The sequence below is a fragment of the Mus pahari genome, chromosome 13 (genome assembly GCF_900095145.1).
Source record: "Mus pahari chromosome 13, PAHARI_EIJ_v1.1, whole genome shotgun sequence".
Lineage (NCBI taxonomy): Eukaryota > Metazoa > Chordata > Mammalia > Rodentia > Muridae > Mus > Mus pahari.
In genome coordinates this window covers 14,926,869-14,998,957 of record NC_034602.1, presented here as the reverse complement: position 1 = coordinate 14,998,957, position 72,089 = coordinate 14,926,869, and the positions used below count along the sequence as shown (strand labels likewise).

General features: G+C 36.3%; 1 pseudogene; it reads right to left on the bottom strand.

Moving 5' to 3' along the window:
- Positions 1-47,746: 47,746 nt before the first annotated feature.
- LOC110330868 lies at positions 47,747-51,364 on the bottom strand (annotated as a pseudogene).
- Between the last annotated feature and the right edge of the window lie 20,725 nt (positions 51,365-72,089).

Here is a 72,089-nt window from a genome sequence, read left to right as displayed (position 1 = left end):
AGGAGATAAAAATGGATAGATTTGCATTCTTCTACATGCTGACCTCGAGTTGAACCACTACCATTTATTCAAAACACTGTCTTTTTTCCACTGGATGGTTTTACCTCCTTTGTCAAAGGTCAAGTGACCAGAGGTTTTTGTTTTTTGGTTTTGTTTTGTTTTGTTTTGTTTTTTCATTTCTGGTTCTTCAATTCTATTCCATTGATCTACCTGCCTGTCTCTGTACCAATATCATAAAGTTTTTATCACGATTGCTCTGTAATTCTGCTTGAGGACAGGGCTGTTCATTTCTCCAGAAGGTCTTTTATTGCTGAGAATAGTTTTTTTATATCCTGAGTTTTTGTTATTCCAAATGAATTTGCAATTGCTCTTTCTAATTCTATGAAGAATTGAGTTGTAATTTTGATGGGGATAGTGTTGAGTTTGTATATCACTTTGACTTCCTTTTGTTTTCTAATTGCTCTGGCTATGTCTTTGAGTACTATATTGAATACGTAGGAAGAGATTAGTCAGCCTTTTCTAGTCCTTGATATTAGTGGGGTTGATTCAAGTTTCTCTCCATTAATTTGATGTTGGCTTCGGATTTGCAGTATATTGCTTTTACTATGTTTAGGTATGGGCCATGTATTCCTGATCTTTCCAAGACTTTTATTATGAAGGTGTGTTGGATTTTGTCAAATGCTTTCTCAGCATCTAATGAGGTGTTCATTTTTTAATTTGAGTTTGTTTATACAGTGGATTACATTGATGGATTTCCATATATTGAACCACCCCTGAATTCCTGGTATGAAGCCTATTTGATTATGATGGATGGATGATTGCTGTAACATGTTCGTGAATTTACTTACTGAGAATTTTATTGAGTATTTTTGCATCAATATTCATAAATGATATTGGTATGGAGTTCTCTTTTTTGTTGGGCCTATGTGTGGTTTGGTATAAATGTAGTTGTGGCTGCAACTATTAGATCAAATTGGTTAGTGTTCCTTCTGCTCTATTTTGTGGACTATTTTGAAGAGTATTGGTATTAGGTCTTCTTTGAAAGTCTGATAGAATTCTCCACTAAACACTAGTCCTGGGCTTTTTTGGTTAGGAGACTTTTAATGACTGCTCCTCTTTCTTTAGGATTTGGGACAGTTTAGAGGCTTTATATGATCCTGATTTAACTTTCCTACCTAGTATCTCTACTTTCTGTTGACCTGAACTACATACATGGTGCACAGATATACATGCAAGAAATATATCCATATTCATAAAATTTTCTACATTTAAAATAATAATAGATTGAATAGATTCCATAACATTGAACAAATGTATTTATGATATAGATATAATAATACATATTGTTTGATATAATTATTAGTATGGGTGAGCTTTCTGTAACTCCATAAGGAGATATAAAAACCCATCTCTAGAGATCAAAGTAAACAAATTTAATCAAAATATGAGCATAGTCATGCTGAATTTATCCAAGTTTAGAATAACATAAATATGCTTCTATAAATATCTAAGTCCACTTAAAGGAATTATATATTGATTTTATTGATTTTATGTTCTAAGAAATGTTATAAAATACTTTTTATTGTTTATCTTATAGAAATATATGCTTAAAAACCCATTGTAATTTTTCTTCTTTTACTAGTTGTTAAATATATTTCATGTGCTATATCAAATAATAAATGTTACAGGTTTCATGGGGAATATATAAATATTATATTATATAAATAGTATATATAAACACTACATACAATATTTTATATAGTAAACATAAGGCAAATGTTTCTATGTTCTCGGTAAGCATAAAAATCATATAAATAATATTTAGGGTTTTTTATTTAATTCATTATTGTAAAGGAAATTTAATCCAGCAACATGGCTATTCTGGCAAGTGATCATTTCTCAAGACCTTCTAGATCTATGTGATCCAGATGGAATGCCAATATGCCCTGGATTATAATATGATTTCTCTAGAATACAGGAAAACCCTTACTATATTCCTTTATTCCTAAGCAATGAAATCCAGTTGGGGGACAAAATGATGAATCAGAGAAAGATCTGACAGAATTAGGAAGAGACAGGATACACCCAACTCTCAGTCAGAAGAATCTAAGTGAAGAGAGACAGACAGAGAGAGAGAGAGAGAGAGAGAGACAGAGACAGAGACAGAGACAGAGACAGAGACAGAGAGACAGAGAGACAGAGAGAGAGAGAGAGAGAAAGAGAAACAGAGACAAAGACAGAGAGACAGAGAGAGACAGAGAGAGACATAGACAGAGACAGAGAGAGACAGAGACAGAGAGAGAGAGAGAGGTGGGTGTGGGTTTTGAGTCAGTTGGCAGCAAATGCAATGAGTCTACTGCAATGGAGCTGAGTTCTTTCCCATGCTTGTGCAGCTCAGTGCAGGAGAGAGGAAGCAGTTTTACAGAGACGATTTACCAGTGAACACTGCGTAAGTCAGAAAATGAGATGGAGCCTGGAGATCAGATGAGACTGCATAGTTAGTTTGAGGCCAGCCAGCGCAAATTAGTCAGAAGCTGAGAAAAGGTATATTGATTCATTGAGCTTGAGCCAGAACAGCTTAGTTAAACCTTCTAGCTAGAGATCAGAAAGAAGTAGAAAGAGTGAGCTTACTCAACAATAAGCCTCGGAAACAACAATTATATCAGGTGAATAAAAGTTACTTTTAAATATTATGTGCATGTGTAGGTGCTTGTATATGTGTAACTTTGGCTTTGACCATTAGGTAATATTCACATTTTTGTTTTATACAAGATTTCTATATTAGGATCTTGGGCTCATTCATTTGGACAGGAGAAACTATGCCAATAAGCTGTGGGATCTCGCTGACAGAACTTAATCTGATAGATATGTCTGCTCTTCTGTCCAAGACTGGACACAGCCAAACATTTTATAAAATCTTAATATCAGATGGGCATTATTTTTCAATTTATGTAAATATGTGTGCCTATGTGCATGTGTACCAGGAGAGGGCCTCAGATTTCTCCCGAGCTGTAATTATAGGCATTTATTTGACACTGAATGGGGGTTCTATAAACTAACCACAGGTCCTCTTCAATGGCAGTAAGTGCTTTTAACTCCTGAGTGATATCCCGAAGCCCTGTCAAGTGGATGTTATTAGTAATCAGCAATGTAGTAAAGAGCAAAAAAAACTGTGATCATTAAATCTAATATGAGTAATATTACAAGGAGAAATGTGTGATGGCTGTGTTCTGGTATGAAGTTCAGAATATAAGCACATGCATGGACTTTTTAATTCACAGCTTGACACATAGGATAGAAATGCCTCTCTAAAGGGCAGCATCTGCAAAATGAGAGTAAAGGATTTGCAGCTCTTCCTTCTGAATGTACTTAATAAACACTACCAACTTTGTTCTAATAATACACATTTTAATTGTAAGGAAAATAAATTTGCAGATTATAAAAATCGAAAATAACGAAAATAATACAGATAAAAATGTATTGTTTTTGTTTCTGTCTATAACATTTACAATTCATCATCAATATTTCAAGATGCTTGAGTCTTCTTGCTGATTTCCCCACAGAATTGAGTGTTCCTTGTTTTGATTGTGTTGGTTACAGATATGTCACATCAGTTAGATACTCCCATGACAACTATTTTACGCATCATGCTATAGAATAACACCGAATTATAAAATACATTTGCTATTAATCTTTCATTCTAGAAAACAAAATTTTCCCTTACACAAAAGGGAACATTGTGGTTTGGCCTGAGATAGCATTCACTAAACACTAGTAGATAAATGTACCTCCACTCATTTATTATAAGGTAGGCAACCCCACTGTCTAGAGGTGGCAGATCAAAGATTGCTTAGAATTATTATATACCAGACATAAAATTTAAAAATGTCTCACCTTACATAAAGCATGTTAGATGTACGATCTGCCCATGACTTTGTATGGGAGAAGTTGGGTTCTCAGAGGGGCTTTCTGTTAACATAGAGGAAGCTGGTCTTCATTTAGGAAACTGTTAGTGGTTCACCTTGCCTTCTTCACTGATAATTGTTTGCTGTGAATTCATACACAGAAATGCACCAAACAACTTCTCATGATATTCTGTTGGCAAAGAGCTGTTTCTAAACTCTCAGCTGATTCTCGAAGCCCCTTTGTTTCCTTCTGGATCAAACAGCCTTCACTAATTTGTGAATGGTGTTTGCAAATGGATAGAACAACTGCTGCTTATTCCTGTGAAACTAATTGCTGATATTCTGACAAGAAAGATTGGAATCACCCCAAGGAAATATTTCTAAACAGGTCCATGTCCCCCTTTGCCCTATTAACGTTTCCTTAGCACTATTTCAGGTGTGTGGTGGTCTAGAAGGGAAGATAAATTATTTAAAAACCCTTATTAAAGTAGATTTTGAAAAATCTAAGCTGTGATATACTTGTATTATTCCTGCCCAAATATGTCTACCATGTGGACCAAGTATTAAAATATGTGATCCTATGGAGGTCATCCTCGTTGAAAACACCATGACCTTTAGCAAACTGACAAATATTTGGAAGAGTAATTAAATAACTAACTAAAAACTTTATCTAATTTACTGCTAAGGAAGTAGGTTGGGATAAATAATAGGTGTAATCAGCAGATCATAGCAGAAAAGCTCTTGTGTTTTCTCATTTTAATTTAATTTGGGAAAATCCATGTTCGTTATTAACAATTAGAACTAATGTTTGATTGAAATATTTTGGGAAGATATTAAAAAGAAACTCCAATAAATCAGAAATTAACAAAGTGATATTATTTGGGGTAGGGTAATAATTTCTGTTTTTATTAGATATTTGCTTTATTTATGTTTAATATTATCCCCTTTCCTAGTTTCCCCTTGAAAACCCCCCTATCCCTTCCCCCAACCCCTTTCCATCAACCTGCCCACTCCCACTTCCTGGCCATGATAGTCCCCTATACTGGGGCATAGAAGCTTCAGAGGACCAAGGGCCTCTCCTCCCATTGATGACCGACTAGGCCATCCTGTGCTGCATATGCAACTAGAACCTTGAGTCCCACCATGTGTTTTCTTTGGTTGGTGATTTAGTCCGAGGGAGCTCTGGAGATACTGGTTAGTTCATACTGTTGTACCTCCTATGTGGTTGCAAACCCCTTCAGTCCCTTGGATACATTCTCTAGCTCCATCATTGGGGACCCTGTGCTTCTTCCAATTGATGACTGTGAGCATCAACTTCTGTATTTGTCAGGCACTGACAGAGCTTCTCAGGAAATAGCTATATCAGGCTCCTGTCAGCAAGCTCTTGTTGGCATCCACAGTACTGCCAGTTTTGGTGGTTGTTTATGGGATGGATCACCAGGTGGGGCAGTCATGTGGTTTTTATCATTTATATAGTGGATTACATTGATGGATTTCCATATATTAAACCATCCCTGCATCCCTGGGATGAATCCTACTTGATCATGATGGATGATCATTTTGAAATATACTTGGATTCACTTTGTAAGAATTTTATCATATATTTTTGCATCAATATTCATGAGGGAAATTGGTCTGATGTTCTCTTTCTCTGTGGGTTTAGGTATCAGATTAATTGTGGCTTCAGAGAACTAATTAGGTAGAGTACCTTCTGTTTCTATTTTGTGGAATAGATTGAGTAGTATTGATATTAGGTCTTCTTTGAAGGTCTGATAGAACTCTGCATTAAACCCGGGAGACTATTAATGACTATTTCTATTTATTCAAGGGATATGGAACCCTTTAGATTGTTAATCTGATTCTTATTTAACTCTGTTACCTAGTATCTGTCTAGAAAACTGTCCATTTCATCCAGGTTTCTAATTTTGTTGAGGATAGGCTTTTGTAGTAGGCTCTGATGATGTTTTGGATTTCCTCAGATTCTGTTATTATCTCTCCCTTTTATTTTTGATTTTGTTAATTATGTTACAGTCCCTGTGCCTTCTACTTAGTCTGGCTAAGGGTTAATCTATCTTGTTGATTTTCTCAAAGAATCAACTCCTGGTTTGGCTGATTCTTTGTATTGGTCATTTTGTTTCCACTTGGTTGATTTCAACGCTCAGTTTGATTATTTCCTGCTGTCTAATCCTCTTGGGTGAATTTGCTTCCTTTTGTTCTAGATCTTTTAGGTGTGGTATCAAGCTACAAGTGTATGCTCTCTCCAGTTTCTTTTTGGAGGCATTCAGAGTTATGAGTTTCCCTCTTAGACTACTTTCATTATGTCTCATAAGTTTGGGAATGTTGTGGCTTCATTTTCATTAAACTCTAAAAAGTCTTTAATTTCTTCCTTTATTTTTTCCTTGACCAAGATATCATTGCATAGAATGTTGTCCAGAAACCACGTGTATGTGGGATTTCTATTATTTATTTTGTTGTTGAAGATCAGCCTTAGTCCATGTGATCAGATAGGATGCATGGGGTTATTTCAATATTTTCTTATCTGTCGAGGCCTGTTTTGTGACCAATTATGTGGTCAATTTTGCAGACGTTCATGAGGTGCTGAGAAGAAGGTATATCCTTTTGTTTTAGGATATTATGTTCTATAGATATCTGTTAAATCCATTTGTTTCATAACTTCTTTTATTTTCACTGTCTCTGTTTAGTTAGTTTCTGTGATCTGTTCATTGATAAGAGTGAGATGATAAAGTTCCCACTATTATTGTGTGTGGCAAAATGTGTGCTTTGAGATTTATGAAAGTTTCTTTAATAAATCTGGATATCTTTGCATTTAGAGCATCAATGTTCAGAATTGAGAGTTCATCTTAGTAGATTTTAACTTTGATGAGTATGAAGTGTCCCTCCTTGTCTTCTTTGAAAACTTTAGGATGAAATTCAATTAAATTCGATATTAGAATGGCCATTCCAACTTGTTTCTTTGGACCATTTGCTTGGAAAATTGTTTTCCAGTCTTTTACTGTGAGGAAGTGTCTGTTTTGTCCCTGAAGTGCGTTTCCTGTATGCAGCAAAATGTTGGGTACTGTTTATGTAGCCAATCTGTTAGTCTATCTCTTTTTATTGGGGAATTGATTCCATTGATATTAACAGATATTAAGGAAAGTAATTGTTACTTCCTGTTATTTTTTATTTTTAGTGTTGGGATTCTTTTCATGTGGCTTTCTTCTATTGTTTTTTTTGAAAAATTACTTTCTTGCTTTTTCCAAGGCATTTTTTCCCTCCTTATGTTGGAGTTGTCCCTTTATTATCCTTTGAAAGGCTGGATTTTTGGTAAGTTAATGTGTATATTTGGTTTTGTCAAGGAATATCTTGTTTTCTCCATTTATGGTAATTGGAAGTTTAGCTAAATATGGTAGCCTAGGTTGGCATATGTGTTATCTAATGGTCTGCATGACATTTACCCAGAATCTTCTGGCTTTCATAGTCTCTGGTGAGAAGTCTGGTGTAATTCTGATAGGTCTGCCTTTGTTTATTACCTTACCTTTCTCCCTTACTGCTTTTAATATTCTATCTTTGTTTAGTCCATTTGGTGTTTTGGTTATTATGTGACAGGAGGAATTTCTTTTTTGGTCTAAACTATTTGTAGTTCTATAGTCATCTTGTATGTTCATAAACATCTCTTTCTTTAGGTTAGGGAAGTTTTCCTCTATAATTTCATTGAAAATATTTACTGATTCTTTAAGTTGAAAATATTCATTCTCCTCTATTCCTATTTTTCATAAGTTTGGTCTTCTCAATCTGTCCTTGATTTCCTGGATGTTTTGAGTTAAGATCTTTTAGATTTTTGCATTTTCTTTCACTGCTGTGTCAATGATTCTATGGAATCTTCTGCACCTGAGCCTCTCTCTTCTATCTCTTGTATTCTGTTGTGATACTTGCACCTATGGCTCCTGATTTCTTTCCTAGGTTTTCTATTTCCAGAACTGTCTCCCTGTGTGGTATCTTTAGTTTTTCTACTTACATTTTGAAATCCTAGATGGTTTTATTCAATTTCTTCACCTCATTGGTTGTGGTTTTCTGTAATTCTTTAAGGGATTTTTGTGTTTCCTCTTTAAGGACTTCTATCTGTATAGCTATGTTCTCCTGTATTTATTTAAGGGAGTTATTAATGTCTTTCTTAAAATCTACCAGCATCCTGAGATATATTTTGAAATCTGAATCTTGCTCTCTGTGTGTTTGGAGGTATCTAATACTCTCTGTGGTATGATTACTGGTTTCTGATGATGCCAAGTAGTCTTTGTTTCTGTTTGTCAGATTCTTTCTTTTCCTTTCACCATCTGGTAATCTCTGGTGTTAGATGTTCTTGCTGTCACTGACTGGAGCTTGTTCCACTTTTGAGTCTGTAAGCCTGTGTCAGCACTCATGGGAGACCAGCTGTCTCCTGGCAAGACCAGTGCACAGATGGTTTTGGAACAGCCTCACCTCCTGGTAGCAGATGTAGGACCATAAGAGCCTGTCACAGCTGCTCTGCTGCTTCTGAAGCCTGGGCTCACCTGAGTGTACCCACCTTAGATAGTCACTGGAGAGAAAATGATGATCTCACCTGAGTCCCAGTGTCAGATACTTCCTGGAGGCAAGCTCTCCTCTTTCTGGGAAGATGCACAGAGGACTGATGCTCAGCTCTACTGCCTGGATGAAGATGTAGGGCCTTAGGAGCCTCTCCCAGCTGCTCTGCCATGGAGTGATAATTTTTAAAAAAATGAAATTAAATAATTAAAACTATTATGAAAATACAAAATATTTAAAGCTTATATTGTTTGGTTATAACTAATATGAATCTACTGATGAGGTTCCTGAAAATAGAGGTACATAAATTATCATCTTGGTACAGAAAACTGTTATGCTGAAAAGTCTTTTAGGCTTTGTTTTTTTTGTTTGTTTGTTTGTTTTGTTTTGTTTTGTTTTGTTTTTTTATGATAGGTCTTACATTGTTGTTCTAAGCAGGGAAGCAATTGTTGTATCATTAATATGATGTCCTCCATAACCAAGATATTTTCACCAGTTTAAAAAAAAAAGAAACAATTCAGAAGAAAAAGAGAAATAAAAAAAGAATGAATGAATGAAAGAAAGGATCAGTTAGCTGTCAATAGAAAAATATACAAAAGATTATAAATTTAAATTGAAGATAATCAAGCATTTTGTTTAAATTAATTACTAAACAAAAAGTGTTTTTCATACCTGCATGCTTATGCAGAGAACGGAGAAGAATTCAAAAGCAATTGTACAATTTATGCATTTTTGGAGATAAGAATACTTTAAAAAATTGTGCATTACTGGAATTGCATTATCAAGAAAATAAACCAACTATAAGTGAAGAAATTTTAGACACTCAACATAATTGTACAGGTAACACCAAAAAATAGCATTGTTTTAAAAATTATTTTTCTCTATAAATAAAACTCTTAGTTTCATTTTATAGACACACACAATTAAAATCAGTAGGGAATTTTAATAGAATGGTTTCTCATGACTCAATGCTCCCCACTTCATGATTTACACAATTTAATGTTCTTTTTTAACAGTTTTATGGTCAACATCTCATCAATTATCCAAATATGATCTGGTATACAATATGTAGTCCAGGGGGAAGTCATAGAAATTCTACTTCTTTAGCATCACACATATTCAGGCTGTATGTGTGATTCTCAATATATTTATTGTCACTTTGTTTTTAAGATTTGATTTGTGATTATTAATTTAGAATTGTCTTCAAAAGTGTCTGCACTTGAATTTGAAATCATTGATGTTACTTTTTTAATGACTATTAAGTTTTTGTTTATTTAGTATATGGAATATGTATTAATAAAATATTTTAATGTAGAAAGTCACTGTTTCATGATTTTTTATTTTTAAAAATATTTTTATTTACTCAACACAATTTATGATTATATTTCTTATGATAGGTAATAAGAAAATTTGCTTATGAGAAGAAATTACTAGGAGAGTTACATGTTTGGATGTGTCTGTAGTATGTTCCCAGTTCTGGTTAGATAATGAGGTTTTCTATTTAGTGAGAAGATTAATTCCAAATTGCAATTTTAATATGATATTGTACTTGAGAAATGGTAAAAGAGAGGAGGTGGGACTGAATTTTCATCTTGCTCCCCCATTTCATTCCAAATACCTTCCCATTCCATGCCTACTTCCTTTTGTCCTTAGTTAAAAAGAAAACATATGAAGCATCATCAGTAATGTATGTATATTCTCGGGTGTATGGACATACAATAAAGCTTTTTAGGCCTACCACGAGCCATACCCTTAAGGAAAACTAACTCTTCCTCACATAATATGTATAAATTGCCAACAGCTCCTAAATTAGATGCAACCTCTTAGAAATCAAAAATGCCAACATAGACTACAATAAGCAGCAAAATTCTAAATGACCATAGATGGAAAAAACAACATATCTCAAGACCAATCCAAATTTAATCAATATCTTCAAATATCACCCTACAGAAAATACTAGAAGGAAAAGTCCAACCCAAGAAGGATAATTACATCCAAAAAAAAAAAAAACCCACAGGAAATAAATAATTCCATACAAGCAAAAACAAAATAAACACACACACACACACACACACACACACAAACACACAATAATGCCACCAAAATCAAAATAAAAGAAATTAAGAATCACTGGTAATTATTATCTTTCAACATCAATGGAATCAATACCCCAATGAAAAGTCATAGGCTAACAAAAAGAATTAGAAAATAAGATCATCATTCTGCTAAATGCAAGAAACCAGCCTCGGCAATAAATATAGACATTATCTCAATACGGGGTTAGCAAAAGATTTTCAAGCAAACAGACCCAAGAAGCAGGACAGAGAAGGAATTGTAATATATAATGAAATAGACTTTCAAAAAAATTTAAAAAAAGGAAATGGGAAGGTCTGACAGTGTCTGACAAATACAGAGGCAGTTTCTCACAGCCAACCACTGGACTAAGTAGCAGATCCCCAATGGAGGAGTTAGAGAAAGTACTAAAGTTGCTGAAGGGGTTTGCAACCCCATAGGAAGAACAATAATATCAACCAGCCAGACTCTGCAGAACTCCCAGGGACTAAACCACCAACCAATGGTACACATAGAGCGACCCATGGATCCAGCCATATATGTAGCAATAGATGGCCTTGTCAGACATCAGTGGGAGGAGAGGCCTTGTTCCTGGGACGACTCCATGCCTGAGTGTAGGAGAATGCCAGTGTGGGGAGGCAGGAGTGGGTAGTTGGTTGGGGGAGCACCCTCATAGAAGCAGGGGTAGAAGAGATAGGATAGGGGGTTCCTGGGGGTGGAAACTGGGGAATGGGATAACATTTGAAATGAAATTAAATAAAATATCCAATTAAAAAATAAAGAAAAACAGATACACTAAAACTGATAAAAGAGAAAGTAGGGAATAGTCTTGAAAGCATTGCACAGGAGACAACTCCTGAACAGAACACCAATAATGCAGACACTAAGAGAATTAACAAATAGAACATCATGAAACTGAAAAGCATCTGAATGACAAAGGACATGGTCATTCAAACAAAAGAGCTACCTACAGGGCAGAAAACAGATTTTCACCAATTCCATATCTGACAGAAGGCTAATATGCAAAATATGTAAAGAACTCAAGAAATTAAACATTAACAAATCTCTCAATTTTAAATCTCAACAAAGAAATCTCAAATGGCCAAGAAACACTTAAAGAAATGTTCAACATCCTTAACCGCCAGGAGAATGCAAACCCAAGCAATTCTTGAGATAACACTTGCAACTATCAAAATGGTTAAGATAAATAAAACAAGTGGCAGATCATATTGATTAGAATGTGGAGCATAGGGAACACTCCTTCATTGCTGGTGGGAGTGCACCTTTGCATAGTCACTTTAGAAACCAATTTGGCAGGTCATCAGGAAATTGAAATTCCTACCTCAATGCCAAGCTATACCACTCATGGGAATATACCCAAAGATTCTCCATCCTAATAGAGGGACACTTATATAACCATGTTCATAGCAGCATTTTTCATAATAACCAGAACTTGGAAAACAACATAGATGCCCCTGTACTGAAGAATGAATGAAGAAAATGTTGTACATTAAAATAAAAGTGGAGTAGAATGCACAAATTAATCACAATGAGAGCTGAAATCATATATTTAGAAAGAAAGAAAAAAAAAAAAAACACTATACAATGAATCAATGAAACCAAGAGCTGATTCTTTGAGAAACTTCTCAAGATAGACAAACCATTAGACAAACTAATCACAAAATGGAGAGATGATATCCACATAAACAAATAAATAAAACCAGAAAGTATAAAGGAAACAAAACAACAGACACAGAGGAAATTGAAAGAATCATAGGTCTTACTTCAAAAATGTGTACTTCACAAAATTGGAAAATCTTAAACAGAGTGATAAGACATACCAAATTTAAAGAAATATCTGGTAAACTAGTTATATAGTCCTATAACTACAAAAAAAAAAAAGCAAAAACCACCACCACCACCACCACAAATATATAAACAGTCATTAAACGTCTACCAACAATTAAAAAAAAAAAAAACACTAAGGCCAGCTGATTTTAAAGCAGAATTCTAGAGAATTTTCAAGAAGAGCTAATTCTAATACTCGCCAAACCATTCCACAAAATGCGTATAGTGTGTACTCACTTATAAGTAGATAGTAGCCATATACTCCAGTATACCCATGTTATACTCCACAAACCTAAAGAAACTGAACAAGAAGGAAGGCACAAGCAATGATGCTTAAAACTCAGAGGGGGAAAATGGTAATAAGAGGCAGATGGAGGGAGGGAACTGTGTGAGAGACAGGATGGGAGGGGGATTGGGGTTGTTCAGTGTCAGGTATGGGGAAGGACATGTGAGATGGCCAGATGGCCATGAGTAGGAATGGAAATATATATCTGGTGGGGTGAAGTGAATATGAAGCTATTTCATTATTTGATAGCATTATTGTATGAGGTGGGTGTCTGCAATTTTAAAAGTTTATAATATGAAGAAATAGAAGGAATAATGATTTCAACAAACCTCTGCTTTAAGTACAAGTTTGAGATGGCCATCTAAAAATACATAAATGATTCTAAGTATAGATATTATATTACCATTTGGCTTTGATGAAAATTTCATGAACGCTATCATAACTAAATTGTATCACACTATTACAAAGCTCTAGAAATATATAAAGATGGATGCATATAAACATTCATGTAAAACACCAGCAGAGTTAAGAGATCTTAACAATGTCTCCTGTGGTGTTTCATCACCCTTACGTAGTCAGTAATATTACTACAGCACATTCAAAATCAATCAGCAATATCTTATCTGAAGCCTGCTGGTTCTTTTATAAATTCTTCCAATAAAGTGACTCTTTGGATAAAAAGAAAAGAGAGAAAAGATAAGTTGTAAAGCTTTCAAAGATGTGGCAACTTTAGTTAATTTGTACAAAGTTATCACAGATGCTCATTTTAAAAAGAAATCATGTTTCTGAACTAGGTAAATTGGGATTTGTTTTAACTATTACATTTTTTTCAAACCTTGGTCTTGTGTCTAGACTTTGATGGGTAATTTATCTGAAAATGTCCATAAATCTCTCCATGTTGCCTTATGTCTTTTAGTGCTAACACATAGAATGGACTTAAGTAAACTATGCCCAAAGTACAAAAATCAATAGCCTTTTACTGCAAAGGTTTCCTTTGCTGAGGGACCCATCATTAAACCATGGTGAAGCATTATGAATCTTTACTAACATACAGAAACTGAAGTTTACAACAGAAATAAAACTTACTTTTAATGCTTACATTCTTGGTTAAGTTACAGAAGTTTGTAAGCCTTTCAGCCTCTATTTTTTAAACTTCTCTGTTTGTTAAAGATATCATTTGATAGGAAAGAATAGAACAAACATTGTTAGAAACATGTAGACATGGAGCAGACACTATAAAATGGATTGGGTGTAATAATGGAATGACTAAAAGTGTTTTAAATTAAAAGCAAATAATCAAATACTAGCTTATTATGAGAACTAAATGTTTGTAATGTGTTAATGAGGAAGTGGCTTTCTTAGAAATAGCATATATTGACATCAGAAATAAAAGTACTTTAATCATTAGATTTTAAAAAGGATGTTTCTCAATGAAATGAATAGTATTATACAGGTTAATAATTTCATATTCAATACACCCAAAATAGCATAAAAATATGCTCAAACAATTTCTCATAAGTATATTTACAAACTAAATAAAGGAAATAAGTTTATGGTATGGTCTCATAAATGGTAAAGAAATGTGGTACATCCACAAACTAGGATAATAGGATAATATTTATTAATTAACACTGGCTAAAAGAAAAATAATGGTCTGTAGCCAGGCATAGTGGCACATTCTTTTAGGACAAACTGCAGCAACAGTAGATCACATGAAGAAATTCATCCCAAGAGTTGGAGATGAGCTTAGGTAATATAGCAACAACATGTATTAAAACTCAAGCAAATGATATCAAGTTAGAAACCTAATTATCTTTAAAATCATATTACATAATGAAAAAGAAATTACTTTGAAGTTCCAAACAGAAGTGTGTTTTTTTTCTTTATCCCCTCCTTTCCTTGTGCCTTCTCATCAAATACCCTCCACTCATCTCACATATGACTTCTTGACTCATTCTTTTTCTTGGCATGTTTTTTCCACTCCCATGGATTGGATAGTTTTATCATAGCTTGATATAAGTGGAGTAATTTGGGACTAGGGAACTTTATATAAGAAAATGTCCCTATCAGTTTGGCCCATTACTAAGTCATTGCTATATTTTACTACTTGATTATTAATGTAAGAGTGCCAAGTACACTGTGAGTGACACTATCCTGCACAGATGGCTTTGAGTAATAAAAGGAAGCTTGTTTCACTAGAGACAAGACAAAAGGAAATAAATAAGTAGTGCCAGTTTATACCTTCTACATCAGCTGTGCCCGGGTACTTGTGCTATTTGAGTTTCTTCCCTTCTTTCCCACAGTGACAGATTATAATCTAGAACTATAAGCTGAAATAAACTCCTTCTTCCCCATATTACATTTGTTCATGGTACGTTTTCACAGAAAAATAAATCAAAATTACGACAGTATCTTCTTATCTTGATAAATATAACTTTCCATCTTAACAAATGTGAAAAAAAAAAGAACAAGCCAATTAAAAGCAAGCACAAGAGAGATAAATAAGAAGATAAAAGTGGAGAGTAGTGGCCTAGGCAATGGGAAAATGAGAGAAATAATTTAGTAGTTGTTTGACATTATTAAAATATCCAAAATAATTTGTAGCTTACATACAAAATAGTAGAATGCCCAGACAAAAAATTGGGCAAAGAGGGAAAATAGATCGCAAAACTGGTGGATAATGACAGAAAATTTACCTTCCAGTTTCTGATAAAACTGTTATCAGAAGAACAAGAAAAATAGACTCTCTATGCTGAAGGGATTGGGAGGATCTCAGAGCTGCCATTCATGAGTGGAAGTGACTATAGCCATGTTTAGGAGGGCAAGCCTAGTTTTATCAGTTTCATAGTCCCAAGTAACAGACATTTGAAAGGAAAAAAGGAGCAATGAAAAAGGAGAACATCTATTGTTTATTATATCAACGTATGGGTTCTGTAGAAAACCTTTTCATCATTTGGCTGGAGAACCAGGGAGGCACAATATTCACAATATAAGAAGGCCATCTCTAGATTATGAATGAAATTTATTCTTTGGAAGCTAAGAGCAAGTGCTGCAGAATTATATGCTGAAAGTTGTCCAATAGAGTACTTTGAGGCTTTGGGAAAACTTTCCTCAAAATCCACAGTGTTCAGTTAGGTATAAACTTGTCAAAGGACAGATCTGTGGAGGAATATAGAAATAGGAGCCAAAGGATAAACATGCTGAGAAAGAAATTAGGGGAAAAAACACCCTCCATAATAGTCACAAATAATATAAATTACCTTGGTGTAACTGTAACTATGGAAGCAAAAGATCTGAATAAGAACTTCATGCCTCTGAAGAAAGAAATCAAAGAAGATCTCAGAAGGTCGAAAGAACTCCCATGCTCATGGATTGGCAGGATTAATATAGTAAAAATGGCTATCTTGCTGAAAGCAATCTACANATTCAATGCAATCCCTATCAAAATTCCAACTCAATTGTTCACCTACTTATGAAGTGCAATTTACAAATTCATCTGGAATAACAAAAAAATATATGATAGCAAAAACTATTCTCAGTAATAAAAGAACCTCTGCTGGAATCACCATGACTGACCTCGAGCTGTACTATATAGCAATTGTGATAAAAACAGCATGGTACTGTTACAGTGATAGACAGGTATATCAATGGAAAAGACTTGAAGACCCAGAAATTAACCCACACACCTATGGTCACTTGGTGCTGGCTAAACTGGTGGTTATCATCTATAAGAATGGAAACTGATCCATTCTTGTCTCCTTATACATAGTTCAAGTATATGTGGAGCAGGGAACTGCACATAAAACCAGAGACACCAAAACTTATAGAGGAGAAAATGGTGAAAATCCTTGAAGATATGGGCAAAAGGGCAAAATTCTTGAATAGAACAGCAGTGGTTTGTGCTGTAAGATTGAGATTCAACAAATGGGACCTCATAAAATTGCAGAGCTTCTGTTAGGTAAAAGGCATTGTCAATAAAACAAAAAGGCCACCAAGAGATTGGGAAGGGATTTTTACCAATCCTAAATTAGATAAGGAACTAATATCCAATATATACAAAAAAAAACTCAAGAAGCTGGACTCCAGAAAATCAAATAATCCTATTTAAAAATGGGGTACAGAGGTAAACAAAAAATTCTCAAATGAGGAATACCGAAGGGCTGAGAAGCACCTTAAAAAAAAAAATCGTTCAACATCCTTAACTATCAGAGAAATACAAATCAAAACAACCCTGAGATTCCACCTCATACCAATCAGAATAACTAAGATAAAAAATTCAGGTGACAGAAGATGCTGGCGAGGATGTGGAGAAAGAGGAACACTCCTCCATTGCTGATGGGATTACAAGCTGGTACAACCACTCTGGAAATCAGTCTGGCAGTTCCTCAGAAAATTGGACATAGTACTACTGAAACTTCCAGCAATACCTCTCCTAGGCATATACCCAGAAGAAGTTCCAACTTGCAGTAAGAACGCATGCTCCACTATGTTCATAGCAGCCTTATTAATAATAACCAGAAGCTAGAAAGTACCCAGATGTCCCTCAACAGAGGAATGGATACAGAAAATGTGGTACATTTACACAGTGGTGTACTACTCATCTATTAAAAACAACAACATATTTATAAAATTCTTAGTCAAATCAATGGATCTGGAGGATATCGTGCTGAATGAGATAACCTGATCACAAAAGAACACACTTTATATGTACTCGCTGATAAGTGGATAGTAGTCCTGAAACTTAGAATACCCAAGGTACAATTTGCAAGACACATGAAAATCAAGAAGGAAGACCAAAGTGTGGATACTTCGTTCCTTCTTAGAAGGGGGAACAAAATACCCATGGAAAGATTTACAGAGACAAAAGTTTGGAGCTGAGATGACAGGAAGGATCATTCAGAGACTGATTCACTCAGGGATCTATCCCATAAACTACCACCAAACACAGAGATTATTGCATATGCCAGCAAGGTTTTGCTGACAGGACCCTAATGTAGCTATCTCTTGTGAGTCTATGCCAGTGTCTGACAAACACAGAAGTGGATGCTCACAGTAATCTATTGGATGGAACAAGAGCCCCCAATGAAGCCAGTGAAGGAGCTAGAGAAAGTTCCCAAGGAGCTAAAGGGGTCTTCAACTCTATAGGAAGAACAAGAATATGAACTAACCAGTATTCCCCAGAGCTTGTATCTCTAGTTGCATATGTAGCCGAGTATGGCCTAGTTGGCCATCAATGGGATCAGAAGCTCTTGGTCTTGAGAAGTTTATATGCCCCTATACAGGGGAATACCAGGGCCAGGAAGTGGAAGTTGGTGGGTTGGAGAGCAGGGAAGGGAGAGAGTATAGGGGATTTTCAGAGAGGAAACTAGGAAAGGGGATAGCATTTGAAATGCAAATGAAGAAAATATCCAATAAAAAATACACATACAAAAAAAAGAAAGAAAGGAAAAGAAAAGAAAATGGAGTCTAGAAGACTACCAGTATACATGATCATCTTCTATACTCTGATTCATAAAGCATGGTCTTGTGACTAGATCAGGATCTGTTACACAGCTTCAAATCACACTGAACTACTCAAATGCGAACAGAAATCAGATCCATATTTGTAACGAACATTAACAATTAGCAATTTCAAGAAAAGGAATTAAGAGAATATTATGAGCAATTGTATATCAAATGTCTGTGGGCTATATCATTTGGGCATATTTCTCTAAATATGCTAGATATTTACTTCCATTCAAGAAGAATAGAAAAATTGAATACTTCTTTAGTAAGTAAAGAATTGGAATTGCATGTTAATTTTTGTCCCCCTCCCCCACCAATATCAGTAATAAAACCCAGGCCTCGATGATTTTAAGGACTTTAATTCTAAATAATATCAATATTAAAGAAATCTAATGTCCATCTTTCATTTAGATGGAGAATAGAAAATGGGAAGGTGAGAATATTTTATGTCCCATTCTGTCAGGCTAGTAGTATATCAAATTCGCACAATACACAAAAATTTACCAAAAGAGAAATACATAATTGAATAAATTGAAGTGATAGTACTTTCTGGAAACAAAACATTACAGAACTGATTTCGATGAATGACTCAAGTCATATAAGTAATAAATGTTGTCAGTTTTCTACAGACTGTTCAAGAATGTAAAGGAAGAGACTTTCAAACTCAATTTTGATATCTTGACAATTTCAAGATACAAAAATAACTTAAGTGCTTTAGTTTATTAATAGATTAAAGAAGAAATATATGTAGTTAAAACTATAGAATTTTAATAGTCAGATTGTCACTCAAAATAATGCTAAAAATTCTCAGTTACTTAGCAATAGAATAGCACTTTCCTCAAATTGGAGACTAAATCATTAAAGGTCTGAACCTACAGCTGTAATCACAGAAAAGGATGAGATATTGGATGTATTTACTCAGAGTGTAACAAGCAAGAGTTCCCCCTGCCCCCGTCACACACATTAAAAACTACTGAGCCAGGCTGAGAATCACTTCTGCAGTTCTCATCATTTCTGAGCCTGAAGCTGAGGGATCATTATAAGTTTGAGATCAGCTTGAAGAACATAGAGAGTTCTGAATCAGCTTAGACTAGAAAGTGAGATTCTGTCTGAACAGAAATAGAGAGGTTGCTTCTCTGTTTAGGGACAAAATATTGATAAGGTGACAAATTTGCTTACATGATACAAAAAGTTGATTTATTTTCCCCAATCTCAACAAAGTAAAAAATATTGAAAATATAATTCTAAATTTATTGTAAATATAATTTTATCTGAATTTACTGAATTATCTGAAAATATAACTAGAATAGATAATTTAGATGATTAAATAGAAATTTAATATCTATTTATTATACAATGGATATATTTTATAGAATGGTGAGTTCAAATTTGTATATCTGAACACATAACAATGTTTTTGAGAGAAAATACATATGTATCTATGGATCAGAATGAAGAAATTAGAGATGGAATCAGAGCAAAAAAATCAATCTGGGACAAGATCAGTTATTCAATGGGGGAAAAACAGATTTTATAAAAAAATAAAAAGGGGGAATGGGCTAGGGGTATTTTCAGAGGGGAAACCAGGAAATGAGATAACATTTGAAATGTAAATAAAGAAAATATCTTAAATAAAAGGCCATTCTGCTTAAAGTCCATAGACACAAGAAGGTTTAATCACTGAAGTACTCTGGGTTTCTTGTGACTGAAAATATTTTGTATATTTTAAGGATATATTCATGAAATTATGAAATTTTCAAAACTTCCACACTTGCATAAAAAAGAGTTGATAATTTTAGAGGATGCCAGAATAGAATGTGAATTATAAGAAAAAAAATCTAACTTTACACAAAACCATCAGTGCAGAGATAGCAAAAGTTTTCTGGCAGAGCTAGCCTTCTAAATGCACCTAAACTATAATATCATATAGAATAGTCTCTGTATGATCATGAACATTCATAGATAAAGTTTCCCAATTTCATGAATGTAATAATTACTAAGTCTAACAGTGTGTGTGTGTGTGTGTGTGTGTGTGTGTGTGTGTGTGTGTCTGTGTGTGTGTGTATGGCTATGTTTGTTGACATAGAATAATTGAGCAGGTGGGGAACTGCTTGTGAAAATATTTCCTACCACTGGAAAGGGAAGGACACATAAACAGATATGAGCATTCCACAGGATAATAAAGTGCTCTGAAGATATCACAACAAATCCTTTATTCTACCTTCTACATATCTCTGCTTATCGAATCAAAGAAAAGTAAAGTCTAACAAACTCACATTCAAGAAATTTCTCAGTACACATGAAGATAAACTAAAATATTCTCTACAGTGTGTTGCTGGAACAACATCCACTACAAACAAAGAAAACAAAGCTAAGATCTAAGAAAATGTGAATAAAGTATGTCTTTATTTAAAATAGAAAATCAATAACATCTCAGATATTAATTTTTTATATCAGTATGTAAATTACACATTCCGCAATAATTAACTTTAACTAACAGGCAAGGGTAACATCTTGTAAGCAATTCCTCTTTGTTAAGCATTATGAGAACAATCATTCATTATTGCTATATTTCCAAATCTTGATTTCAGGCGTCCATTTCTCATCAACATCTCTTCCTCTTCAATTAAATTTCATACTCAAAATTTTGTTGTCTTCTAGTATTTTAAAATAAAAAGTTTGAGCTGAGGTTTAGAATAAATTGATCTTGAGCAGGTCCTGTTCATGTTGTCATTGTTGCATATATGAAACTGCCCTGTAGTTTCCAGAAAACAGTTTGCTTGAAGCCATTTCCCACCTCCTGTGCTTTCATTTTTATCCATTTAAGTCTTAAGGGAAGGAGTGTTGTATGGGCTGAGCACTCCATAGTGTCAGTTTTTGCAGATTCACTAGTTGAAAATATTACCTAGTGTAGGAAGAATATTTGATGTGTTTTGAGAGGCACACTAATCTGTGTCTATAGTGGTAAGTAATTAGTAGTTGGTTTAATATTATGTCCATGTAGCTCTCCCAGGGACTTTTCACCTGTCTAACTATATGTTCTTTGCCCCACATCAGTTACATCTGTGGGGTCTATTCTTTTGATCAGACCTTAAATCCAATCAAATAATAACTGATAACTCCCATAATATTCATATCATTATTGTATTATTATTTTCAGGTAGTAATTTTTTTGTAAGGCATACTGTTCAGTTGGATTAAGGATAACTTTTTGTATTACATAGCATGCAAAGTACCATCTAAACTATTAATGAGGAAGAAGCTTCCTAAAGAGTATCAAAGCTGAAGGGGTCTGAAAACCTATAGGAGGAACTACTATATGAACTAACTAGTACCCCCAGAGCTTGTGACTCTAGCTGCATATGTAGGAGAAGATGGCCTAGTCAGCCATCATGGGGAAGAGAGGCCCTAGGTCTTGCAAAGATTATATGCCCCAGTACAGGAGAATGTCAGGGCCAGGAAGTAGGGGGGGTGGGTTGGGGAGCAGGGCAGGGTGGGGAGGGTATAGGGGACTTTCGGGATAGCATTTGAAATGTAAATGAAGAAAATATCTAATAAAGAAAAAGAATACCAGATTGATTTCTTCATATTCTGTTACTCACATTTGTGCTATCTTCAATATTAGGGTCTTAATATCAATCAAGTTCTTGAGAGTAACTGAGAGCATAAAAATACTTGTAATGTTTGGGGACTTGGGGAGTTTTATTAGCCAACATAAGTGATCCATTCCTGGTATTGTAGCTTTTCTACAGGTAGCATGTGTTGTCTAGTTGGGGAATTTACTGTATTCTAGGGTAGTTCCAATAAATTCTGTTTTTATACATACATGGATGACTTTGAGGAGGTTTCTAGAGTAAATTTCAGGATGGCTTTTTTTTTTAAAAAATGGTTTACTGTTAATATTTCTCTCCCTATTCTCCCTTATACCTTTAAACTTAATTCTTCTGGTCCCATTGTTTTCTTTCTTCCCTTTGTATCACTGTATCTTTCCTAGAAAGAACAGCTTCTCATTATATACCACTAGGACTATCTCAAATGGAACACACATATATAAATATTCCAAAATAACATCTACATGTGAGAGAAAATTTTTTGATTATTATCTCTCTTGCTCTTGATTACCTGATTCAGTGTGATTATTTTTAGTTCCACCTATTTGGGAGCAACTTTACAATTTCATTTTTAATAACAATTGGATAACTTTCCATTGTATAAATAACTCAACATTTTATTATCTATTTATTAGTTGATGAATTTCTAAGTTATTGTTATTTTCTTGATCTTATGACTAGACCAGATCTAAATAACTAGTATCTTTACTGTAAGATATAGAATCTGCTGTGTATATATCCAATTGTTGTATATTTAGACCATATAGCAAATCTTGTCACTGCTCTTTGAGAAACTTTAACACATTTCCATTCACTTATTGCCTTACCACTTTTTACTCACAATAGAAATGACTAAGTGAGCAATGAATATTTAATACCAGCTAGAGGATGAAGAGTCAGTTTTTCTTAATGCTCAGTTTTTCTTAATGTTGTAGTAGCTGAAATGTGGATCACAGTATATAGCAAGCCTGTAGCACAGGAGTAATTAATACAAAGTGGATTTGATAGATTTACATGAAACAAAACAGTAGCAAGAGAAAAAGAAGAGGGATACATCACAACAAATTACAACAAAAGTCTCTAATTAATAAAAAAAATCACTGTCTGTGCAAGCAAGAAGACCAGAGTTCATATCCCAAGTATTCAGGTAAGAGCAATGTGAGTATGCTAGCTCACGTACAATTCCAACACAATAGAAATGGGAAGAAGTGACTCGTGAAAGAAGCTAGATATCCAGACTACATTAAATGTCAGGTAGTAGGTTCCAAATTGTTTTCTCAGTATATAAGGCAGAAAATCATGAAGAAATGTAGCTAATATCTATCTCAGTTCCTCACAGACACTGTTACACACATCCATAAGCACATGGGTTCATATATATTCCTGTGTACATACAAACATATATATATATACACACTTAAAACTCTTCCATACAAAAATAGATTGTCTAACATATAGCATCAAAATTTGCCAACCATTTATATTAACTAAACCAAGAATGTAAATGTCAGAGCCAAAAATAAATGTACTTAGTATATAATATATTATTTGTTTCCTCAACTTTAGCCCTAATTGTGGTACTATATATTTACTATATGCATATCAAACTGTGACAGAATCCCATAATATAAATGTTGATAGAAAAAATAAATGGAGTATTGATATCTCAACCCTCTCTTTTCATTTTGATACATTCATATATTCCAAATATAACATACAGTCAATACATAAAACTTGTTTATAGAATTTTTGCAACATCTCTTCAAGGCTGAGTATAGCCATGATTAAGTGAGTTACAAAAAAATGTGTTTATAACAAGTCACATCGAAACTGAACAACAGATTTGAGGCAAATGGAAACGAACATAGTCAATGAAGCCTCTGAGGGAATAATAAAGTGTTTTAATAGTGCAAATTAAAATAACAGTATTATAGGGGATGATAGTAGCATCATTGAGTTTCCTTAAAGAACAAATTTATCTAAGTACAGAAGATGTATTAAGAAAAGAGTATGCAGTGGTAATCTTTTAAGTCTGTATCACTAGGCCAGGTGTGGTGGCGCATGCCTTTAATCCCAGCTCTCCAGAGGCAGAGGCAGGTGGATTTCTGAGTTCGAGGCCAGCCTGGTCTACAAAGTGAGTTCCAGGACAGCCAGGGCTATACAGAGAAACCCTGTCTCAAAAAAAAAAAAAAAAAAAAAAAAAAAAAGACTGTGTCACTGCAGCACTGCGTTGTCCCTGTGTTTCTGGAACATCATACATGCATTGACTAAATTTTGAAGATTTAAATACAGCAATGCAAACATGAAAATACCAATTAATCATTGCATGCAGTACTTCCTTAGCTAGGTGCCACGGCAATAGCCAGGACTATACCGCATATATGGTTCTCTTTCTGTCTAGGAAACAAATACATTTCAAAATAAATACCATGTACAATAAAACATGCCCTGGTGTGATTTCAAGAAAAGTAAATCTATAGCTAGACATGATTCTTATCAAAGGACATTATTTTTGTTTGAGGACTGTACTTTATCAATGTTAGACTAATAGTCTTGAGCCATATATGCCACAAAAAATTTGATAGGCCATCTTATGAGTGTTACAACATCATTAAAATTAGTGAGATAAAGAAGACTATGAACAGATGAAAATAATGTTTAAGATTGAAACTTTCCAAAAATAGAAAAGAAAGAGAACTGGAGGAAGATTCTGAAAAAAAAAATGAGGGGAGTTGAAACTCTGAGAGTATGAATAGTGTTTCATTTAGTCATTTAATTGAATTTAGCAACATTTTTCTTTTGATATTTTCTAAACATGGAAGGACATATAAATCCAAATCACAGTAAGTAGCTCTTACAATGTTTTAGTAAAGTTTTCAAAATCTAGACAGAACATAGAACATACAAAAGTCTACTGAGATGAAAAAAGCTATATTGTTCTCAACCTTTTAATTGTCATAGTAATAAAACAAGTACAAGGGACATTTTATTATATTTTTTGAAAATTTCAAATGTGTTTATGTTTTGTTGTTAAGTGACACTATACCCTCTAACTTCTACTCAGCTGCACAAATTCCTATTCATCTCAAAATTATGCCATTTTGTTATTTTATTATACTATACATGTGAGTATAATCAATGGTAAGCATGTGCAAATTCATATTGGAGCATCACCAATGGGGAATAGATAACTTACTAGCAGCCACATCCCCACTGAAATGTAATAACCAGGAGCCATTAACTGCCATTTTCATCATGGCTTATAGATAGGAACTTGTGAGACCTTCCACTTTGCATGCTGGGTTTTGACAGGCTTGATCTTGTATGTGGTTTTATACAGACACCCACTGTCCTGTTTGTTTGTGTGTGTGCATCAGCCATGTTGTATGTAGAAGGCATCTTTTCACAGTTCAACTTCTCATGGTTTAGCTATTACATTCTTTCTCTTCACTTTCATGTTGAGAGGTCCAGGATTCTTGGTGGACAGAGATTGATATATATGACACATCTGTGCCTGATCTCCCTAGCCACTGCTCTCTCGCATCCTTCTATCACCACACCCTCTTAAAGTTAATCAAGAATATGCCATTTCTTTGTTTTGCTTACCTCCTGTGTTATATTATTTCAATAATTACAATTTTCACGATCATAAATTTCCACATAGCTTTTTAAAATGTGCTGCCCATTATGGTTATACTTTCCTAAAAAATATTTTGACATAGAATAACTTCATACAAGATTTGGAGACTGATGAATGGCTCCTATGGAGAAGAAATTCATAGTCTAGCATATGAAAGAGGGAAATGTGATAATGTAGTAGTGTGAAAAGGTAAAATCGTCTATTTATGGTAGTAATAATTTGGCATGATAATTTTCCAGGGTTTCAGTTGTTGGTCTGAGATGTGTTTGCTTTCTTCAATGAAGTTTAGCTAACCCCCAAAGCATTATGTGGATACTTTTACTAATGACTATTTTAGGGAATTGTCTAGGTTGTCAAGAGAACGAAAGTTTAAAGGATAAAAAGTGAGGCATATATGGCTATAATGATTATTTGAATTTTAAAAGTGACAACATTTTAATAAAATATCAATTGTTCTAATAGTAAAATTGGAATATTTCATTTTACCCAAATCATGGACTATCACAAAGTGTCCTAAAGTTTAATCAATGACAGATGGAAAGAGATCCAAATTTTACTTAATGTGGTTCATTCCAAGCTACCAACCAAGGCACACAATGTACACTTATCTTCTATTGTCTTTCTAAGTTTAGTACCACGAAGACATTTCACTCTATGTTCAAATATATTTGATGAGTTCCCCATAGTATTCTAAAATTATATATTTTGAGTGAAATCATAAAGCATTTGCCAAAAAGATAGTTCTAATGCCATTTTTAACCTTCCATTTCCAAATGGAAGGTTAAAATGTCTATTCTACATGGATGATTGATATTTGTCCTTCTATTCTAAATGTGACATTTATTCCAAATATCTAAGTTAGTATTATAAAAAAGTACCTGTTAATGAAATTTATTTCAGAGTCAATTTTTAAGAAATAATTCATTAAAAGGGAATATAAAGTTTGGATAACAGCCAAAGCTCAATTTAACTAAAGATTCAATAATTTTCCCCCTTATATTTCAAAAGCCATTACTTTAATTATGACCAAGGTTCATCAGCTAACTTCCCTCTATTCTCTTAAACTATGCATTGTACTATGTTTGGAAAATAAAAATGTAGCTTCATAGCAAGTCAATTCTATAACTTAAGTAGGGTTTGTCATTTTCCTATAATTATGTCTGTAGTTACCTAAGGATTTGTTGAACCACTTTAAATGATATAAATATTTGTTATATATATTTTTTCAACTGAATTGTATTTTTTATTTGTTATATTTAATGATGTTTACTGTTAGAAAATGAGTACGTAAAATTTACTACTTTAAATAAGCTACTGTAGTCAGCTTTTTATTTCGAAGGCAGTTTCCTAAGATGTTGTTTTATTTTGTAAGAAATCCCCAGGATACAACCCATAGAACCTAAGAAGTTAAATAAGAACAAAGGCCCAAGTGAGTATGCTTAAACCCACTTAGAAGGAGGAACAAAATAGTCATGGGAAGGAGGGAAGGAGGGAACTGGGTGGCAGAAAAGAGTGGGAGGGGACTAGAGGATCAAGACCAGGCATGGGAAAAGACAGAAGAGAAAGCCAAAGGGAAAGGTAAAGGAATGGAAATATGCAGTGGCCAAGGGCTGTGATATGTGGAATCTCTATGAAGCTCCAGAGACCTGGAATCATAGTGGACTCAATGCATGTGACCTTAGTCAAAACACCCAACAGTGGGGATATAGAACTGAAGAGATCACCTCTAGTAGCTAGGAAAGTCTCTCAGTGGAGGGATGGGGACATGATCCCATCTATAAAAATCTATGACCCAAAATTGTTGCATTCTAAAGGAAATGCAAAGACAAAAATGGAGCACAGTATGAAGGGATGGCTGAACAGTGACCTACTCAACTTGGAAATCATCCCATGACTATGCACCAATCCCAGACACTATAAGTGATACTAAGTTGTGCTTGAAGACTTGAGCCTAGCATGGCTGTCCTCTGAAAGGCTCTACTCAGCATTTGATTGGGACAGATGCTGATACCCACAGTCAAGCACTGGACTGAGGTCAGTGATCCCTATGGACATGTTAATGCCAGGATCAAATGAACTGAAGGAAATGGCAACCACACAGGAAGACCAACAGTGTTAACTAACCGGGATCCCTAGGAGATCCAGATACTGAGTCATCAGCCAAAGACCATAAATGGGTTGTTCCTAGTTCCCTGGCACATATGCAGCAGAACACTGCCTTCTCTGGCCTCAGTGTGAAAGGGTGTACCAAGTCCTGTAGAGACTTGATGCCCTAGGGTTTGGAGGAGTACCCAGACGAATGGGCCACACTCTCAGAGGTGAAAGGAATTGTGGATGAGTGGAAGAATTCTGTGAGGGGGAACTTGAAAAATTTTATTTTTCAGATGAAAATAAACAAAATAATTATTTAATTTAAAAAATCTAAAGGTGGTACATATGAATACTTCTCTATGACATACTAATTTCTTTTTATGGTAAATTACCAGAATTTGTATTTAGATTATTCAGTCTAATAACTGAAATTGTTTCATTGCTACTGTAGTTAAGGTCACAATGTTGAGCAAGACTATATTTACTGGGGAATTTAAGACTTCATTGTATCTAAGAATGTTGAAATATAGTTATAAGTGTTCTATACAAAATTCATAGCTGGGAGAAGATTTTAACTTGGAATATTAAATACAGTTTCATGAATGTATTAGTTAAAATGTACAAAGGAGTGATATGAAGCATTTCTAAACACAATAAAAAATGTTTAAGATCACAATACCACAAACACACAAATATACAAACATAAACATTCATAGCTGAGACCCAGAAGTGTTTCAATAAACATGTGATTAAAAAAGTGAACAAAAATTGGAACCTTGTTATCATAGTCTTTGGTGACATAAGTATTTTCTTGGTCTTACCTCCTTGTTTGTTTCTCCTTAGAGCCTACATATCAGGGACAAATATTAATATATGCATATGAAAAATAAATTGAAAAACAGCTGGATCAATTAGCTGAATGATTCACATATTGTGCAACCATTAGGGAGCTTCCTTTGGTTAGTAATTAGTATAGTATATCACTTAAAGGATTACAAAGAAATATGCTAAGGGGTGTGAAGAGCTTATTTGTCATCAAAATTTTAACAGCAATTTGAAAAGATAGCACAGTTAGTTGAGTGTTTGAAGAGCATGCACAAACACAGATTTCAGACATAAGCGTAACATGCATGTGAAGTGGTTATCAATGCCTGATGTCAGTACTATGGTGTTAATAGCAAGGAAATCAAAAGTTCAATGCCATTTTGGAACAAAAAACTTTCAAAGCTGGCTTGGGATAAGGGAGGCTCTGTCCTGAACATGAACAAAAACACTCCAATTCATGCCCTTCCTGGGCTTCAGTAGTCTCACACTCTCTCTCATGCTAACAGTTAGAAAAAACAATGGTATGTAATTATGACCCAACATTACTCGTATAGTTTATAAGGACCCATCTGTCCACATCTCTGCCATGGAGAAGACTTGTTTCTCCCCACCCACTATGTTTTACATACATGACTTTTGCTTGCTGGCCTCATTAAAACTTTTATGCTTCTACTCACACCACAACTACAGCTTACATATTTATGAAATGAGTTGAAATTTTATGAACAATCTTGCGTTTCATTATTTTAGGTATATGTTTCAACTTATTGGCTGAATATCAAAAATATCTCAACATACTGGATTGTGTTATCATAATCTATTCATAACTTTCTCACAGATACAGCATTGGGTATTTGATTTCCTTGATTATTTCAATAACATGTTTCCCACTTTTACATTATTCTTCAAGAATTCTGGCTTAATATGCACTGATAACTTTGTATATTTAATTAGTTCCATGGAGTCAGATTACAATGTTTTACATTTAATGGATGAAAGATGAAACATTAAAATGTCTTTAAAATGCTGTACTCAGCTGAAAAGATTTTTACTATTCTTTAGAATAAAATAATAATAGTGCAGTGGAGACTGATATGGAAGAATCTTAGCGGATAAACATAATAGGTATAACAGATCTCTTATTTCTTATAAGCTTTAAGAGAAAGACAACAAAGATTTGGTTTGTATAACAAGATTGAAAGTGTCATCTAAAAATTCAATTATCATAGCTTCAAAAACTGGATGGTATTGGTACAAAGACAGGCAGGAAGATCAATGGAATAGAATTGAAGATCCAGAAATTAACCCATACACCTATGGCCACTTGATCTATGACAAAGGAGCTAAAACTATCCAGTGGAAAAAAATACAACACTATCCAGTGGAAAAATTTTGAACAAATGGTGCTTGTTCAACTGGATGTCAGCATGTAGAAGAATGGAAATTGATCCATTCTTATCTCATTGTACAAAGCTCAAGTCCAAGTCAATCAAGGACCTCTACGTAAAGCCAGATACACTGAATATAATAGAAGAGATAGTGGGGAAAATTCTTGAAAACATGCGCAGAGGGGAAAATTTCCTGAAGAGAACATAAATGGCTTTTTCTCTAAGATTAAAAATAGACAAATGGGACCTCATAAAATTGTAAACCTTCTATAAGGCAAAGGATACTGTCAATAGGACAAAAGAGCAACCAACAGATTGGGAAAAGACTTTTACCAACCCTCCATCTGATAGATTCAAAAATAGATAGATAGATAGATAGATAGATAGATAGATAGATAGATAGATAGATAGATAGATAGATAGACACAAATATCATATATATATATAGATATAGATATAGATATAAATATAGATATAGATATACAGAGATAGATAGATAGATACAGATATATATAGCTAGACTTCAGAGAACCAAATAACCCTATTAAAATATGGGGAACAGAGCTAGACAAAGAATTCTCAACGGAGGAGTATAGAATATTCATGAAGCACCTAAAGAGATGTTCAACAACCTTAGTCATCAGGGAAATGCAAATCAAAACAACCCTGAGAATCTACCTCATACCAGTCAGAATGGCNAAGGTCAAAACTCAGGTGACAACAGATGCTGGTGAGGATATAAGGAAAGAACACTCCTCCATTGCTGGTGGGTTTGCAAGCTAGTATAACCACTCTGAAAATCAATGTGGTGGTTCCTCAGAAAATTGAACACAGTATCACCTGAGGACCCAGCTATAACACTCCTGGGCATATACCCAGAAGATGTTCCAACATGTAAAAAGGACACATGCTCTACTATGTTCATAGATGCCTTATTTATAATAGCCAGAAGCTGCAAAGAGCCCAGATATCCTTCAACAGAAGAATGGATACAGATAATGTGGTATATTTAAACAATGGTATACTACTCAGCTATTAAAATCAATGAATTCATGAAATTCTTAGGCAAATGGATGGAACTAAAAAATATTATCCTGACTGAGTTAGCCCACTCACAGAAGAACTTACATGGTTTCCACACACTGATAAGTGGATATTAGCCCAAAAGCTCCAAATAATCAAGATAGAATTCACAGAACACATGAAGCTCAAGAGGAAGGAAGATCAAAGTGTGGGTGATTCTGTCCTTCTTTGAATGTGAACAAAATACTCACAGGAGCAAATATGGAGATAAAGTGCAGATCAGAGTCTTAAAGAAAGGCCATCCAGAGACTGTCCCATCTGGGGATTCATTCCATATACAATTACCAAGCCCAGACACTATTAGGAATGCCAAGAAGTGCATGCTGAAAGGAGGCTGATATGGCAGTCTTATGATAGGCTCTGCCTGAACCTTACAAATACAGAGGTGGATATTCACAGCCAACCATTTGACTTAGTGCTGTGTCCTCAATGGAGGAGATAGAGAAAGTCTTGAAGGTGTTGAAGGGGTTTGCAATCCCATTGGAAGAACAATATCAATCAGCCTGAACCTTTAGTGTTCCCAGGGACTAAGCCATCAACCATGGTGTACTCATGGATCCAGCTGCACATGTAGCAGAGCATGGCCTTCTCATGCATCAATGAAAGAAGAGGTCCTTGGTCCTATGTAGTCACTATATACACCCCTGTATAGGGGAATCAAGAGCATGGAGGTTGGAGTCAGTGTGGTTAGAGGAATACTCTCATAAAAGTAGGGAGTGGGAGAATGGGATAGGGGGTTTCAGGAATGGGGGAAACTGGAAAAGGGGATAATATTTAAAATTTAAATAAAGAAAATATCCAATAAAAATGAAATAAAGTTTTTCTTCAACAGCAGGCTCCTGTTGGAGGAGGACCACCATGCTACCTGCTTGGAGAAACTGGAACCACAGACAATCAAAGTGGATGAAGAAAATAGTCTCATCTGATCTAGAATGAAATAGTGAGAAGGTATATCATAGTTTAGTTTATTTCTATGCCTATTTTTATTTATACCTTTCTCCTTTGGTTGTTTGTTGTTTTGTTTTAGCTTGTTACCTTACCTGAATAAATTTTTATGACTATCCTTTCAATTTCCATAACTGTATGATATTTTCTATATTAAATGTAAGAGTCAAGAAATACCACAGCCAACTCTCACTGGAGGAGTCAAAATATATCTTCTTGGGATTTATGGTGAAGAAGGAGCAAATAAGTTACTTCTTTATAATTTTATTCTTTATTCATAATTGATTCCCTCTATTTTTTGTTTAAATCCTTCTTTTAGGCAGGATAGTTGTACAAACCTTTAAGTACAACAGTTTGGGGACAGAGGGAGATGTCTGAGTTTAAGGCCAAGCTATTTTACACAGCAAGTTGCAGCATAGCCATGGCCACACAGATAGACTCTGTCACAAAAATAAATACATAAAAATAAAAAAAAAATTAGTAAATAAAAAAATTCTTTTAAAATTACTACTTAACACACATAACTCTAAAAACTATAAACTTCATTTTCACCAATCAATTTCATACCCTCAGCTTATCAAAACATTAAAAGTGTAAATATGAGCTATGAAAATTTATTTATGGTAACTTGATCATGGGATTAAGGTCAATTCATTGTTTCTGTCATTGCAGCTGGCTTCATTCCTGGGTAGCAGTGGCAAAAACAAACCCAAACATAGACATCTTTCCAGGAAGACTCATGTTAAAAAACAAAACAGAAGAGAAAAAAATGGAAAAGCTAAAGGCTGGAGAACACATTAATTCTGACACATGAGCAAACACCATAAAGATTCACCCAAATACGAATGAGAAAATATGTCCTCACAATGTCCTCACAAGTTCTCATCCTCCTTACTGGAAACAAAACTGGAGAAGATGAGAAAATGTCTAAAAAGGACTATAGAATTCTACTTCGAATATGGAACAATGAAAACATAGCGAATTTAACTAATTGTCATTACCTAACAAACTGATTAAGGGCTTATGCAAGATATTATGAAACATAAAGAAATCTTTGAGAATTTGGTATGGAAATTTAAAAAATAATACATGGAGGATATATTCAAAATGAAATTAAGACCCAAAAATTAGAAACAAGCAGGGGTTTAAGGAATGACAGCTTAAAGGAATTAAATCATATAAACTGTAGAAAATATAATCACAGTAGGACAAAATAAAAAAGTGAACATCAAAGATGGAGGGTGAATTTGAAACAATAAATTCATTGAGACACATCAAAAGAAAAGAAGCTAACAAGCATTTTTGAAGATTCAAAGAATATGAACTTCCACAGAGTAGACAGAACTGAGATAAAGTCACATGCACAATATATTCAGTTATACAAGAAAATTTTAGTGAAGTATTCTCAATAATAGCTACAGGTTGCCAAATAGCATTAAGAACTATTGGTTACAACGTATGTAATCATATACTGTTTCCAGAAAACCATCCTAATTGTCAAAGACACTAAAAACCAAAGAGGTGATATATAGAAGACCAGTACATATCACTAAAGGGGAATATCGAAAATAGAGCAATCTTTAATATTTATGCACCAAGTATTAAGACTCGTGATTTTTTTAAAAAACACTCAAAACTCATAAAATTATTAATTAATGTATCAGGAGATAAAATAATGGGTGACTTGACTATGATATTCTCATGTTATGAAAAAACTTAATTGAAAATGCAGGTAGATCTCACATAAACAACATGAGAAAAGAGCTCAGATTTCTAGCAAAGTAGATAAAGTTGAATTCAATTGCAGCAGATGGCAATAAGAAATACACATTAGGTTAGAAAATAAATAAAAGAATAGTGACAAAAAGAGCAATAAGAATAAACAATCGATAGATGTTTTAGGTCTTTGAAAGGAAAAGGAAAACCCCTAATCTAACATACCAATATTGAAAGATACTATACATATTAATAAAATTATAGATAAAAGTGTGTGGTTATAAGATATTTCAGTGAAAATTGGCATAACATGAAGGCATGATTTAAATTTAAAACAGATGGGCAATTCACAAATATTAAATAAAAAACATATAAACTATTAATTGGACCCATTGCCGGTTAGGTGACTAAAAAAGTAATTTAAAATTTTGCCAAAAACCCAAATAAACCAATTTTAAAGCATGGGGTACACAGCTGAACAGAGAATTCTCAACTGAGGAATCTTGAGTGAACTAGAAGCTTTTAAAAATATGTTCAACATCTTTAGTCATCAGGAATTGCAAATCAAAATCACCCAAGATTCAACTTTACACCAATCATAATGTCAAAACCTCAAGTGACAGCACATGCTGGCCAGAATGTGAGGAAAGAGGAACACCGCTCCATTGCTGATGAGATTGCAAACTTATATAACCACTCTGAATATTAATCTGGCAGTTCCTCAGAAAATTGGGAATAGTTTTACTTCAAGAGCCAGATATACTGCTCCAACTACATATCCATAAATGCTCAATCATACCACCAAAACACATGCTCCACATGTTCAGAGAAGCCTTATTTGTAATAGCTAGAAACCTGAAGTAACCCAGATGCCCTTCAACCAAAGAATGGACACAGAAAATGTAGAATTTTTACACAGTGGAAGATTTTCAGCTATTTAAAATGAGGACATCATGAATTTTGCAAGCAAATACAGGGACTAGAAAATATCCTGAGTGAGCTAACCCAGATCCAAAAGGACATGTGTGGTATGTACTCACTGAATGTGAATATTAGCCAAAAAGTACAGAATGGCCAGGATACCACCCACATGCCATTAAACATTTAACAAGAAGGAAGACCCAAGTGAATATGTTTCTGTCCCACTTCGTAAGGGGAACAAAATAATCATGCGAGTCAGAGGATGTTCAGTGACAAACCAAACTTGAGATTCATCCCATGGTAAAACACTAAACCCCGACACCATCACTGTTAAACAGCAGTCAGTAACCTAGCATGGCTGTCCTTTGAGAAGTTCTATCAGCAGCTGACAGAGACAGATGTAGATGCTTACAGCCTGTCATTGGACTGAGGGAGGGAGCTATTATGGAAGAGTTAGGGGAAGTATTGAAGGAGTTGAAGTCTCTCCATTATGGAGTGCTTACAAAAAGTCACCTATCATGACTGCCTTCTGAAAGACCCAACAGGCAGATGAAAGCTTCAGATGCAGATATTTATTCCTTACCAATGGACAGAAGCTGCTGACCCTTGCAGTTGAATTAGGGAAAAGCTGGAAGAAGCTGAGGAGGGGGGCAACCCTGTAGCAGGACCAGCAGTTTCAATTAACCTGGACCCCAGAGATCTCTCAGACACTGGACTACTAACCATACAACATACCCCAGCTGATATGAGGCAGAGGACTGCTGGGTCTGGGTTCAGTCAGAGAAGATGGACCTAACCTTCAAAAGACTAGAAGCCTCAGGGAGTGGAGAGGTCTGGTGAGGTGGGGGATGTGGGGATTTAGGGACATCATCATGGAGAAGTTGGCAGAGGGGAAGAAGAATTGGATATGGTAAAGTCATGGGGTGGACTCAGAGGGGTCTAAAATCTGGAGTATAAAGAAAATGATTAAATAAAATTTATAATATAAAAATAAATAAAAGTTGTTTCACAAAGTAGAGCCCTGAGTCAGAGGCTTCCGTGCTAATTCTACCAAATTTTCAATAAAGAGCTAATACCAATACTCTCCAAAAATATTCCATAACATAGAAAGGAAAAGTACACAGGTAAACTAATTTCACCACTTCTTAGCAAGATCTGTGATTCAGAACAAAAAATAAATTAAAAGGATGAAAACAGGACAGGAAGAAGTAAACTTAACTAGTTTGTAGACAGCATGAAACATGCTTCTGATTTGAAGAGACAATCTACTTTAATACAGAAGTTTTAAAACTGGTAATCATTTTCAGAACAATTACAAGATACAAAGTTACATAAAAATACTTTTCTGTATACCAAAGACTAACTTGCTAAGAAAGAAATTAGGAACTATACTCCATTCAGAATAACTTTGAACATTAGGAGAAAATCTAACCAAGGAACTGAGTGAAAAAAACTGCAACAATGAAAACCTTGAGATATTGAAGTAGATTCACAAAGATGAAAAGATCTTCAATATTGCCTGATTGTCTGAATTAACACTATAAATATTTATATTGACAAAAGCGGTCTACAAGCTGAATGCACTATCCATTACAATTCTAGTAGTTTTTCTCCAATCACCAGAAAAAAGTCTTAAATTACATATGGAAACAGAATTTCCAGACTGGCCCATGATATCCTAAGCACGAAGAGCAATGGTTGAGATAATATATTACCTGATATCAAGTTTTAATGCTCATCAAAAATGAAAAGTACTACATGTAATAGATGAATGGGATAGAAGAGAGGACCCAGAAACTAACCCATACCTATTGATTCTCACATTTTCATAAATGGGCCACGAAGAGACATTTTCGTCACCAAGTAAAATTAAATTTATATGTCAGTGCATCTGTACCCCAAATTTAATGTAATACCTTAAACTGTGTAAATCTTTAGAAAATAGAAAGAAAAAATAACCACTGCTAGGTGTAGTTGTAGGCAAAATTATCAGGAAAATTATACCATAGTACATAGTACATAGTCAAGTCTATGACTTGACAAATACAATGACTTTTAATTTAAAAACTAGCCGGGCGTGGTGGCTCACGCCTTTAATCCCAGCACTCAGGAGGCAGAGACAGGTGGATCTCTGAGTTTGAGGCCAGCCTGGTCTACAGAGTGAGTTCCAGGACAGCCAGGGTTATACAGAGAAACCCTGTCTTGAAAAAACAAAAAAACAAACAAAAAAAAGGTTAATTTAAAAGCTTCTAAATTAGAGTCATTACTACATATGAGGGAGTACACAACTTTAAAGAAAAGCATTGCTAACTATCAATCAGATAAGGGGCTAGATTCTAAAATAAATACGGAACTACAAGCATTTAGCACAAAACAACGAATCTTCAATCAATAATCAATGAAATAATTAAAAGAGTAAATTATTCAAACCAAAGAAAACATAGCCAAAAAATACATTAAAATGTGTTCAATATCCTTAGCCTCCAATAACTACAATTGAAGCAATTTTACAGGCTACATGAGTCTCATCAGGATGGCTATAATTATGAAAACACAAATTGCAATATGTTCTAGGAAAAGTGAGGCAAAAAGGAACATTTATTCATGACTTCAAATATTATAGAATTGGAAAGGACATGTTTTATATAACTGAAAAGTGAACTACCTATTTTTATTTCTTTGTTCTATTTCTGGACATGTACTCAAGATAATTCTAGTTCTAACACAGAGATACATGTATATTCAATCTCATTTCCCAAATATTTATTACGGCTAAGAGGGAGTCAATGTAGATACCCATCCTCCTATGGACGGATAATAAAATTTATGATAATTTTAAACAGTGAAATTTTATTCATCTCTAAGAAAATGAAAGTGCAGTGTTTATACTAACATATGAATAAGAAATGAAGCCTTTAATCAAAATTAATCAGACTTGAAAAATAAAAGCACCTAAATTACTAAAATATAGTTTTTAGGTTTTAATTTGTATAAATTTATACTATATTTTATTTTTAATTATTTATTGTATGTTTTGATGCCTTGTTTTAATTAAAAATTTATATTTTCAACATTATTTCTTTACTATTTTAATATTATTCAAAACTTAAAGCGTATTTACTTCAACTTAATGTTGTACAACTTCATATAAGAATGTAAAAACTTGAACCGGGCATGGTGGTGCACGCCTTTAATCCCAGCACTTGGGAAGCAGAGGCAGGCGAATTTCTGAGTTCGAGGCCAGCCTGGTCTACAGAGTGAGTTCCAGGACAGCCAAAGCTACACAGAAAAACCCTGTCTTGAAAAAAAAAAAAAAAGAATAATGTAAAAACTTCATAATAGGATCTCTTTAGATGTGTGATATTGCTGAAATATCTTAATATTTATACATGTTTGTGCTTATAGCATGTAATTATTGCTGGAACTGTGGAACTCTGATTTGTAAAATTAGAAAGAATATAACTGTAATTTAAAAATTTATTTCCATGCATGTCACTTCACATCATTTTATGTCCTCACACTCAGTTCTCATCTGATATCTTGTTCCTTTTGACTAACAAACAAAATACCCTTCTCTACAGATTTCTGCTTAGCTAATGACATATATCTACTTTTATTTTTTTAAGATGATTAATTTTCTAAGTAAATATACAATATACTAATGTATAAGGCTACACCACAGCCAAATATATATTTCTCAGCTAAAACTAGTCTATAAAAAGAAAGAAAGAAAGAAAAATCCCCAAATACTTAAAATGTTTCCCTGTATGTAAAAGTTTTTGAGAACTTTTTCTACTTTAAAAAACAAAAAAACAAAAATAACTCTGCCAAAGTCCCCACAGTTTCTTTGTAAAATTCTCTTATACCTACTTTATTATTCCTGAAATTCATTATTTTTTCATGTATAAAATAAAAATTTGTTGTGTATCAGGTTTAGAGAAATTGGTTTGTGTGGTGTTTAATGGACAATTTCTTCATGTTTAATTTCTTACAGAATGCCATTAGTACACCTTGCCAAATAGAACTACTTAGACATTATCTCTTCAATTACCACTTTTCCTGCTTCATTATGCTTCTCTTTATTATGTTTCTAGCAACACTGCACCTTATGCAGCTGTATAATTTTGAATATGTGTGTGTGTGTATTTATGTTTGTGTATACTCATGAATGGATAGTTGTCTTACTCTGTATCATATATCTTTCAATCTTTCTATCTCTGTGCACAGAAATTAAGGTGATAATCACACCTAAAAGCCAAGTTTGATTTTAACAATCATTGTGCAACAATACCTAAACAAATATACTCTGTGGCACTCTACAACAAATGAAATATCTAAAATCAATTAAGAAATTGTCTTAAAATGTATCCACATAAAAGTAAGAAAAGTTGTGTTTTCTGAAATATGGATTTCTAACAAATGATTAGTGGGTAACATACATAAATTATAAATGGGCTATTAGAAATAATAAAATTACATAGATATCAACTTCCATTCCATAAAGGAATACTACAATGAGTTATTTCTGATGATGACAAAATATTACTATGAAAATCTATAATTTATAGAATATCTTTTATAGCATTATTCTACTATAAAAATTAATGTACTACATTATAAGAATTTCATACTCTGAAAATAGATATTCTTTATTATTTCAAGAAATACTGTGGCTATTTTAAGTTTTGGTAATGAGAACAAGCTTCAAAATAGTTAATTTTTCATTATATAATCAATATTTTATGCACTTGAAAGTTAATGGGGGACTATATAATTTACACTATCAAGTGACCATAAGTACAGATTAGATAACAAGTTTTCTTTAGAAACATATTTTAAGACTTTCTAAGTATAGTGTCTGTGGAGATTGGAATAAGAATGGTCACAAGAAGCTCATATATTTGAATGTTCATAGTTGAGTTGTTTGTGATAGCTAGAAGCTGGAAATAGCCCAGATGTCCCATGACAGAAGAATGGGTACAGAAAATGTGGTTCATTTACATAATGGTATACTATTCAGCTATTTAGAATTGGGACATCTTGAGTTTTGCACTTAAATGGATGGAACTAGAAAATACCATCCTGAGTGAGGTAACTCAAACCCAAAAGACATGCATGATATGAACTCACAAAAACTGGAAAACAAAACAAAACAAAACAAAACAAAACAAAACAAAACAAAAGTAGAGAATACCCATGATGCAGCTAACAGATCTCAAAATGGTCAACAAGCTGAATGGCCCAAGTGCAGACACCTCAATCACAAGTTGGGAGGGATGGAGGGAGGGACCTGGGAGGAAAAATGGACTGGAGGGAAGAGAAGAGAACTTGATCTGGTATTGGGTGAGAGAAAGGGACTGAATTCTGAGGGACAGCAAAAAGAATGGAAACAGGCAACCTCTGGAGTTAGGAGGTTGTGGGGATCCCCCAGAATGCCTGACTCACAGTAGGGAGAAGGAACTTATAGAGCCCACCTCCAGCAGGAAGACAGGTCATCAAATGAGGGAGGAGGTTGCCATTCCACAGACATAATTGTTCATGTCTGAAAAAACTGCAGGGATGGAAATGGAGAGGAGCCTGAGGAAAAGAAGGTCCAAATACAGGTCCAAAGTAGGATCCAGCTCAAGGGGATGTCCCAAAGCCTGACACTATTACTGAGGCTATGGAGCACTCACAAAAAGGGACCTATCATGACCGTTCTCCTAAAGATCCAACAAGCAGCTGAAAGAGACAGATGCAGATTTTTGCACCCAACCAATGGACAGAAGCTGCTAACCCCTGTGGTTGAATTAGGGAAGAGCTGGAAGAAGCTGAGGAGGAGGGGCAACACTGTAGGAGGACCAGCAGTCTCAATTAACCTGGACCCCTGAGATCTCTCAGACAATGGATCACAAACTAGGTAGCATGCACCAGCTGATATGAGGCCCCCAACACATATACAGCAGAGGACTGCTGGGTCTGGGTCAGTAAGTGGAGATGTACCTAACCCTCATGAAATTGGAAGTCCCAGGGAGTTTACAGGTATGGTTGGGTGTTGGGTGGAGGTGTGGACATCCTTGGGAAGACAGGGGAGGGATGGAGGTATTGGATGTTGAACAGTCGGAGGATGGAATGGGGCAGGGGGTATAAAATCTGGAGTGTAGAATAAATAAATAAAGACTTTTTTAAAAAGCAATGTCAATAGTTTACATTGTTTTCTAGTTCACATAAAGACTTCTAACTAGCATCTTGAATGGAGGTATCCCATACCAGCCATGGATTATTTATTTGGCAACCTATGGATTCTGGGAAGAACCTTTATAAATGAATCCTATTTATCTGTTTGATGCTTCTATGAAGCTAGTTGCTTTGGAGGCCCAGTTCATGGTGAGAAAAGTGATGATAAGATAGAAAAAAAAACATGTATTTATGAAATTCAACTTTGGGTCATGGCAAAACCATAAAGAACAGTTTCATATATTTGGCAGGACTTTAAATGTTTAAATGAAGAGAAATATTAAGTTATATATGGGTAAATTAAGAGAAATATGTTGACGAAGGAAACCACACATTTGACATATTCCAACATTTCATTGCTTGTCTTCTCTCCTCAAGGGGTAGATTCAACAGTTCAAGGTTTACCTTGATGAGAATGAGTCTCTATGGGTACCATGTGCTATTCCCTCATCATAGATGTTCTATACAAGAATATTTTTTTCAAGTACTAGTTTGAAAGGATTAAACTATAATTTCAGTAACACAGTCTAAATAGGATTCTCACTGTAGTGTTCTCTAGTGGATCTCCATGCAATACATTTATATCTCAAGACTTTCCCACCAGATATTTTACTTTCATTAGATTTCAAGTATTGTACCTTTGTCACTTGAATTTACAGACAAACCCTCAACATAGGCCCAGATACTATGTAAGACTTAGTTTTATGCATCTGTTTTTCAATAAGACTCTATTAATGTCCATTATTTTACCTACTGAGACTATTGCCCTCCATTTTTGACTACTAACTTGTTGGATACCTATAGACTTGATCTAAATAAGGCCTGAGTTTATTTTTTTCTCACTCTCCTTGTGGCCCAAATTTGTATGTGGAATCTGTATACCACAATGGAGCAATGGAAGTAGATGGTAGTTGTTACATCCCTACATAACTCAACAATACCTATACAAAATGTCTCTGAGAGTTCACATATTCATAAAAGCAAAAGAAAGTATTTATTTAAAATAACTTCCTCAGTAGCCTTGATTTTGCCTTCCAGACTGCTTGTATGTGACCTGGGCATTTCTCACAAAAGAATCTTAGCAAAGAGGCCATGTTACAAAAAAATCTTTCTATAACTGAGTTTAGCAAAGAAGTTGAATTTAGATTCTAAAATTCATGACACTGTGTACTAATCATTCTCCTGAAAACTTCTATTAAAGAAATTGCCTGAGTCATTGGAAAAGACAGATGGCTTCAAGAAGGGGGAGAGACTGGAGATGTAATAGCCAAACAGAAATCTGAACCAGAGCAGAGGAAGATGTATGTATAGCTGAGACTGGAAAGGAGAACCCGAGAAACCTGTCGTCCTACAAGAGAAGTAACAGCAAAGTCTGTAAAAGGCAAATGCTGCTTTGGCATTACCTCTCCAGAAAGGCAGCCCAGATCATCTAAGCATTGAAAAGAAAGAAACACTAATCCTACTTATTTAGCTGTATTTGTGATAGAGTTTAGCTCTGAGGTAAATATAAATAACAAATTTTCTTACAGCTTTCCCATTTAGATACTTATATAGTAGCTTTTATGTTTCTTCCTAGAGTTCTCTTTTTAAGATTTATTCATACTTTTTAGTATAAAATTTGTACATATATTGAAAGGAATTGAATTCAAGAAAAGCAAAGAACTTATAGTCAAAAGTATAACATGAGACAAATAGGGCAATATTAGGAACTTGAAGGCCTGAGGCAAGTCCAGCATGTACTGACAGGCCCTGAAGGCCTAGCTGAATATCTTACAATAACAAGTCCAGGCATGTCCAGGAGAGCCCCTTGTTTGGACATTCCTGAGAATGGGTGGCCCCAAGGATAGACATAAACACAGGAACTGTTTTGGATTATTTTTTGATTGACTCAGTGGCCATCTGGTGGCCTGGGTCATGCTGACCCAAACAGCTGGTCCTGGCCCCCTCCCTGGAATTGCTGACGCTATAAGCTGCATGTATTATTCTACTGACTTGCAATCAAGCCAATTATGTGAAGCTGCGCCAAGTTCCCCCAAAATTCCCTCAACCCTCTCCCTATAACTCCCTATAAAAACCCCTAGCTTTTGAGACTCTGGGTCGATTCCTCTGTCTCCTGTGTGAGGCATGTATCAGCCCGGAGCTCTGCCATTAAAGCTGCCTCATGTTTTTGCAACAAGAATGTCTCTTGTGTTTCTATGGGACACCCTGACTCCCCTGGCGTGGGTCCAACAATATCAGTTACTTCTAAATACAAATTATTTCAGCATTACATTTCCAATTAGGAATTATCATGGATCTAGATAACTTTAGGTTTATGGAAAATAAATTCTAAGAAGAATGGCTTTTACAAAGTTCTGAGGCCAAAATGATAGCTTTTTATTCACCTGTGTTGTCGGTGAGTTCTAACAAGGCTTTTATGGCATTAAATATTTTCAGTCCACACATCACTCTGTGAGATGAATTGCCCAGAAGGACATGGTGTTGGTTTCTGCACCATTTAGAATTGAAATTATACTTCTATATGAGAGACTATAATTGCAGAAGTACTATGTCCAATTTTCTGAGGAACTGCCAGACTGATTTCCAGAGTGGTTATACAAGCTTGCAGTCCCACCAACAATGGAGGAGTGTTCCTCTTTCTCCACATCCTTGCCAGCATCTGCTGTCACTGGAATTTTTGATCTTAGCCATTCTGACTGCTGTGATGTGAAATCTCATGGTTGTTTTGATCTGCATCTCCCTGATGATTAAAGATGTTGAACATTTTTTTCAGATCTGTATCAGTCATTCGGTATTCCTTAGTTGAGAATTCTTTGTTTAGCTCTGTATCCCATATTTTAATGGGGTTATTTGAATTTCTGGAGTCCAGCTTCTTGAGCTTCTTTATATCTGTTGAGGCCTATTCTGTGACTGATTTTATGGTCAATTTTGGAGGAGTTATCATGAAGTGCTGAGAAGAAGGAATATCCTTTTGTTTTAGGATAAAATGTTTTCTAGTTATCTGTTAAATCCATTTGTTTCCTAACTTCTGTTAGTTTCCTTGTGTCTCTGTCTAGTTTCTGTTTCCAGGATCTGTCCANTGATGAGAGTGGGGTTTTGAAGTCTCCCACTATTATTGTGTAAGGTGCAATGTGTGCTTTGAGCTTTACTAAAGTTTCATTAATGAATTTGGCTGCCCTTGCATTTGGAGCATAGATATTTAGGATTGAGAGTTCATCTTGGAAGATTTTACCTTTGATGAATATGAAGTAACTGCCCCTCCTTTTATTTTTGATAACTTTGTGTTAGAAGTCAATTTTATTCAAGATTAGAATGGCTACTCCGGCTTGTTTCTTTGGACCCTTTGCTTGGAAAATTGTTTTCCAGCCTTTCAATCTGAGGTAGTATCAGTCATTTTCCATGAGGTGGGTCTCCTGTAAGCAGCAAAATGTTGAGTCCTGTTTGTGTATCCAGTATATTAGTCTATGTCTCTTTATTGCAGAATTGAGTTCATTGATATTAAGAGATATTAAAGAAAAGTAATTGTTGTGTCCTGTTTTTTTGTTTGTTTTTTTGTTTGTTTGTTAAATTGGGATTCTGTTCTTGAGGCTGTCTTCTTTTAGGTTTGCTGAAGGATTACTTTCTTGATTTTTCTAGGGTGTAGTTTCCATCCATGTGTTGGTGTTTTCCATTTATTATTCTTTGAAGGGCTGGATTTGTGGAAATATATTGTGTGAATTTTGTTATGTTGTAGAATACTTTGGTCTCTCCACCTATGGTAATTGAGAGTTTAGCTAGGTATAGTAGCCTGGGCTGGCATTTGTGTTCTCTTAGGGTCTGCATAACAACAGTCCAGGATCTTATGGCTTTCATTGTCTCTGTTGAGATGTCTGGTGTAATTCTAATAGGCCTGCCTTTATATGTTACTTGACCTTTTACCCTTACTGCTTTTAATAATCTATTGTTATTTAGTGCATTTGTTGTTCTGAATGTTATGTGTCAGGAGGAATTTATTTTCTGGTCCATCTATTTGAAGTTCTGTAGTCTTCTTGTATTTTCATAGGCATCTCTTTCTTTAGGTTAGGGAAGTTTTCTTCTCTAATTTTGTTGAAGATATTTGCTGGCCTTTTAAGTTGAAAATCTTCATTCTCATCTACTCCTATTATCTGTAGGTTTGGTCTTCTCATTTTGTCCTGGATTTCCTGGATGTGTTGAGTTAGGATCTTTTTGCATTTTGCATAATCTTTGATGGTTGTGTCGATGTTCTCTATGGAATCTTCTGCATCTGAGATTCTCTCTTCCATGTCTTGTATTCTGTTGCTGATGTTCACATCTATGTTTCCTTATTTCTTTCCTAGGGTTTCTATCTCCAGAGTTGTCTCCCTTTGGGTTTTCTTTATTGTTTCTACTTCCCATTTTCAATCTTGGATGGTTGTTTTCAATTCCATCACCTGTTTGTGTTTTCCTGTAATTCTTTAAGGGATTTTTGTGCTTCCTCTTTAAGGCCATCTACCTTTTTAGCCATGCTCTCCTGTAGTTCTTTAAGTGAGTCCTTTAATGTTCTTAAAATTCTTTAGCAGAATCAAGAAATATGATTTTAAATCTGAATCTTGTTTTTCAGATATGTTGGGGTATCAAGGACTCACTGAGGTGGGAGTGTTGGCTTCTGATGATGAAGAGTGGTCTTGGTTTCTGTTAGTAAGATAATTATGTTTGCCTTTCACCATCTGGTAATCTCTGGTGTTAGTTTTTATACCTGTCTCTGGCTGGAGCTTGTTCTTCCTGTGATTCTGTTAGATTCTGTCAGCACTCCTGGGAGTCCAAATTTCTCTTGAGTCCCAGTGGTCAGAGTACACTCTTCAGGCAAGCTCCCCTCTTGCAGGGAAGGTGCTGAAAGGCTTCCATGGGGAGCCCTTCCCACTGCAATCCCGAGATGATGCTCACCCATCCAGGAATCATGAGAGATGACCGTCTTGATGCAAAAACATGAGGTAGTTTAATTGTGGAGCTCCTGGCTGATTTGTATCTCATGCAGGAAAACAAGAAATCTACCATGTGGCTTGAAAGCTAGGGGGTTTTATAGGGAAAGGGGTCGGGGGCTTGGGTGAATTGGCGCGGTTACACATGATTGGTCCATTTAAATGCCAACACATTTGCAGAGTGGTATGTGTAAATTAGCAGAACAACTGCTTAATATATGACTCCAAACTATGTCAGGAATGTTTTAAACAATGGCCTGCCTGGGCATGCCCAGGCCTGTCCCACTGTGTTCTCTGCCTCAGGCTTCCAAGCCCACAACTTTTTTCTCTGGATTTATTTGACATAAATTGCATGAATCACAGGCCTTAAATTTCATTTTAAATTTCATTTCCCTTCAATCCCTTCTTTTTTTCTACTAAATGATTCTAATTTTAGAATTCTGAAGGTTATATTCTTCTTGAGGACTCATAGTCTGATATTGCTGCCTAAATACCATCAGCTGTACTCTATCAATTATGTCTCTAACAAAGGCAACTAGTCGATTTATCAAGCAGGGTCCAAAAGTTAAGAGCAAAAGCAGAATTATCAATGGCACAGTGATGGCCAACAACAAAGTGGTCAGCCAGTGGGAGCCAGTAAACCAGGATTCATACCATCCTTGGTGGGCTTTTCGATCCCATTTTCTTCTCTCTAGTCTTTCTTTGAGCCTCTGCATAGAATTCCTAACTACACCTGTGTGATCTGCACAGAAACAGCACTCTTCTTTAAGGGCTGCACAAAGGCCCCCTTCCTTAAGGAACAAGAGATCTAAGCCCCTTCTATTCTGCAACACGACCTCAGAAAGGGAGGTTAGGGATTTTTCCAAGGCACTGACAGATTTTCATATAGCCTCAATATCTTTATTAACAGCCTCACATGACCTTCTAGTCCCTCAGGCTCATGGTAATAAATTCTGGGCAATAGCTGAATTAATACACAAAAATCACCAGAGTCTTTGAACATGCTAGTAGCTATTCATGGGGTGAGCCCCGTGTTGCAGGCCCACCACACTCTGTTAGGAGCCAGGTAGAAATTAGTAGAGGTATGAGCTAGAATGGTCTGGTTACAGAGGTGCTCATATTTTGGGGGCACTATTCCTACAGTTACCCTGCCCAGGTACCCTGCCCAGTCACTTTGGTCAGGGTCAGTCTGCCCGTGCCTCCCCAGTCACAATTAGAGTGACTAGTGGTATTGTTAAAGCTCAGACTAGTGGCAATCCCCTCATAATAGGGTGGCCCTGCTGACAAGCAGAGCCAACAAGAATTTGTGTCATCTGGCCTGGTGTTATTGAGGGCCCAGTATGCCCCCAAGATCAAATTGAAGAGCTGGTTCCCGGTCTTTGTGACAGGCTCAGTCTGAGGTTTTGGGAGCATAGTTGGAGCAGTGACAGTATTAGGGGTGGTAGCAGGACCCAGGGAGGGTGCCACTGTGGGAAGGGGCAGCCAAGGAGGTGTAAGTGGGCCCTGATCAAATAGCACCTTATTGAGACCAATGGGCTGCCCCGGCAGTGTCTTAACTTTGAGTCTAATTTGGAAAATGAATCCGGTATTCGTTCTGGATGCATAGTACCTCAGTCCCCACATCCTGCCTTATCGTAGCTTCCAAACTGTTTTCCCATCTGTGTGAATTCTATGAGGAGGGACTGGCAATGGCCACTGTTATAACACCTGCTCCATGGGTCACCAGTCCAATTTCTGCGGACCATGATGAGTTCCCAGGTGGAGGAGGGATTCCAATATGTCTGCCCTGTGGTCTCACACCCCCGTTCTCTGCAAAAGAAATGATCTGATCATCTGCATGTTTTCTCTGCGTTCCTATCCCTCCCATCCCTGGGACACACATAAGACTCACTGTTCGCCATGTCATCTCTAGCTTTTGCAAAACAACATCCAATCTTTCCGTAGGAAGTCTGGTCATTGCAGGCGGAATAATCCGAATTTGGAAGCTTAGTCCACTTAGAAGTTTCCGGGTCAGTGTTGGGGATATCCCATGAGTCTAGCTCAGCTGCCAGGGCACAGGCATCAGGGGTTAGTTCAGGCCACCAAGTGGTGTGGGTGGCATCTTTAGTGAGACTCCAAGCAACTTCTCCTGCTTGGAACAAAACCTGCCAAGTTAATCTTTTGGGGGTGTTGGCGTTACTTGCCCTTGTGTTGCATATGACGTAAACGAAGATTAAGAGGATTGACAGTCTTTTCCAAGGTCCATTCATTCTGGTCAGCCTCAGGGGGTGCCTTCTTAACATGAGATGCATGAAGCCAGGTTGGGATTCCTTCTACTTTTACAGCAGTGGATGTCGTCAGCAGCACCAAGTAGGGTCCTTTCCACCCCGGTTCTAGGTTCCCCGCTCGATGTCTCCTCACCAGGACAGTGTCTCCTACTTCAAACTGATGCAGCACCTGCGTATCACCAGCAACATAGGTTTCTTTTAACTGTTCCCAGACCTCTTTTCTTACAATTTCAAGAGCCTTGAGCTGGGTAAAAAGCCAAGAGGAGGGGATGAAGGATGCATCTGGGCAATTTCTAATCTCTACTGTCACATAAATGGGCAGAGGCGCCCCATACATTAATTCAAAGGGTGTTAGACCACAGGCTCCGGGGATATTCCAGGCCCTGAATAAGGCATAAGGGAGAAGGGCTGTCTAATCTTTGCCGCCGGTTTCTAAAGCTAATTTGGTTAGGGCTTCTTTTAGGGTTCTATTCATTCTCTCTACCTGTCCTGAACTCTGGGGTCAGTATGCAGAATGTAATTTCCAATTTATCCCCAGCTGTCTAGCCAATCCCTGACTTATCTGGGAGATGAAGGCTGGCCCATTATCCGAACTGAGTACCTTGGGTATCCCAAACCGAGGAAGAATTTCTTCAAGTATCTTCTTGGCCACCACATTAGCTGTCTCTCTCTTGGTGGGGAATACCTCGACCCACCCTGAAAAGGTGTCTATAAAGACTAAAAGATATTTATTTCCATACAGGGCTGATTTTACCTCAGTGAAGTCGGTTTCCCAGTAGGTCCCAGGTCTGTCTCCTCGCAAGTGCCTTCTGCCATGGAGCCTGCTAGATCCGGCATTGGTGAGCACACAGGCTTGGCAATTTTTCACTAGGTCCTCTATACCTTTCTGTAGTCCGGAAATTTGATAAGGAGACCTACTGACCAGTTTTATCATCTTTTTGGATCCTAAGAGAGTGAGGTGTTGTATGTCAGCCAGGTATTCCAGCCCCTCTTTTTCTGTGAGGATTTCTTTCTCTGTCTCTTCCTTAACTAGCTAGGGTGCAGTTTTAAGTACCAGAGTCATTGGTCCCTGGGCTGCCTCTTTGGCCACTTGGTCTGCCATTTGGTTCCCTCTTTCTATTGGTCTGGTCCCCCTTTGATGTCCTGGGCAATGGATGATCGCCACCCTGTGAGGCAGGTGGACAGCTTCCAACAAGCTGAGGATATCCTCCTTATTTTTAATGTCCTTTGCGGCAGAAGTCAAGAGTCCACGCTGTCTGTAGATTGTCCGATGAACATGAGCCGTAGCAAAGGCATATTGGCTACCAGTGTAAATGTTAATGGCCTTTCCTTCTGCCAGCCTTAAAGCCTCGGTTAGAGCGATGAGCTCTCCTCTCTGTGCTGATGTCCCCTCAAGCAGACTGCTGGCCCAAATGACGGACTTCCCATCTACTACCACTGCCCCTGCTTTGTGCTTACCTTCAACCACGAAGCTGCTTCCATTGGTGAACCAGTTCACTGCTCCTGGCCACGGTTGGTCTGTGAGGTCTGACCGAATTACAGTTTCTTCTGCCAGTACCTCCTCACATTTGTGTACAGATATTTCACAGGCTTCAGGCAATAAGGTAGCAGGGTTGAGAATGGCAGGGGGAGCAAAGTTCACTTGCTCCATCAGCAGCAAACTCTGATAGTGAGTCATTCGGGCGTTGGTCATCCAGTAGTCGGGGGCTGCCTGATAATACTCTTGAGCAAGTATGGGGCCACCACAGTGATGCGGTGATGCTCTGCCCCATCCTTAGCTTCTCAGTATCTTTTACCAACACAGCAGTAGCCGCTATCGAGCATAGGCAGGAAGGCCACCCACTAGCAACAGAGTCCAGTTTCTTTGATAGGTAAGTTACTGGGCGCTTCCAGGGCCCTAAAGCTTGAGTGAGGACCCCCCTCGTTACCTCATTCCTTTCTTCGGTGTATAGGGTGAAAGGCTTGTTCAGGTCCGGCAGTGCTAGGGCAGGGACCTGGAGCAGGGCCTTTTTTAGAGTCTCAAAAGCTAATTGATGTTCCTGGGTCCAGTTGAATTCCCCTTTTTTTTGGCTAGGGGGTACAATGGGGCCGCTAGAGTGGCAAGTCCCGGGACCCAAAGTCTACAGAATCCCACCGTCCCTAAGAATTCACTTACCTGGCAAGGGGTGATCTGGGTCAGGATCTGCATCACTGTCTGCTTCCTGGCTTCTGTGAGCTATTGTTATCCATTCTTCAGGATGTATCCCAAGTAGGTCACTTTTGTCCAGCATAACTGTGCCTTTTTAGCTGAAACTCTATACCTCAACTCACCCAACTCGACCAGGATGTTCTGAGTCCTAAGTTTGCACTCCTCACATATTTCTGCAGTTAGTAAAAGGTCATCAACAAATTGCACAAGCATCACCTGGGGATTATTGGCTCAAAAAGAGGCAAGATCTCGGGGTAAGGCCTCATCAAACTAGGTAGGTGAATTCTCGAACCCCTGAGGCAGTCTTGTCCACATAAGCTGTCCAGTCCTTCTGTTTCTGGATCTCACCACTCAAAGGAAAACAGGGGTTGCCTATTAGGGTGTAACCTCAGACAGAAGAAAGTGTCTTTAAGATCTAAGACCGTATACCAGGTCCGCTCAGGTGGCAGTGTGCTGAGCAGGGTATAAGGGTTTGGCACTGTGGGGTGAATGTCTTGAGTTCTCTTATTGACTTCCCTAAGGTCTTGGACCAGGCAATAGTCATCTGTTCCCAGCTTCTTTTCTGGGAGTAGGGGAGTTTTCCAAGGGGACTTGCATGGGACTAAGATCCCCTGCTGAAGCAGTCTGGTGATGTGAGGGCATATGCCCTATTGTGCTTCTCTGCTCATGGGGTAATGTCGGACCCCAATGGGAGTGGTTCCGGACTTGAGCTCAATCACCAATGGGGGTACTTGTCTTGCCATCCCCATTCCTCCCATCTCAGCCCACACCTGAGGAAATCGATTAAGCCAGTCCTGTAGCCCCTCAGGGGGCTTCAATTTTTCCTGATAAATCCGGTACTCTTCTCCTAATTGTAAAGTTAGTGCCAAGGTCTGAGGTGTCTCTATTCCCCAGGGTACCTCTGGTCTGGGGGAGGCAAATGTTATTTGTGCTTTCAATTTGGTGAGTAAGTCTCTTCCCAATAGGGGCGTGGGGCACTCTGGAATGACCAGAAATGAATGAGTCACTTGGTTTCGTCTTAGGTCCACTGTCTGGGACGTGGTCCATGGGTACAATTTTTGCCCTGTAGCCCCAATAACTAATGTTCTCTCATTCTTTCTTACTTTACCTAATGGTGTTCAAAGCACTGAAAATTCTGCACCTGTGTCGACCAGGAAGTCTATGGGGGGCCCCTCCACTTCTAATATTACCCTAGGCTCAGGGAGGGGGCCGAGCCCTGTCTCCCCTAGTCTTCATCCTCTTCGAGAGACAGCACCTTTACCCCATTTCTTTTTAGGGCATACATGGGCCCAGTGGCCAGTTTCCTTGCAGTACGCGCATTGGTCTCTTTCTAGGCATGGTCTGTCTCCTTTGGGTCTTCGTGGCCCTTGCCATTTTCTGTCTCCCAGGTCCACTAACTATCTAGTTCTACCTCCTTTGTCCCTACCTACTGCTATGGCCAGAACCTGAGCCAGAGCCTTTTCCTGTCTTCTGCCTCTCCTGTTCTCATCTTCTCTCCTGTCTCTCTTCTCTCTTTATGGCTTTTCATCCTCCTCCGTCTCTCTTGTGATACACTTTCTCAGCTTCCTTAATCACATCCCTTACAGTATAATCCTGCAATCCCTCAATCTGCTGCAATTTTCTCCTAATGTCTGGAGCCGACTGGTCGATAAAGGCCATAATCACTGAGGCCTGCTGCCCCTCAGACATAGGGTCAAACGGGGTGTATCTCCTGTAAGCCTCCATGAGCCTCTCCAAAAAAACTGAGGGGGGCTCAGTTGTCCTTTGCATAACTTCTCTTACCTTAGCCAAATTTGTAGGCCTGCGAGCAGCGTCTCTCAGTCCCGCTACTAGAGTCAGGGGTAGTTGGACAGCCGTTCCCTAGCTTGTGCCTTGTTATAGTCCCATTGAGGGCAGGTTAGAGGGATTCCTTCATCTATTTCAGCCAATGTCTGGACAGGGTGACCAGCACCGTCCCAGACATTTTTCTTTGCTTCTTGGAGGACTCTCTCTCTCCTCCGTGGTGAACAGGGTCTGCAAAAGCTTGTGACAATCATCCAAAGTTGGCTGATGTGAATACATCAGTGATTCCACCAGGCCTGTAAGCCCTGCGGGGTTCTCTGAAAAAGGGGGTCGGTTTATTTTCCAATTATAGGGATCAGAGAAAGAAAAAGGCCAATAATGTAGAAGCTGTAAATCGTTCTGATTGGCCAGGGGAGCTCCAACAGCCCTGAGGGGAAGCTCCATGGTTGAATCAGCTGGCCCTTCGGGGGTGGCTCCCCGCTGGCTTCTTGTTCCTTCTGAAGGACCTCCTCCTCCAGTCCCTGGGGCCAGGGGCGGGCGTACTGGGGGAGCTGAGGGTTGGGGCACAGGTTGGGGGACTTGGGGGTAGGGTGGAGGCTGCTGGAGGTCAGGCCACTCAGGGGTTCTTCTATCTCTGGGTAAACCTTAGGGAAGCATACCGGTGGTGTGCTGTACTCACTGTCTCCTTCAGACTGCGGTTTTGTTTTCTCATTTGCAGCACTTTCCCAGACAGATAGGATCTTAGTACCAGGATGCAAGGGTGGTAGGAATGGGCAAACCCATGGGGGCGGGAATCGTGCCAGGTCCTCCCACACTGTGATGTACAGTTGCTGGTCTGGATGCGATCCTGGTCTTTCCTGGAAAACAACAGCATTCACGGTCTTGATGGTGGGTAGATCAAAAGTTCCCTCGGGTGGCCATCCTACCCCAAAGGCAGGCCATTCCAAGGTACAGAAAGTTAGCCAAGGCTTCTTTTTGACTGTCACTGATAAATTCCGTCCTCTCTCCATGACATCTGTCCAGTGGTCCTTAGTCAGAGACAAAGGGGTCGACACAATCTGTCCCATAGTAAAAATTAGGAACAGAGACAAAACAACAAAAACAGAAGACACTAGTATGGACAAGCACACGCATCCATGTCTAGACCTATACAACCAGCCAAATGCTACCTCTGATGGAGCGGGGTTCCATGTCCGCTCCTTTTCAGGCAGAAAAAGCATTCTGTCTTCTTCGTTCTACCAAATGACAGTCAGGCTCTCCTGACTGTCCCTTACTCTTAGAACATCTTGCAGGGCCTGTGAGTCTCCTTAGATGTCTCTGCCCACAGCTGTGGGGATCTCACGATCCCCAGCAGCAGCTGTTCCTAAATCAAAAAATGGCACTGTAGAACACTTAGACAACACATATAACATAACATGTAAGACTCAGGCAACACTCACAAACATACCTCCAAGATGCCTGTCTTCGGGGTTCCTGGGCATCATGAAGATCTCGGTGGGACCTCCAAATGAAAGGCTTCCGTGGGGAGCCCTTCCTACTTCAAATCCCAGAAGATGTTCACCCGCCCAGGAATCATGAGAGATGACCATCTTGATGCAAAAACATGAGGTAGTTTAATTGTGGAGCTCCGGGCCTATTCATATCTCATTCAGGAGAATAAGAAATCTACCATGTGGCTCAAAAGCTAGGGGTTTTTATAGGGAGAGGGGTCGGGGGCTTGGGTGAATTGGTGTGGTTACACGTGATTGGTCCATTTAAATGCCAACACATTTGCAGAGTGGTATGTGTAAATTAGCAGAACACCTGCTTAACATATGACTCCAAACTATGTGAGGAATGTTTTAAACAAAGGCCTACCTGGGCGTCCCCAGGCCTGTCCCACTGTGTTCTCTGCCTCAGGCTTCCAAGCCCACAACTTTTTTTCTCTGGACTTATTTGACATAAATTACATGAATCACANGCCTTAAATTTCATTTTAAATTTCATTTCCCTTCAGTGCACAGAGGTCTAGCACTCAGATCTGTCTCCTGGCTGAAGAAGAAAGCCCAAATCTTGGCCTGTCCTAGAAGCTATGTTGCTTCTGCAGTCTATGAACTTTCCTGCACAGACTTGTCTCTGAGAGACCTGGGAGAAAAGATGGCTCTCTCACCTGTTCTGGTGGACATAGACCTCCCAGGTGGCCAACTCTCCTCTGGCTAGGAAGGTGTGCAGATGTCTGGAGCTCAGATGTGCTTCCTGGTTGAAGATGAAGGCCCGAAACAGGGCTGGTCCCAGAAGCCATGTTGATTCTGCAGTCCGCGCACTTTCCTGCACAGCCTGGTCTCTGAGGGACCTGGGATAAAAGATAGCTCTCTTACCTGCTCCAGTGGTCAGAGCCTTCCCAGGCAGCCAGCGCTCCTTAATTTCTTTCTCAGCCTATTTATCCCTTGTGTAGAGAAAGGAGAAAGGCCACTAATTTGTGTGAGTTAATTTTATGTCCTCCTACTTCACTGAAGTTGTTTATTAGGTTTAAGAGTTCTCTGGTGGAATTTTTGGGGTCACTTATTCTATCATATCATCTGCAAATAATTATACTTTGGCTTCTTCCTTTCCAATTTGTATTCCTTTGATCTCCTTTTTTTGTCTAATTGCTCTGGCTAGGACTTCAAGTACCATATTGAATATGTAGGGAGAGTGTGGGCAGCCTTATCTGGTCCCTGATTTTACTGGGATTGCTTCAAGTTTCTCTTCATTTAGCTTGATGTTGGCTACTGTTTGCTGTACGTTGCTTTTATTATATTAAGTATGGGCCTTGAATTCCTGAACTTTCCAAGACTTTTATCATGAAGGGATATTGGATTTTGTCAAATGCTTTTTCATCATCTAATGAAATGATCATGTAGTTTTTGTCTTTGAGTTTGTTTGTATAGTGATTTATGTTGATGGATTTCTATATATTGAACCATCCCTGCATCCCTGGAATGAAGCCTACTTGATCAAGATGGATGACCATTTTGATGTGTTCTTGGATTCACTTTGCAAGAATTTTATTGAGTATTTTTACATCGATATTGATAAGGGAAATTGGCCTGAAGCTCTCTTTCTTCCTTGTGTCTTTATATGGTTTAGATATCAGATTAATTGTGGCTTCCTAGGACAAATTGGTTAGAGTACCTTCTGTTTCTATTCTGTGGACTAGATTGAGGAGTACTGGAATTAGGTCCTCTTTGAATGTCTGATAGAACTCTGCACTAAATCCATCTGATAATGGGCTATTTTTTTTTTTTTAATATGGGACAGTTTAGGTTGTTAATCTGATACTGATTCAATTTTGTTACCTGGTATCTGTCTAGAAAATTGTCCATTTCATCCAGGTTTTCCAATTTTGTTGAGGATAGGCTATGTGTCCCCTTTCATTTCTGATTTTGTTAATTAGGTTATTGTCCCTGGACCCTCTGGTTACTCTTGCTAAGGGTATATCTATGTTGTTGATTTCCTCAAAGAAACAGCTGCTGGTTTGGATGATTCTTTGTATAGTTCTTTTTGTTTCTACTTGTTTGATTTCAGCCCTGGGTTCGATTTTTTTCCTGCTGTCTATTCCTTTTGGGTGAATTTGCTTCCTTTTGTTCTAGAGTTTTTAGGTGTGGTGTCAAGCTGGTAGTGTATCCTCTCTCCAGTTTCTTTTTGGAGGCACGCAAATTGATGAGGTTTCCTCTTAGGACTGCAATACCAGTCTTGAGTATATACCCAGATGATGCTCTAACTTGTAATAAGGACACATTTTCCACTATGTTCATAGCACTCTTATTTATAATACCAAGAACCATGAAAGAACCAAGATGTCCTTCAACAAAGGAATGGATACTGAAAATGTGGTACATTTAAATAATGAAGTACCACACAGCTATTTGAAACAATGAATTTATGAAACTCTTCAGCCAATAGACGGATCTGGCGGATATCATCCTAAGTGAGTTAACCCAATCACAAAAGAATGTACATGATATGCTCTCACTGATAAGTGGATATTATCCTAGAAGCTCAGAGTATACAAGTTACAATTTGCAAAACACATGAAACTCAAGAAGAAGGAAGACCAAAGTGTGGATACTTCAATCCTTCTTAGAAGGCAGAACAAAATATCCATGGAAGGAGTTACAAACTCCTTATGCACTGATGCAAAGTTCAGTGCAGAGACTGAAGGAATGACCATCTATAGACTGTCATACCTGTGGATCCATCCCATAAACAACCACCAAACCCAGACACTGTTGCAGATGCCAACAAAAGGTTGCTCATAGGAGGCTGATATAGCTGCCTCCTGAGAGGTTCTGCCAGTACCTGGAAAATACCGAAGTGGATGCTCATAGCCATCCATTGGCCTGAGCACAGGGTCCACAATGAAGGAGCTAGAGAAAGTACCTAAGGAGCTGAAGGGGTTTGCAGCTTCATAGGAAGAACAAGAAGATAAACTAACCAGTACCCACACATCTCTCTAGGAATAAACCACCAATCAAAGAAAACACACAGTGGGACTCATGGCTCTAGGTGCATATGTAGCAGTGCAGGGCCTAGTTGATCATCAGTGGGAGGATAGGTCCTTCATTCTGTGAAGGTTCTTTCCTCCAGGATAGGGGTATTCCAGGGCCAGGAAGTGAGATTGGGTGAGTTGGGGAGCAGGGGAAGGGGGGAGGGAATTGGGGGGGTTGGAAGGAAAACTAGGAATGAGGATAACATGTGAAATGCAAATAAAGAAAATATCTAATAAAAATAGAAAAAAAAAGAGACTATAATTTAAATAAGAATGGCGAATTTGGAAATTTTTTTCCTGAGGCCACATATTTCACTTTGATATATTAGTTAATGTAGCTTTTAATATCTATAAATTAGTTCTAAGAGATATACAACCATAATCTGTCTTGGAACTAGAAATTCAATTAGATAATTGTTCACCTTACCCAGATATATTCTTTTCAGATAAATTTTGACACAATAAAATTAACACACAATACTCAAAAGGTTTTAGACCTGATACTGTTTATATGTGACCTATCAAGTAAAAGGATATATAGCTTTTATGAGATAAAGGTTATTTTTAATATTTTTTTTTGAAAAAATATTTTAAGAAATACTTTATATGTTAGTCCCAATGCATTACCTTTTACTTTTGTAAAAGTGAAATCTTCTTTTACAAGTAAGTATGCAATTAACACATAGACTAAACTAGTGACATAGTTTGAGAGGTAAAGTGCCAAACTCAAAGCAACTTCCATTTAGTGACAATCATTATGCTCTTAGAACCTGAATTGTGGGTAGAAGATAGAATTCAGTATACTTTTCTACCTACTGTAATATGGTAATGTTAGTCTAAGTTTGGATGGCCTAATGCATGCATAAAATTCTTAACATACTCCAATAGTTTATTATGTAGTTGAAAATGTAGCATCTATAGTTATCCTGGACATTATTTTATTGTGTGCTAGTGCAATTAATAATTCATGAATCCAAGAAAGTAATATTCTAGAATTACAGCATAATGGTATCACATACTTCTTGGACATATTGGGTTAGAATACAATAGAAGGGATAGAGTCATGGCTCATCAGTTCAGTGTACTGGCTCCTTTTCCAAATGCCCTGATTTGGTTGCCAATGCATACATGGAAGCTTATAACCATCTATAACTCCAGGACTATGAGATATGATTCCCTTTTTCTGACCAACACAGGCACAAGCCATGCATTGCACATAGATGTACATGTTGGTAAATCACACACACACACACACACACACACACACACACACAAACACTCCAAATAGATTACTTAAGTTTACCTAATTGATAAAAAAGGAAACATATTTTTAAAAACAAGCAAGAAAATATTTCTCATTTGTGGATATTTAATGTCTTATTTCTTACAGAATGTAACATTTATTTTATGTAAATGTTCCTTTATAGTTCTAGGCTTATCCAATACTGACATACATGATATTTGCATACATGATAATATTTGCATATCACATTACTGTGTTACTTTTGTAAAAGTGAAATCTTCTTTTACAAGTGAGTATGCAATTGATATTGTTTAAGAGGTAAAGGGCCAAACTCAAAGAAACTTCCCTGTGACAATCATTATGCTCTTAGAACATGAATTGTGGGTGAAAGACAGGATTCAGTATAGTTTTCTACCTAATGTAATGTGATAAAGTCAGTGTAAGTTTGGAAGACTACTGTTTTGACAACCCCTGCACTGAACAGAAGGGCGCTATATGGCAGCTGAGTATTCCTCTCTCATTATTCCTAAGAAAGCTATACATTGGCAGGAAGATGCATAGCTACAAAGCAGGGGCAGGGGACAGAAGTTTGTACACTTTTCAGACCAGATACTGAGCCACTGGAGTAAGGAAGCTGCAAAGATCTGTAGTTCCAAGCACCTTGCATACGAACCACTGATTTATCAGATTAAAGTTACAGAATACAAAACACCTACAAATTATTTATGATTTCAAAGGGGTCATCCCAGAGCAGCAAATTCCCTGCATAGGAACCTTTGTGGCATTGCCCAAGAAATAGATCTATATTTGGATTCATTAAGTGTGAAACACTCAAATTCCCTAAAAAGTATTCCAAATGCATGCAATTCACTCCATATATATATATATATATATATATATATATATATATATATATATATATATGCTGATTTTCATGAAAGCCATAACACAGGTTTGAAATTAGGGAAAATTATTCATGCAGATCAACATTACATGGTAGTCTCTAATAGAAGATAAACTTAAATGTTGAAAAATATACCTGGCTCACAATCTTTTGAGTACCTCAAATTATTAAGAACAATAGAGGATTTTATGGAATACTAATTGCCATGCCCACTCCAGTGAAGTCTGCTTGACAGGCTGAGAGGCCTGGAAGTACTCAGGAGGCAAAGAGTTTCAAGGAAACTCAGTTTCCTGAAACCTTGGCATTCTCATAACCTGTATACTCAAACCCTATCCCCATGTTAGTATGGTGTATGCTCTTTCAGTATTATAAGTGACTTAAATATTGAATTTTATCATAGGTGAGCCTCCTCCAGTGTTCCAATGTCCTAGAAAATCCTTGAAGCCCACAAGCTTGGAATTCAGTAGGAATTCGGTGAGGTTACTTATTCAGTAACATTCAAATTTACTTCTAGTAGAGACAAGTGAAACTAATTAGGCATTACAAAGAACAGAGCTAGGGTAGCTCAGGGCTAGTCTGCAGAGTGATTACTTGGGACAGTAATTATTATACACAATGGCCTAGCAAATCGGCTGGTTTAACAATAGACTAGCTTTACACCTGGCTCCCTCCTTACTGGTAAGCAATACCTGCCTGGTCCCTGCCATCTTTTGATGTATACATTCCATTTGGGGGTGGGAGTCACTGTAACTCTGCAGATGTATCCCACCTAGCTTTTCTTGTTTTTTTCTTCTGTATAAAAAGTTTGATGCTCAAAAATTACACTCAGATTCATCATGCTCTCTCATGTCGTCCTTGTTTGTCAATTCCCATCCGACTCCATGCCCATCTGTCCTAGACTCTGATTCACACGGATTGAGGAAAGCCCAATGAGCCCTGGTCCATGGCAACTAATGAAGTTGGCAACTAAATGAACCACCTCCTTACACTTACATTGTCTATTCTTTGGTTTTGAAAAATATGGTCTTCTAAACTGAAACATTGTTGAATTTATTGTTGCTGGGAAAGACTTTAGCATATTTGGATTTCTTTTCTCCTTTAAATCTACTCCTTTGTAATTTTCATTTCAAACTTTGGAGTCATAAAGTGCATTTACTTTTCTTGAAAATGTGATTAAAATAGTGAAGGGCAGTTAATTTACTTTATTTAGAATAATGTATTTTCTATGTAGTATTTTCTATGTAAGATAACTAAATTAATTCATGTTATTATTTTTTTCTGGTGTTCATTGATTGCTACCTTTTCATTACTTTGAGAAGACAAGGAGATATGCTGCATAGATGATTCCCAGCTTTCAGAGAGAGATCGTTCATTGAGGAAACTCATATTTAACCTATACAAGAAAGAAAAGTAAGATGGTGTTGGACACTATATACTAGGGAATTGAAATGCAGGTTTAATCCATGCCCATTTTAATCTTATCTAGATAAAATATCTGGCTTTGAACAAGGTTTGATAATGAAGTGTCAGAAGCCAAGTATTAGAATTCCAAGAAGACCAAAATGTGTAGAATTAATTTCAAAACAAATGCAAACATTATAGGACTAATGACTGAACAATTGTATTGGTTTAATTGAGAATCTATACATAATCAGACAAAGTTACTAAAATAATTGGAAGTGAAATTTTAGACCCTTACAAATTATTTCAACATTTAAATATTATTTGAGGATCAAAGAGAATTGTTTATGTTTTTAAATGATCTTCTTATTTTGATTAAAAGCAGCTTGTAAAATAGAAAAGGTGGTCCTCACAGGAAAAAGTAATGCATCCTTCAGAGGGCCTAAAATTAAAAAGCTTGGAGTCCTGTTTTACCAATCCCATCCTAGTTGGATGTCCCTGGTGTCACAATTCAATAGTTTGGAACAACCTGTAGAGGCGAGTGGCACTTTGTACCCTGAACCCTATTGTCTAGCTCTGGGCTTGCTCTTATGTCCATAGGAGGACTGTGGGACCACAAGAGCTTCCTGCCTACCCATGGAAACATTTGGGGGCCCAAAATAAATGGGCTTGGAACCCTGCTCACCACCTCTCCTAATATAATCTGCCCAATATTCCAGTTGGTCCTGGTACAACCTATATGGTTGAATCCAACTGTCATCCAAGTTGTTCTGCCTGGCACACAGCCTGCAGTGTAACATATACCCAGGATATAGCCTGCAGAGTGAGCACTGCCTGTTACACAACCAGCAGAGTCAGATACCTTGACATCATTTTATGGTTCATGGCTTCCCCTCACATGCCCCTGCCCCATCTTCTTGAGAAGTCCAGCTGCCATCAAGATCATCTAGACAGCACATGGAAAATCAGATGCCTAAAGGATAGCATAAGATCACAATCAAATGATCCATTACAATATGGCATCTCCAGGCCCCAGCTATCCTGATGCAACAAACCCTGGATATCCCAATGAATCTGAAGCACAAAAACATCTGGCTTCCAATTACAAAAAATAATAGAGGCCTTTATAAAGGACATGAGTAAATGCCCGAAAGGAAATACAAGAAAATACTTTCAAATAGTTTGAGACATTAAAAAAAGGGGGAAAATCAATATTAAGAAATACAGGATAATATAAACAGGTAAAGGATATGAATAAAGCCATTCAAGACCTAAAAATAGAAATATAGAGGAATGCCAAAGCCAGGAAACATGAGTGGGTGGGTTAGAGACCAGGAGGAGGGATGAGGGAATAGTGGATTTTTGGAGGGGAAACTAGTAACGGGGATAACATTTGAAGTGTAAATAAAGAAAATATCTAATAAAAATGTTAAAAAAATAAAAAATAAAAAATAAAAAAATGCAGAAAAAACAACAATAAAAAAATAGAATCAATAAACAAAACACAAACTGAGGCAATGATGCAAATGGAAAACTTTAAAAAAAAAGAGAGAGCATGAAAAAGCAAACATTATCATCACCAACAGAATACAGAAGATGGAAAAGAGAATCTCAGGTATAGAAGATACCATAGAAGAAATTGATATATCAATCAAAGAATATTCAAAATCTAAAATAAGTTCATAAGACAAACATTCAGGAAATTTGGGACACTATGAAAAAAACAAATCTAAGAATGATAGAAATAGAAGAAGGGGAAGATCCCCAGTTCAAAGGCCCAGAAAATATCTTCAATAAAATTGTTGGAGAAAAATTTCTTAGCCTAAAGAAAGACATGCCTCTAAAGGTACAAGAAACTTAAATAACACCGAACAGATTGGCCAGAAGAGAAAAATCTTCCTGCCATATAATGACCAAAACACTAAATATTCAGTAGAAAAAAGAATTTTTAAAGCTGCATGGGAAAATGGCTAAGTAAACTATAAAGGCATACCTGTCAGAATTATACCTGTTTTCTCATCTGAGACTCTAAAACCTATAAGGGCTTAGGGAGAGGTCTTGTAGAGCCTAAGAAAACACAGGTGCTAGCCCAACCTGCTATACTCAGCAAAATTTTATATCATCATAAATTGAGATTCCAAGATAATCCATGACAAAACCAAATATACACAATTCCTTTCCACTAACCAAGCATACATCCTCTGTATTCTAGAACGAAAATTACAACCCAATGTGAGCAATTCTTCTCACAGAAACACAAGAAATAAATCATTTCACACCATTAAAATCAGTAGAAGAGAAACACACACACACACACACACACACACACACACACACATATACCACCACCACTAGCACCACCAAATCAAAATAACAGGGAGTAACAATCATTGCTCATTAATATCTGTCAACAGCAATATACTCAATTTCTCAGTAAAAGGGCAAACCTTAAGAGAATAGATAATATCTGAATATAATCTACTCTTCTGCTGTATACTAGAAACCCATCTCAAAAACCAAGATACTCATCTCAGTATAAACACCTGGAAAAAGACCTAGAAATACCTAAATATATGATAAATGTACAAAGTTACCAGGGAAATACAAATTAACACAACTTTGAAATTCCACTTATATGCAGCAGAATGGCTAAGATAAAAAAAAAAAAAATCAAAGGACAGCACAGCCTGGCAATGTTCTGGAGCAAGAGAATACTCCTCCACTGATTGTGAAAGTGCAAACTTCTACTACCACTCTAGAAACCAATTTAGTGGTTTCTCAGATTGGGAATAGTTCCATCTCAAAACCGAGCCATACTACTCCTGGGTGTATACCCAAAAGATGCTCCACCATCCCCACAAGGACACTTGCTCAATATGTTCATAGCAACTTTATTCATAATAGCCAGAAACTGAAAACAGCTAGATTTCCCCAACTGAAGAATGCATACAGAAAATGTGGTATATCTGCACAACCAAATAACCCTATTAAAAATTGAGTATAGTGCTAAACAAAGAATTCTCAACTGAGTAATATTGAATGGCTAAGAAAAACATAAAGACATGATCATCATCCTTAGTCACCAGAGAAATGCAAATCAAAATGACCCTGATATTCCACCTAACACCAGGCAGAATGGCTAAGATCAAAATTTCAGGTGACAGCAGATGCTGGAGAAGATGCAGAGAAAGAACACATCTTCATTACTGGTGGGAATACAAGCAGGTAAAACCACTTTAGAAATCAATTGGCAGTTCCTCAGAAAATGGAAAATCATTCTAACTGAAGCCCCATCTATACCAGTCCTGGGCATATACCCAAAATATACTCAAACATACAACTGGGGCACATGCTCCACTATTTTTATAGCATTCTTATTTATAATAGACAGAAGCTGAAAACAACGAAGATCTACCTGGTTAAAAATAATATTCTGGATGACTTGAATATTTAATGCTAAATTCTCAGGATATTACCACTAGAGTAAGTAGCTAAGACCCAATTTGGGGAAAAAATGTACATCAGACAAAATAAGCTGAGAGGCTAGAGAATTTGAATTCACAAAGTTATCTCCCTGAATAAAGCAGTAGTAAACTAAAATCTGTGAATCAGATGTTTGAAGAATGCAGAAGAGAATATGCAACCTCTACAGTTAGAGCAATGTACTGCAAGCACCAGAGGCATATCAAGAGTTTATAAAACAGGTCTGAATTGAGAATCTTTTATTGAATGAGCTAACTTGATTAATACAGGTTAAGTTTGCACAGTCCCAAAACTAGGAAGACATCATATTTCCTGAAATATTTCAATGAAGAGCTGTTTACTCCTTTGTTGTGGCAAATCTCCAACCCAAATATGCCCCAACATAAGACTCAATTAATAAGAATGCAAGCTAGATTGGGCAGCTACACTACCATCTTCCACAGCTTATGAGACTTAGAATTTCGCTTCTGCTCTGCTTTTCTTTGTCTTCCTCCTCCTCTGCATTCCCTCCCTCTTCCATTTTCTCCTTCTTCTCTCTCCCTATCTTCTACTCCACCTTCCCTTTTATCTGCCCAATCAGCAGCGCTCCTTTATTTTACAAATTAAGGTGGGAAGCAGGTTTATAGGAAATCACCTGAGTGCTGACTCATTCCTTGTTTGCAGCCACTCACATGAGAACAGAATTAACATTAAATATAATAAGCCCCAGGGCTAATATCAATTTCTTTAAATATTTTCTTCTTTTCAGTAGAGGCTTCCAAACTTCTATTTTACAATTTATTGAATATTTTATATTTTTCCATATCTTTGGAACTTCTTTATCTTATTCATAATTTTTTATCACAAAAACTCATTTTATGAGTCATTGTTAGAATATTTATTTTCATCTTCCTCCATATTAACCACATTTGAAATAACGGATACTGCCGGGCATGGTGGCACACGCCTTTAATCCCAGCACTCAGGAGGCAGAGGCAGGTGGATTTCTGAGTTCGAGGCCAGCCTGGTCTACAAAGTGATTTCCAGGACAGCCAGAGCTACACAGAGAAACCCTGTCTCAAAAAACCAAAAAAAAAAAAAAAAAAAAAAAGAATACTATTAATCCCAGCACTCAGGAGGCAGAGGCAGGTGGATTTCTGAGTTCGAGGCCAGCCTGGTCTACAAAGTGATTTCCAGGACAGCCAGAGCTACACAGAGAAACCCTGTCTCAAAAAAAAAAAAAAAAAAAAAAAAAAGAATACTATTTTATCATACATTCTTGAGTTTAAACTTTCAGTTTCAGAAGGGCACATGTCTAGTGCAGATTTTATTTTTGGAGCTCATTGATCTTAGACTGACAAATCAGATCAAGATTGAGATAGTCTATATAGGTGGCCATGATTGTAAGAAGTGAGGTGATTTTTTTTTTTTTTTGTTTGTTTGTTTGTTTGTATTTGTCAGAAATGAAAGCAACTGGTCAGATCAATTTATTATAGAATCGATTGACTATAGAATATAGAATAGTATCATCATACAACTCCTTTTACATCTACATCTTGACATATTCTATATAACAAGAACCAAATGCTACTCCCAACCACATATAACTGATGGTGGGTATGAGAGAATGAAGAATGGAGATTAAAAGACAGTGGAAAGCAACAGCATAGACATCATTAGTGCAGCTTTGATTGGTACTTTTCTCTTCCCAGAGTGTGTAGATCTGGCTCTCTTGTGGTCACCCAGAATCAGATATCCTAACAAAAGGAATGCATTTTGTCTGGCTTCTGAAACCTCTCTTCTCAATGCTACTTTATGTTGTCACGGTGACTTCCCTTGTCCTTTCTGCTCCCAAAGTTTAAATTGAATTTTATTTCATAAGAAACCTATGTACTAGGCATATAAAGTGAGAGTCCATTTAAATTTCTCCTTTTCACCCCTGTTGGTTACAAAGACCCCTACCTAAAATACAGTTATATTTTGTGAACTAGGAATTATACCTTCAAGAGAGGGACTGCGAAGAATTTCAGACAGTAATACTATTCTTTGTCCTCAAATAAATTAAATAGCCAGCCCAAGGTCAACATAGACTTAATAAATCAGGGCAGCTGTGATTCACGCTGTTCTCATCTGTGGGATCCAGTTTTATGATGGAAACTGCCCACCAGTAAAATCTGAATATTCATTAGTAGTGTATTCTGGCAGGGTGGCATTATTAAAACATGTTTTCACTGAAATTTCTATTTCTTTACACTTTTACACCTTGAAACAAAACTACTGACCATTTATTTAAACAGAATGATGGAGCTCACTAAAAGAACTATAAAACATAGAGAAACTTCCCCAGTACTCATTTTGTGGAAAGGTTTATTGTTCTGCAATTTCATTTTCATGTATGAAGTACAGGTTTATACATATTTATGCAGCAAGACAGTGATAAATTTCTTTTGAGAAACTAAATTTATATGAAATCAAAATTGTTTACAGTTATAGGCATAGTTTATCACTACTAAGCATTGCTTTGATGTTTATTTACCACTGATCAGAGATACATACATTTACTTGCAGGCAATTCCAAGTCTACTGTCTTGCTGCAAGTGCCTAGCTATCCTTCCATCATAGCTGAGGCCTAAATTTCAATCTTCCCTTCCTTCAGTTTCCAAGGAAGCTCACTTGTTTAATATGCAGTCTCTTATAAAAACAAAACAAAGCATTTGTTTGAATAGATTATATATTGATACATTTCATGGGTACCTTACAAAATCAGAAACTACAGGAACTCAAATTAGTTTCAGAAATCTGTGACCCTATTAATGATAAAATAAATAAGGACAATAATTTTACATTCATTTATATTGAAGATACACATCCATAACTTACTTCTATCTTAAGAAGTATAAATTAAGCTCCCTTAAAATGTACAAGTTCTGGTTATACAATAAATTAAGGAGCAAGAATGTTAAAGAAGTTAGAGGATACAGCTGAAAGATAAATTGGGTTTTCAACTGTTTTATTTTTTGTGTGCGGGTTATATACACATGCTGTATTGTTTGAATGTGCATATGTGAAAGACAGAAGTTGATGTCAGGTGTCATCAATCCCTCTCTCCTTTATTTTTTGAGGTAGCTCTCTCATTGAATGTTTAACTCCCAATTTTGGCTTGATGGCTAACAAGTTTTTAAGGTCTTCCTGTCTTAACAATCAGAGAATTGAGTTTTTCAATGTACATATGCACTGCCACATTTAACTTTTATGTAGTTGCTGATGATTCCATCTCAGGTTCACATGGATGTGCAGAAAGGACCTGTCCCATTGAGTCACCTTAACACCCCATCAAACACTTTTATTTTTGGTGCAGAAATTTTATTTGTCTATGAGGAATATATGTGCTCTCATTGTTGCCCTCTGAGTTTTTGAAGTACAATTAAGAAGTTGTGAAGATACACTATTTGCCTTCTGGTTCAATTCATTGACATCTCTGTTCTAACAGGTGAAATCCAATACCTTGTATAGACATCAGTGTCATAAAGGTAAGCTGAGAGGTATAAAATTCTTAGCAGGGAATACTTTATGAACTTGGGTGACTTTATTAGTTATAGGTTATTCTGCATTTCAAAGAGTTGCACTATTACATTTCAGCTCCAGTTGCCAAAATGTCATTCTAATATTTTCTACCCCATTTAATACAAAATAGTTTGGGGTGTAAGTAACAGCTCTGAATGATTGTTGCAAGACAGAATGCACTATACTCATATCTATATTTCCCATTAAATATATGACACTTTTCTCAGTTTCCATGTTATCATTTTAATCCATTCTAACATATTGACAACACTGTTCAGAACACCCCAGACTTCTACATACTTTTAATAGAAATGCTGCTGGAAGACAAACTGTGAGATTGGTGCAGGGATGTGGCCCATGAGAAGCTCTCAACTCCAGTAAATGGCCTTACATCTGTGCTCATATTGAAAGTGCAAAGTAGACTTCTATGTATTTAATTTAAAAAATAAGAGAAAAAGAACGAATGAGTTCAACTGTGAGGCAATAGTTACAGATTAGGGAAGAATTAGAAAGGTAGGAATGAAGCATGGACTTAAATAAAACATAATATATACATGAATTAATTTCTCAATTGATTAAGATATCAAAATATACTTTAATAAACAATGAATTCTTAAGTTTCTCAACCTGTTTATATGAACTCTGGTAAATCTGTTTTGTCCCTGCTTGTCAATGAAAAATAAAATGTTTCTGTTTCAGTGGATCAATTTATGTTGTTTAGTAATCCAATACAAAGATCCAGTAAACTGATGAATGTTCTTTGGTTGTATGATCAAACTTACCTGTTTCAGTGAAAATCTTGGGTGACTTTAACTCATAGAGTACCTTTAGTGTGGAATGTGATGTAGTTTTGACCTGCTTCTTACCAATGGAATAATTCTGTATCGCCCTTTAATCCAGGTTTACAGATTGAATATTTTTAAATGCATCTAGATTATTGCTGGAGTACCATGGTATATTTTCAAGCAACTTGATAGGAATATACTCAATATTGTTAAAGGTTAAAATAAATATTTGCATTATTTTAAGCCACTCAAAAATGGTTTGCTGTCTTAGAGAAAAATCACATCCAATATTGTGGTATATAATAGACAATGAAGTAAAATAATTGGCAAAATAGCACAAACACAGAGGTTACACAAACACAAGAGGGAAACAGCTTTTCTTAATTGGGTCTCCAATACAACTATAACAAAAACACATATAAAGCAATGCTACATAAGATGTGGTTAATTTAATTAAAATCCACACAAAAAATACAATATAATACTGGATAACTCTGTGGCATGGCAGATAAAACACTGACTGAGCAAGTACACAGGGCAGTGCTCACATCCTTCTACCCATACAATAAGCTAGGTATTTGTGTACAATAGTACCCTCTCACCAAAGGAATCAGAGACAAGTGCATCCCTGGGACAAGTGCATCCCTGAGACTTGCTGTTCTCCAAACTAGTTGGAAAAATGGAAACTCCCAATTCAGGGTAGTCCTCACCTCAAAGAAATAAGCAGAGAATGATATTGTAGAATGATATTTTATGATACCTGACATTCTCCCTCCCAAACACACATTTATTTGCCATAAAATATTAAAGGACATAGTGGTACCAAACTAATTTCATGAAGTCAGTATTACCTTTATATCAAAATAAGCAAATGTTATATCAAAATAACAAAAATGGAAAGATGTCTCCTTTTTCTTCAACTATTCAATTTACTGCTTGAAGTTCTAGCAATGCAAAAATACCAGATAAAGAAAAAAACCTACACAAATAGGAAGTGAAGGGCTCAAAGTAATTGTTCACCAACAATATGACCTTGTCCTAAGAGATATTAGAGAGTACATCAGAAAAGTGCAAAATTAAACACCTAAGTAAAGAAATCAACATAAAACAATCAGTAACATACCATTATAGTAACAATGATCTTGTTGAGGATGAATTCAGGAAAAATTCCCACCAACCAGAGCTTTAAAATAGCTATAAAGCCCCACCTAAGAATGACCTTAACCAAAGAAATATAAGATCTCCACAATAAAAAACTGAATCATTAAAGAAATTGAAGGAGATGTTAAGACAAAGACCTCTCATGTTCAAGAATTGAAAAAATTAAAAATTTGAAAATGATTACATTGTTATAAATGACATAAGGATTCACTCATTACAATTCTAAAGGTATTCCTTCCAAAACAGGAACCAGAAACATCAATAACTCCTACCACAACAACAAAGAAATGAGTTCTGAATTTTTTATGGAATCCAACAAGTTCTAGAAGAGCAACATCTATCTTTAATAAAACAAACAATAGTGGTAACAATACTTGATAAATTTTACAGAGTGAACAGACATCCCAAAGAATTTCATTAGGCAAAATTTTAATGTGTAGACATATTTCAAAGTGACAAAGAAGCCAAATAATAAGTATATTAATGAGGTATTGAATAGTTCTCAAAAGACGATGTTTAAAGGAGAGGAAATATATTTTTTAAAATGTTAGCCATCAAGGAAATGCAAATGAAAACTAGTTTGAGAATTCTTTCCACCATGAATGACTATCACTACATAGACAAATGACCATAAGGCTGCTGAGGATGCAGAGACACAAGCAGCATTGTTAGGACTGTATACTGCTCATCCTTTATGGTAATTAACATGAGTATTCCTCATGAAAATAAAACTAAACCCATCAACACTTATCTGGGTGAAGTCTAAAGTATTCTAGTTCATATTCCAAGATGATATATGCACATGCATATTTGTTGCCACAATATTCATTGTACTGAAAATATGGAATCAGGCTTTTTATCCATGAACAGATTAATGGATAAAGGATATATAATACAGTCCTGTAAATTTGACTTAAGTCACTGGCTGGGAAATGAATGCAACTGGTTCAAATGAATCATATGTTCTTTTCATGGGTTCATATATTTGCATATGCAATATATATAACATAGAAATATGATAGATAGATAGATACATACATACATACACATACATACATACATACACAGACATGCAGATATGATAGACATTCAGAAGAAATGGTGAGGGAACTACATAGATTAGCCAGCATGGAATTGAGTTGGGAGGATAAGGATGAGCATTGAATTATATATTCAATGCATGGTATATTTAACATGAGTGATATATTTATAATAATTATTTTTATAAAATTTATTTTATGTACAATGAATATATTTCAACAAAATGATGGAAAATAATACTCAAGCAAAAAGTATTTTCAAACAAATTTTAGGAAACAGATATGTATTCACAGTCAATTACAGCAAAAAAAGACTATTTTAACTTAACTTGAATTCATTATTTTACCTAGTGAGTGGGGCCATGGCTGTTAATGACAAACACTAGGATGCAATTTGGGAATGACATAGCTTATCCATTCATAGCAATAGAAGTGTCATTCATGGATGCCTTCACTGAAAATATTTTATTTAACTGTGTGCAAATTGTACTACAAAATATTTAACTGCAAAAAGTGAAAACAAATAATACACCTAATATTTTTGACAGATTTAATGAGGAAAACTACATAGATCAAACAAAATTCTTTAATTCTAAATTAATTCTTTAAGAGAAATACATGATTTCAGAGATGTCCATTCTAAATTCTATTACATTTATGCATTTCATATTTTGAAAAACAAATTCATATTCTGTTTCTGGAAGAATACATTGATATTTACATTAACTATAATTATAGTAAAATTTTCACCATATCAAAAATGGCAGTGGATGCTAGTTGCTCTTTCCCTTTCCAGACAGACCTGAGCTCCTCTGTTCATAATTCCAGACTGTGCACCTCTGTCAGTCTAGTTTCTTCATAAACTGGAAAATTGACTTAGAAGTAGAGAAAGATTTAGGCTATTTTCTGCCCCTGTTATTTAAGAAGTAATAATCTCTCTGAGACTCATACACTTAAATTAGAGTAATACTTATAAACTCTGTGAAAGCTGAATAAAATAATGCTTGACAAAATAGACTTTAAAATACAAAGTGCTCTTTCATGATTTGTAATTACTATTTTAATCAAAGCTACATTGATGTTACTTTAATCAATAACAATCTTTTGAGGCTGTAGCTGTGAATTTTACCCAGCCTTTTATGCATACTTAGCAATCACTTTACCCCAACTCAAATGGCACATTAAAACAAAACTCACTTGTTTTTTCCACTTTTAAAATTTATGCTGTTTTAGATATTTTAATGTTTAGAAAGCATATATGATTAAGGACCATTAAAATGTAGACTAGATAATTATCCAGAAAATATATCATAGTAAATATTTTAAGTCGCTTACACTTCAGTGTGTTCCATTTAATAGTAATTTAAATGTTATTAAGGGATATAAGATTTTTGCATATTTAATAAAACAAAGAAAATAAGTATGTGTGCATAAACTAAGTCATTGGATTTCTCCTCAATACCTTCATTAAATATTGCCTGAATTTTCTTTGTTCATTTAATAAACAAAAAACAGAAAAGGGTATTTTAAAATTACATTAAAGAAATGTTGATGGAGAATAGCCATCAAATAATTAAAATCAATAAGGGTTATTAACCTAAAATATTATCACTAGAAATTTGCTTCATTTTTCATTATGAAGTGAGAAATTAAAAATGTCAGGGACAGAGCAAATATGAATGGCACTGAACAAAGTATAACTGAGCAAAAAGGAAGAATAAAACATTTCCATTCCCATGAATTTTTGAGCTTATTGGTGGATTATTCTAAATTAAGTTTCACAAAATTGACTATATCATTCAAAACCTGAAAAATCATATTGGCATTAATATATAAGCATATCAAAGTTGCAAGTCTTTAGGTCAATGCAGACATATAATTGAGATATTGTTGGCTCATAACAATGTTATTTGAAATGAAAGAGTCATGATTTTTTGGTACCAATTCATACAATAATGATACAACTATGTGTGCACTGATATTTGCCTAAAATACTAATCATATATAAGCAAGTATTTTATTTCTTTAAAAAATAGTGAGTTCTCTACAAACAGTGCTATTTGCCAGCAGAAGGGTCTTGCTTTTCTGAAGATAGGCATTGTCTTCTTTCCAACCACAAAATCTAGAAGGCATCTTATGATAGCAAGGAATTATATCTATGTAGAAATTAAGTATCTCGTTGTATTCCCCTTCACCATTTGTCTTAACTAG